We start from the raw sequence: 72,089 nt of genomic DNA, 5'->3' as shown, positions 1-72,089 counted from the left end.
ACAAATCTTCAGGTTATTCCAAGTTATGCTCCCAGATTCCTTCTTCCTGTGGTGGATCTTATGAGCAAATCATCTCTGTCTTTCAATTGTGCCCAAATAAGGGTATCTTGTAATACTGTCTTTGGTGTCCCCTAATGTGAAACCTGTTGATCAAACAGGTGGCTTTATTTTCAAAATCCTTAATTCTGCTGCATTTCCTCTGGGCTCTTAATAATTCCCTATGCATAATGCTCCACGTCAGTGCCTTCCTGTGACCATTGTTGGAGTTCAATATGTTGTAATTTGGTATTGGTTCTCTGTGTATCTTAGCACAGATCACGTCACCTTGCGTATATACTGTGACATAAATAAAGTTTGGTTCACTGGCACATATGTGGTGTGTTAGTTTCAAATTATAGTCGTTATTGGTCATCTTCTGCATGAATTTTTCCAGTACTTCTTCCGCATCATGCCAGATTATGAACAGGTTGTTTATAAATCTGGTCCATAATAAAATGTGTGACGTCATGTATTGATTTTCTTTTGACCAGGCTTTCTCCTTTTCAAACTATCAGGAGGAAGAGGTTTGCATATGTGAGGGCAAATGAAGTGCCCATAGCAGTTTCATGTTTTGTAGATGGAAGATGCCATTAAATATACATACACAATGCTTCATGCAGTGCTTCATTATTATGAGTCTATCACACAACAAGGGTCAAAAAGGATATCTGTAAATCTAAAGATTTACTGCTACCCTACACATATCCACTACTATCTAACTCACACTGTGTGTAGGACAACTATAAACACCATATAAAGATGGGCATATATTTTATATGGACGAAAACCCTCACTCACCCAGGGGTGACATGCTTACCCTCAATGAGTGTCCGTGAGGGGCCGAGTGCAATTTTTTTATATATAAAGAAAAAACGTGCAGGAATTTAAAATTCCCTCAGTAGGAATAACTAACTTTAATTACCATTTCCTATTGGGGAAATTAAAATAGCAATGTGAAACAGGGTTATTGATGTTAAAATAACAAATGTGCTTATCAAAAAACACTCCCACTCCTTCCCGGCTGGGAAGTTGTAGCCCACATTGGGTACCTTGCGGTCCCTTTGTGCTTGGAGGAACCCTATGATGAAGCATGTCACCCTTGGGTGAGTGAGGGTTTTCGTCCATGTAAAAGATATGCCCACCTTTATATGGTGTTTATAGTTGTCCTACACACAGTATGAGTTAGATCATTATTATGAGTGCCATGTTTTTATTTTCCAAGTAACTTATAGACGTTGCTCATGGAAAATACCTGCAGGCATGTATGGCGTGTTCATTCTGGATTGAAGTATATAATGACACAATAGTGAAAGTTGCCATGAGGAATGTTGCTCTCCACAATATATTGTTTACCTTCAACAGGAAATCAGACCTGTTTTAGAGGCACAATGGCACAATGGCACAATGGCAGGGTTGCCACATGCTCAAATAGCAACAGAGCCAAAATCCTTGCAGCATTTTCTTGGGAAGATCCTATTGAGCTGACTACGGTTCTCTGGGTTGATTGGTTGAGCATTTGTGGATGTTGGGTAAAAAGATATATGGTTGGTGTTACAGGATTTTTATTCTTCGATTATTTATATTCTTTTGGATCCAATATTCCATCTTGTCTCCATTTCATTTTAATTAAATTTGGTACATCAAAACTAGTAAGATGGAAGGCTGGTTATGTGGCTGTGTGAACTTCCTTGGTCAGATGGGGCGAAAAATATTTATGCTGGTTCAATAAAGGTCAGTCCTCATAGTTGCATGGTTTAAATTGGTTTGAGGGCAAAATGTCCATCCTTTGTTAATCATTTGTTGAGGACACGTTTTGCACATCTGTTAACAGCTGTAGTTGATAGATTGAATGCCAATTTATTTGGATCTTCCTGTAATTCTTCCTTCTTCAACTGCTCCTATGTTTAATTGTGACCTGCTGTGGTGCTTTTGTCTACTTTTGACTCTCCTGGTTATCCACAGTGTCTCTACCTTTTGTGTACCCCTTACCTTTTTGTCTTGTGCCCATGTGATATATTCTTATTCCTCCCCCCAAAAATAAAAGTTTGGAAGATGTACTTTAATTTTCTGATGAACCCGGATCAGAGCTTTCCTCGGTTTCTTGAGGTTCTGCTCTAGTCTGGAGGGTTTTATCCCTGTGTGTCCTATTTCTCAGGGGTTTGAAATTCCATGTAAATTTTAAGATACAATGCACACATTAAATTACGACGACCCCACTGCGCAAAACAGCCATTTGCAAATTATACTGGAAAACAAGTTGCCAAATAAGAGTTTAATGTGTTGTGCGTTGTACACCATAGCTGCCTTATTTCAGTGGTTTTTCGGGGTTGGACCAGAGCCATTAGCCACTTTTTAAATGTGTTATTTTCAGTTAATTTCTCTGATATATATATATATATATATATATATATATATATATATATATATATATATATATATATATATATATATATATATATCCAGTTGCCTGGCATTTTAAAACGACACATAACAATGATTTAAGTTGTTTGTAGTGGCAGCTATCCCTAAACTCCGAGGAGGAGGAGGGAATAGGGAAAAATTGTTGAGAAAATTAGAATTGAAAATGATTATTGAGCTTGACAGTAAGATTCCTAACGGTCTAAACAATACGGAGGATCTGTTTCATTTTTTGTGAATAGCCCTGTTTATGGTTCCTTGAGATAGTTTGATCACTGATAATGCATTACATATGAATTGATTTAATCTTGAATGAAAAGACTGCTGCTATTTTTTAATTATGATTTTAGTCCCTTTTAACATTGTTGAATTGGAATAATATCGTATTACTGTGTGATTTTAATTATGATATATATATATATATATATATATATATATATATACACATGTATTAAAGTACAATTTGCACTGACATTTTATATATATCTACTTAGGTCTTTATATCACTTTAGGATTATTTATGCACTTCTTGATTGCGATTTTGCACATCTCTATTACACGATATATAGAAGTTCAATATAGGCATTTATGCCGGGAGAAAAATCTTTTGCAAATTGACTGTGATATTTATAACATATTTATAACAGAAAGCAAACATATATCTATTGTTTACTTTACAATTTTGCATTTTTGCACAGCCATTTACCTTTTTTGTGTACTGCGGTTTTCATGTTTTTTTAAAACATTTATTATATTTTTCATTAATTCTATAGGTAGTACTTAGAACATTAAGAGGAGAGAAGGTTTAAGCTTTGTCTTATATGGCTATATATATATACATACATGTGCTGGAACTTTTTTATCTGAGTTTTTTTTATAACTATTAAGTATTTTATATGAATAACATATTATCGTTATAAATTACCATTGCATTTATGCAGGAATTTTTTTCTTGAGATGGGAAAAATGTTTGAAAAACAGACTCGCTGGTGCTTTGTAACAAAAAATACCAGTGTTTTGTCTAAGTCTATTGGTCACGTGGTTTGAGCACAACAACACAGGGTTTGCATTTAAATATGGCGAGTAATGTTTCTAATTTGACTTGTGACCAAGGGTACATGGAACCCGAAATGCGTCAAGTTCGAGTTTTGGGCAAAAAATAAAACAACTTGCCTCTCAACGTTTGGTCTGTGTCTCTGTTCGCCAGCCAGCTTGGAAGTGCAGAGATTTTGGTGAATATGTGAATATAAATAAATATATATATATATAAATATATAAATATATAAAAAAAAAATATATATATATATATATATATATACCACGTGACTCCTCTTCGAATCTCTCGGCGTCTCAGACCCAGTACGGCTGGATAGATCCATACTAATATAATAAAGAGAGAGCCCAAACCTTTGAGGCGGGTAATCTCAGGAACCACAGCACCAATCACAACACCCAATACAGCGTCGGAAAGGGCAGTTGCAGCAGAAGGACATAGGCTATGCAGACGCCCACCATATACATTTAAAAGGTAAAAGAACAGTGCCAGCAAAGTAGTCCCTTGTGGACGTGTCTGCGTTGTGCTGTGGGCGAGTGCTGGGGGCGTGACAAACGCTGGGGGCGTGTGGTACGTTCCACCCTTCATGCCATGTCTCATATCGTGTGCTGTGGGCGTGTGCTGGGGGCGTGGGCGTGTGCGGGGCGCGGGATTACGGGGAAAAAAAAGCGAGCATTGTGCCCAATATTTCATTGTTTTTTCTTCCCAGGTTCTGTACATTCCAGCTCCGGGTGTCCACCCTGCTCCCTTTAAATACCCCTGCACCCCATAATCATAACCCACCCTTACTCCTTAAAATACCCCAACACCGTTAAACACTAACCCATCTTAACCCTATAAATATACCCTGTACCCCAAAACCCAAACCTATCCCTACACCAGTGGTTCCCAAACTTTTTTGACCCGTGGCTCCCTTGACCGGGTTGGTGGTTGGCCGTGGCTCCCCACCATTTTTTTGCCGGTGGGCCAGGCAGTGCACTGTGCTAGGCACGGATTTTTGGCGTGAGTGTTTTAGGCCACGCCCTTTGTTGCATCGGCCACGCCCCTTTGAGATCCCCCCCCCCGCCCCGGTTTTTGATCTTCCCACATGGGGCCCTGCATTTGCATGGATGTAGGAGTGCTTCTCCCGTCGTGCCACTAGCTGCATGGGTTTGTGTTTTGAAAAGCGCCGCTGGAGTGGTGTGATTTTGCTGAAGTTGCTTTTTTGCAGGATTGGGGATGAGCTGCATGCTTCGTCATCTGCTGCATAGTCTGCAAATGTTGACGTAGGGGTTGTGTCTAGCTCAGACAGATCAAGGGGTACTGGGGATGTGGCGATGTGTGTTCTCACGTGTGGAGAGACACTTGGCAGAGGTCTTTCGGTGGCTTGTTTGTGTATTTGTCGGTTTGGCTGGTAGTGATGAGGTGGAATGTTTGTCCAGACAGAATTGGTTTGTGCAGAAATGACAGGATGATGGGGTATGCTGTTGATTTTTTGGGAGTGGTTCTGGTTGCATGGTGAGGCAGCGCCTCTTGGAGATTATTCCCAGTTGCACTTGTTTGGCAGCGCCCTTTCTAGAGATTGCACCCTCATCCTTTTTGGGCCTGCTTGGACCCGGGGTTCCTGTGTCTACGGGGGCGGCAAAGGTTCTGTCGACTAGATGTTTTTGGCAGGCATGGGCGTAGCACAGGAGTGCGTGTTCTCAGGGTCGGGCGCCCGGGAGAGACTGGCTGTGGCCTGCGGCAATTGATTTGCAGGCACCACGGAGGGCCCGATTGTGGCGAGGGGGTTCGTTTGGTTCGAGAGAAGAGTCTATTGTGTAGCATGGGAAAGCAGGACATGTTGCATGGGCTGGGATTTGCTGGGACAGCAGCCGGTGATGGAGGGTATGTGTTTGGGGCTGGAAAGGGGGGGTACAGCTGCCCAGTCCGGTCGGGCGCTCTTGAAGAGTGTGTGTGTGATGGGGGTGAGCTTGTCGCAGCCTGTGATTGCAGGAATGGGGGCGGGAGGTGGAGGGAGGGCGCTCTGCGCCAATGTCTTGAAGCACGTGCAAGGAGTGTTGAAGGTGGCAGTTCTTTCAAGCCCCCCTACATCCTGCACGGCGCCCCTGGCTTCTCATCACAGCACACCGAGGTGCCGTGGCCCACACTTTGGGAACCACTGCCCTAAACCCTAAAAATACCCCTGTACCCCAAAACCCAAACCTAGCCCTGAACCCTATAAATACCCCTGTACCTCAAAACCCAAACCTACCCCTGAACCCTAAAAATACCCCTGTACCCCAAAACCCAAACCTAGCCCTGAACACTAAAAATACCCCTGTACCCCGAAACCCAAACCTACCCATGAACCCTAAAATACCCCTGTACCCCAAAACCCAAACCTAGACCTGAACCCTTAAAATACCCCTGTACCCCAAAACCCAAACCTACCCCATAACCCTAAGAATATCCCTGTACCCCAAAACCCAAACCTAGCCCTAAACCATAAAAATAACCCTGTACCCCAAAACCCAAACCTACCCCTGAACCCTAAAATACCTCTGTACCCCAAAACTCAAACCTAGCCCTGAACCCTAAAAATACCCCTGTACCCCAAAACCCAAACCTAGCCCTGAACCCTTAAAATACCCCTGTACCCCATAACCCAAAACTATATCTGAACCCTTAAAATACCCAAACACCCCAAAACATATACCTCAGTACCCCAAAACATATTCCCCTATACCCATACTTACCTTATCCAAACATAAAAAAAACATGCTTTTACCATTCATGCATTTACAACGAATTTCCTTGTAAATGTACGTGTGGTAAAAGCATATAAAATGTAATGCCATGCGTTATAATGGCATTGCGGAGTCATGGTACTTTCGTAATGAAAGTATGGGGAGTGATGGTATGCGGAAAGAAAGTTGTGGAATAATGGGTGTTTACCCTCCCCCGATAAGTACATTGGTGGCACGGCGGCCCACATCTCCAGCAACATACTCATATTTTTTCACCACCGATTTGAAAAATGCACAGGTCTCTCTCATTGATGGCCAGCACCGACCTTTTCTCTCCCCTCTTCCCCCCCCGGCCCCCACCCCCCCTGCTGCGCACTTGGCAGATCTAGTAGTTGGATCCTCACTGTTGATATAACACAGTGCATGCCTGTTCCCCCCTCCTGCCCGAGAGCATCACACATACACACGCACTCGCTGTTGGACACCGCCCAGTCTCTCGTTTCCGCAATTTTCAGATTGTTCTTTACACTTGTTCGTTTTGTAATTAAACTTTGGATACATGTTGTATTGCTGATGTGCCCAACTTACCTTGATTTACTGCCATGGCATAACCTGTACTCTGAACTGAACAAATCTCTGATGTGATATTGGGAAGCAACACTTGATTTATCATCACCAATGTAGATCAATATTCTCTCTTTGATATGTCTGTAGCTAATGACGCTGACACGCTGTTTTAACTAGGTTGCTTTTAAATTGATCCTTACGGTCGAACTCCTTCATGCGTATGAACAACCGAAGCGGCCTGTGACACATTTTCTGTACTACGGCATAACTAATCATTATTTTCAGATGTGTAATGTTGTGAAATGACAAAAAATGCAATAAACATATTTAAACAAAAAATTGATGGCCAGCACCGACATACACTTTTATACACACCTCCCACCACAAGTTCTAGAATTGCGAACTTTAGAGCTGGGGAGCTGTGGTGACCTGACCACAATAGAAAAGCAGCAAAGCGGAGCGGCCATTTTGAAGCCAGGCAAACGAGGATTGGGCGCGAAAGATCGCGAGACTTGGCGGCCATCTTAAAGTCAGGCGACCGGACCAATAGGAAGAGCAGAAAAACGGGCGGCCATCTTAGAAACAGGCAAAAAGTCGAAAAAAGGCTCAAAGAAGAAGAAAAGCTCCAAAATAAGTGACAAAGTGGTCAAAGAAGAAGGAAAGCACAGGGGCAAATAAAAGTACAAAAGAAATTACAAGAGGGAGCAAAGGGCAGCCAGGTGAAAGGCGAGAAAAAAAAAAAAAAGTGCAAAGGCAACCAAAGGAACAAGAAAAGAGAAAATGCCAGAAACAAAACATAGTGCGCAGTATCGCACACCACTACCGTTCAGTGTATCAGAACCACAAGTGGGAATACGATGGGAGAAATGGATTGTGAAATTCGAGCGCTACGTGGAGGCGACCGATGTAGTGGACGGAAAGAAACTAGGACTATTCCTAAACCTAGCGGGGGATGAAGTGGAGGACCTCCTCATAACACTGCCCCGAGCGAAATAAAAACATACGACAAGTTGATAAAATGTCTAACGACCAAGTTCGACCCCCAAAGGAACGTCGACTTTGAAAGATATAATTTCAACATGGCATTTCATCAGCTGGATGAGTCAATGGATGACTTCGCAACAAGGCTGAGAAAGCTAGTGGCTCATTGTGAATTTGAAAACTATGACAATGAACAGGCCCTTCGCCTAAGATTGATAGAAGGCTGTCGCGACACAGAATTTCGCACAAGACTACTTAAAAAACCGACCAGTGTAGAAAAAATTCTAGATTTAGCAAGAGCGGAAGCTAGGGCAATGGTGCAAGCCAGGCAGATGGACCGGAAAGGAGAACGGATACACCGAATGACAGATACCCGCAAGACGAGCAACTGGAAGAAAGGATCAAAGGAACAAGGAACAAGGAAAGAAGGTTCTCAATGCTACAGATGCGGTCTGGATTTTCCACGCCGAGGAGCATGCCCGGCATTCGGTCAGACACGCAGAAAATGCAACAAAAGCGGACATTTTGCCACCATGTGCCAAGGGGCACATTTCAAAAATGAACGAGGAAAACAAAGAGCGACAACAAACAGGCATGTACGGCACATGGAAGCGACCGCAAGAAGCTCGTCGGCAGAGTCGGAAGAGGAGGAAGAAGAAGAAAGAGCAGCTGGAAAGGTAGAACGCCTTTACCTCATGTCCGCGGAGGAAGGGCATGAAGAGGAGCACATCAGATTAGTGGATAGGAAGTCAATAAAAAAGACGGATTGGGTGACCATCGACGTAGGGCCCCATCAAACAGAATTTGTGCTGGATAGCGGGGCCACATGTAACATCATGTGTGCCACGGAATATGATAAGATGAAGAAGAAACCACAACTTAGACCGTCAAATGTCAAAGTATTCACCTGGGGTGCACAGAATCCAGTAACGAACATGGGAAAATTCACGGACACCATGACGCACAAGGGCAAGACTGTCACAGAAGAAATACACGTGCTACGAGGAGACATTCCCGCACCATGTCTACTGAGCAACGTAACGGCAAAGATCATGGGCCTACTAAAGATGATGTACCACATGTCGGACAGAGAAAACATCTTACAAGAGTACCCAACACTAACAAATGGACTTGGAAAGCTAAAAGGAAGACAAATAACTCTACACATAAATGAAGCGGTCAGGCCTGTCGCCCAGCATCACCGAAGGGTGCCCATTCATCTACAATCTCAGGTAGAGGAAGAAATAAAGGCACTACTAGAACAGGACATCATCGAGCCAGCAGAGGGGCCAACGCCATGGGTGTCCCCAATAGTGGCGGTACCAAAAAAGGACGCCGCACAAATTAGAATATGTGTGGACATGAGAATACCCAATAAGGCCATCGAACGAGAACGACACCCAGGGCCGCATCTAGATGACATGATAAGCTGCCTGACCGGAATGAGGAAATTCTCCAAGCTCGACCTATGCAAAGGGTACCACCAACTGGAGCTGGACCAGCAGTCCAGATACATCACGACCTTCTCAACGCACCTCGGATTATTTCGCTATAAGAGGTTAAGTTTCGGAATATCGTCAGCAGCAGAAATTTTCCAGGAAACAATTAGGCAGATCATCAGACCGATCAAAAACAGTCTGAACTATAGCGACGATATCCTGGTGTTTGGCAAATGTGATGACGAACACGATAAGGCTTTGAGAGACGTGTGTTCACAGCTAGTAGAGGTGGGCCTAACAGTAAATGAGAAGAAATGCGAGCTGGGCAGAGAAGAACTAGTATTCTTCGGACACGTCTTTTCGAAGAAAGGAATGAGACCAGATCGTGGCAAAATAGACACCCTTGAAAAAACAAAAGAACCAAAAGATGTCGCTGACGTGCGCTCATTCCTCGGCCTTGCCAGCTACTGCGCGAGATACATAAAGGACTTCGCGACAGTGAGCACGCCACTGAGAGAATTGACGAAGCAGGGCCAAACATTCGACTGGACCACAGAGTGTCAAAGGGCGTTCGAAGAAATAAGGGCATCAGTAACGGCAGTGGACCACTTAGCCTATTTCGACCCGAGACTATGCACCGAACTGACAGTAGATGCCAGCCCGGTAGGGCTTGGCGCGATATTAGCACAACACAAGCCAGCAGGAAAAGACTCACCTCGACAGATAGTGGCTTACGGAAGCAAGAGCTTGTCGGACATTGAGAGGGCATACTCTCAACCAGAAAAGGAGAGTTTGGCGGTAGTATGGGCATGTGAGCACTATCACATGTTCATATACGGAAAACCGTTCACGATAATAACAGATCATCAAGCCCTAGTAACAATATACGGAAACCCAAAGGCAAAGATACCACCAAGAATTGAACGGTGGGGGATCAGGTTGATGGACTACAACTTCATGATTGTCCACAAACCAGGGAAAGATCAAAATCCAGCGGACTACATGTCACGGCATCCGCTTCCCTATCAAAAAGGTGGCACCACAATGGCAGAAGAATATCTGAACTTCATTGTGAGACAGAGCACCCCGGCATCAATAACAACTGAAGAACTAGAGCGAGAAACAAAAGGAGACCCCACAATGAAGGCCATCGGAGTGGTGGTACGGCAGCAGAGGTGGAGACACATCAACAGCAACACCATCACAGAAGAAGGAGTCAATAAAGAGGAACTACTGGCATTCAAAAAGATAAGCGAAGAGCTGTCTGAAACGGAAAAGGGAATCCTGATGAGGGGCTCAAGAATTGTAGTACCACGTCGGCTAAGAAAGAGAACAGTTGAACTAGCACACGAGTCGCATCGAGGCATTGTAGCGACAAAGAAGATGTTGAGAGAAAAAGTGTGGTTCCCGGGATTGGACAACATGGTGGAGGAAGAGATATCGCACTGTCACACCTGTCAAGTAACAGGACCTCCTGCCAAACCGACACCACTGAAAATGTCGGAACTGCCACCTGCCGTATGGACAGACCTTGCAACAGACTTCTATGGGCCACTGGAGAATGGAAAGTACCTGCTAGTGGTCATCGACGAATTTTCAAGGTTTCCAATAGTGAGAGAAGTATCGTCGACGTCGGCAAGTGCTACACTACCAGTGCTAGACGACATATTTGCCGCCTGGGGCTCCCCACAGACACTAAAAACAGACAATGGTCCTCCATTTTCGGGAGAGGAATTCCGTAGATTCCTGGAATATCTGGGGATCAAGCATCGGAAAATAACTCCTCTGTGGCCACAGGCCAATGGAATAGCAGAACGATTCATGGGGACTATCAAGAAAGCCATAATGCGGGCAAAATTGACGCAGATATCAATTGGACAAGCGCTTTGTCAAGTGCTCAGAGACTACAGGAATACCCCTCACAGCTCCACCGGCAGGTGCCCAGCAGAGCTGGTGCTGGGGAGATCGAGCAAAACAAGGTTACCTCAGATAGACGCAACGGAAAGTACGACCAGAAGTGACATTGCAGACCGAGATCACCAAGCGAAAAAGAGAATGAAAGAATATGCTGACAAAAGGAGAAATGCAACGGAACACCAGCTGACTGAAGGGGATCTGGTGGTAGTGCGACAGAAACAACAAAGAAAGTCGGACAGCCCATTCTCAAGAGACCCGCTGGTTGTGACTGACGTAAAAGGGTCAATGGTGACTGCAGCTTCTGACAACAGGCAAATAACAAGAAACAGTTCCCACTTCAAGGAATTCAAAGTGGAAGAGGAAGAACGTGCAACAACAACAGAAGACAGAGAGCAAGGGACAACAAGAGAGACAACACCACCAAAAGAGGAAAACGGAGGACAAGAACAGAGCAGAGAACAAAGACCAAAAAGGGAGTGCAAGAAGACAAGAAGACTACTAGAAGAAATGTAGAGACTCTCTCTCTCTCTCTCTCTCTCTCTCTCTCTCTCTCTCTCTCTCTCTCTCTCTCCCTCTCTTTCTCCATCACCATTGGTCTATTATCCCCTCGTCATGAGGTACTGTGCCAAGGACTTGTACATGTGGCAAAGACGTTCTGTTTGTAACAAAGGGGGAGATGTGGTGACCTGACCACCAACACAGGGCACTAGGACCCTGTGGGCCACAGGACAGCGTCCAGGGCACTGGACACGACTTCCTGTGGACGGACAGGAAGAGGACACTCCAGACCAGGACGACGACGAGGACAGACGTGAGATGCACACTGAGCATGTATGATAATAAAGACCTGTAAACTGGTACCTGGTCTCCTGCGTGTTCATTGCCGAGCTGAGGTATCAGTACACGACAGGAGCTACGTTCAAATCTCGCCATCAGCTCAACATCCTGTGATTCCAGGCAAATCGCTTTGTCTCCCCGTGCCTACTACAAATGAATGTGTTCTTCTGTAATGTAAATTGTGCTCATGCCATGTTGTCGAGTTCGCGCTATATAATATTGCAAGGAAAAATAAAGTAGGGAAACTCGAGTTCACACACTACTGAACGCGCACTCTTAAGTGCATCAGCAGTGCACTGTGAATCGGAGCGTTTCACAGGCCTATCACAGATAAGAAATGCTATCAAAACGAAATCCTACAAAACAATATACTACTGGCCGGGGCTGCTAGCATATATATATATATATATATATATATATATATATATATATATATATCACCTTTCTCCCCCCCTGCCTTTTTCACTGTATTTTCAGATTTTCAGCGCAGGTCACAGTGCTTGGATATGGGGAATAGATGGGGTAAACATCATCAACTTTAGATTTCCAGATCTTGATCGTTTCTTGTTGTACTTGTAAGCTTGTTATTGTGGGCTAGAGTGAGGTTTGTTATTGATTCAAATGATCTCGGGTTAATTTGCAGCTTAGACCCTTCTCTTCAAATATCTCAAGGTGTTGGATGTAGAGTTATGAGGGTTAATACTGGGATTGAAAATATGTGTAGGACAGGTTGCATTACATCTCTGGTGTAGGCCTTTAGCTGTTATCAGAGTTCACACCGCTTTGCATTCTGGTACCTCTGGATTCTTTTTACCATTAAAAAAGCACAATTGTCTAGGGATCCTTGTTTTGTGCTTCCTGATATGAGTTGCCCACCGAGTCTAGGTTTTTCCTTAGCATTCTCCTAATTTTAGTTCTGAACTTATAATGACATAAACAGAACTACAATTACCAGAATGCATAGGAAATTTTTTTGGATGGACGAGCTGCTCACACTTGTAATTGGGAAACCCCTGAATCCTGACAAGTATTTGCAAAGTGATAGTCGGTTTAGAGCCCGCGTTTTGGGCTTAGCTGCCAAGTGGCCCCCTGGCATGTGTGGCATTATCAGCCTGTTCTAGCTTTATAGCCAACTACACTTTCAATGCTGAGATCTAGGAGTCCTTCCTTACAATGTTAGAAGTAAAACTACAAAGTCCAAGAATGCAACGTTTTGTTGCCTAAAAAGCCAGGACTGTGTAAAGGTGCTGACTGTGACTTGTTAAGGAGCTGACAACTTGAGGACTTTGCTTGTATTCTTCGGGGCTCAATGACATCCTGTCATCCCCTATTGACATGACACAGATGTAACTGTGATAGTATAATTTCCATTTCAGTGCATTCTAGGAAAGGTAGTTTGTAATCCCCCCCTCCAAAAACACTGGATTAAGAATTAGAAAGCGTACGACAGGGACTCTATGCAATTCTGACCTTTTAAGTCACTATTACTTTGTATGATGATTCACTTTTCCTTAAAAAGTCCTAGCATGCAAAGTGTTTTTAGCTAAAAACCCAAACACTGGATTAAGATGCTGTTAGGCCATATGGGCAGTTGGCAACTCTTGAAACTAAACGCGGTCCGCTATCTTTCCAGCTCCGGAATGCAGTTCTGGCACTGCTAGAACCCTTAACAATGCAGTATGAGTCCAAATCCTATACTAACAACAACTCACTAACTGGGATTGTTTAGCTCGTTTTAGTGGTGGTGTGCTTAATTTGAACAGGTGGTTTTCGGTGCTGGCACCAGCACGTAATTCTCAACACTGGTGCTTGTAACAGTGTGCCACAAGGTGGCACTGTCTGGCGAATTTAGAGATGACCAACAGTTAATTTATTAATTCAACATACATTAATAATGACTATTACCTGTCACCCAAACCCTTCTTATAGCTTTGGGAGCCTGAAATAGTCCGAATTGTCACACTTGTAGGAGTGTGATGGTTAGTACTTGTGTTCTTATCATAATTAGCAGCATGGCAGGGGCCATGTGTGGTGCAAGCTGCAGAGGCCTCCTGACCACAGCCACTATGTTTTTTTTTTGTTTTTTTTTTACAAATTAAGTACTGGCTCCTACACACAGTACAAGGGAGGCAGGACCTGACCCCCTATGGAGCAGCAATAAACGGCCTTTACCCACAGATATAAACACTCTGGAACAATCCCCACAGCTCAACCCAAAAGCAGCAGCACGAAGGGGCTACTCCAGAGGTCTTCGAACATTTTGATGCCAAGACTCCCTTGTCAAACCTTTTTAGGCGTAAGGACCCCCTTCTGACAAAAAATTAGAGAACTTGGTACTCCTCATCCTTGACAACATAAACACCCCAACCTCCCACAACAAATATTTTTTATGGTGGGGAAATAATTTTAAATGGTATTTAGCAAACCAAAGGTCAGTGAGCATGGAGGTTTAGTCAAAGGTGTAGCTAAAAATAATGGGCCTTATTTATGAGGAATTGGTGTGGGCAGCACTGCAAGTCTTCTTGCTGCGCTGCCCTATGCCCATGTAAAAGGGCTGGAATGCGTTAATTATGAAATATGGTGCATTCCTGTTCTTTTCCCTTGTGTTGGAGCACAAATTGCTGCATAGCACCAACATAGGCAGGATTGTTTTAGTACAGGAAGGAGTATCTTTCTTCACAAAAACAATCCAGAATGCAGCACACATGGAAAGAGGTAAAAACAAGGAGAAATGAAAACATTTCTCCACATTACGCCTCCACTGGGGAGGCGTCTGGTTTTGGAGCTGCCCCAGGTTTACTTGATTTTGTAACTATGGGGCAGCATCAGAATCCGTGGGTGTCGCTTGGGCACCCCACGCAAAGCCCATGGATCACCTCTTTGTTGCAGAGCAAGGCAACGCAGTGACTCGCGCTGTTATGTCTTACTCCATATCTATGAGGCCATGCAAAGCCATGCAGGGTGACTTTGCACCGACTCATAGGTATAGTTGAGACGATTGCGCCTTCCGGAGCGTCAAAAAAAGTGATGCTCTGGCAATGCAGGCTTCTCATAAATAAGCCCCAAAATATTCTGTAAGTTTCTTAGGTCCTTCACCATTAGGTATCTATTTATAAAATAATGGGCAGCGTAATGAAAAATACATTTTAAAAGTTGTTACTCAGTGGGAAATGCACTGTAGTACATTATGAAACCTCTGTTAGTTAATGCAGTTCAGAGGTCTATGTCCAACCAGACAGCCACAGAATTAAATCTTGATTGGTGCAGCGGAGAATAGTGACGTGTATTTTTAGTGCTACGAGGTCACAGCCTATGACAGAAAGAACTGTGAATATGTAAGTCATTATTATATACTTGCATTACACACAGTGTAAGATAGAGTGCTTCAAAGGTGCAAATTGTTTTACAATAAAATAGTGTTTCCAAAATGTAGATTTTTGTTTTACATAACAGCCCCTTCAACACCTCTTTAGGGGTACTGAGGGCTGTGTAAATGCAGCTAAACTTAAAAGCAAGCACTTCATAGCCCAGTTGTTAACTCTTTGTACTACCACTTAAGAAAACAAATCTCTGACATCATAACGCTTGAAGTGATTTGAACAATTAAAGTCAGTACATGCTCCCAAGAACCCTTTACATGTGCAGATTAACTGATAGGCACATTTGCATTTCATTCCAGCCAACAGGCACCCTTGCAGGAAAGCTTTTCACAGCACCAGAGACTCAATTAATAAAACTGCAGCTGATAACGATATAAATTAGACGTCCCAGGACAGCTGTCTTTTTCCAAAATGAAAGCAAACATTTTGGATTGCAGGCACAAGTGAAGCTGGGGAATGCGTGACACCCTTCCCAGGACTCCATAGTCCACCTGGGTCACGCCCTGAAGATTGAAGACTTCTGGGCTACTCCGTCCAGACTGTGGAGCGGAATATGCCGGGGGCTCTGACGGAATGGACTTTTGAGTTGTGATCACAGAGGGTCCCTTTATCTTGAGTGCTTCCGTAGGTTTACAGCCCTGAGGGCCACTTTCCTCTCAGTGCACACACGATATCTGCAAAGGTCCCAGTTTGATTTACATCTATCAAAACAAGCATAATTTAATTTAGCCAGCTTTGAAAATGTCCTTCCCTTCTGTAAGTTTAGTCTGGCAGGCCTCTTGTCTGGGTCGGACTGGCCTGTAGGGCAATCATGCAGTACCCGATGGGCTGGTCTGACAGGTCAGTGTGTGGGCAGGTTTTTTGATGTCCGTGGGCCTGTTTCATGGGCAGGTGGGCCTACTTTTTACTTTGCTTTCCCTGATATTACCAAAAGCATTGCCTGCAGCAAGTATAAATGCATGTCTCCCACACCTTGCAAAATACCCACACAGCCTGTCTTTACAAGTTCAAAAACAGGCCTGATTTGCAAATATGGCCCACTGTTTTAGCTATCTGGATCACTAATGGTGGCCACTTTTATTATGGTGCTTGGCCTATTTGTTGTGCCAGTCCGACGATGCCTCTTGTAATGTACAGAATCTGCAACCATGAACAAATAGCCTCCAAAGAAGCCTCAGGATCCCTGCAGAGAAATACCCATGGGTACTTGCTGATTATCAATGATAATCAATATGTCTCCAGTCTTTTACTGTCTGGAGTCAGAGACAGGAAATCCTTGTGAACCACACCATAGGCCCAGTGTTTGGCTGGTGTATTTCTGAGGTTCTCCAAGGCTGACTCCTCCTGTCAATGCAGCCAGTGCAGGGTTTTCAGTGTCCTTCTTCATCACAGGCTTGGAGAAACCAGAAAATGTGTCAGATAAGGTCAAAGATCTTGTCAGATCCAAGCTGGCCATTTTTGTCATCAGGACATCAAAACCTCATGGAACCAATTAATCCCATATCCTGCAAAGGAAATACAGTCATCAGTTAATTAATGAAAGAGGTTATTTGTGATGTATAACATATATGTGAGTTTGTCACCTGCCACGAACACTGTCTTATAAGCTGGTGTTTCGAGTCTTATTACACTTTTCGCCTTTTTTGGCTCTTCTGCCAGTGGCTAAGCGATACAGAACAGCATTGAATATAAGAGTGAAAGTAGATGGCCTAAACGACTTCCTTTTCACAGGCAGGCGCTGCAAGATGATGACATTAAGGAGCAGGTCTGCTTTTGAGTCATCATTTAAAGACGTAAGGGCACACCAAACCTGGTATCAGCAGTTTGTTCTTAAATCATTTCAAATGAATTACGACATTGGGTGTTGTCAAATTCATTAAGATTCTAGCTTATGACTCCTGGCATCACTTTTGATTTCAGATATGTATGGTGTTGAACAGCTCAACGATACTGTTGTAAGAATATCTGAACTGAATGTAGTCTATCCGTTCTGGATTTGCTAAAGATGTGATTTGATTACATTACATATTGCATATATAGTGCCTAGATTTTGGTTAAAAAGTATATGTTCAAATTACAACACGTTGGAGGGTGGTGATCTGAATAAATAGCACGTCACTTCCTGTATTAGGCATCACCAGAAAACTCAATTGCTGATGGAATGGAATAATTAGGGGAAACATCACTTACAACGCAACTTTTACCACGCAGTGCCTTTACATCGCAACTGTTACAACGCATACCATTACAACGCATTGCGCTGGGGGGCGCTCTAGGATAGGGAATAGGTTAATTTACTATCCAATAACCTTCCCTACTATCCACGGGGACTGGAGTTGGAATAGTAAATTAAACTATTCACTATCCAACACCCAAAAGCGCTATGCGTTGTAATGGTATGCGATGTAAAAACCGCGTTGTAAAAGCATGCAATGTAAAAGCATGCGTTGTAATGTCGTACATCCAATAATTAGCAATCTTAGGGTTGAAAATCTTCAGGAGAGACCAACTCTTGCACATACATTTCATGATATTAATGTGAAAAACCTATGGGGCTAGGCACTTTTTCCACACACTTGTTACGTTAGGAAGGTGGATACCTGACTATGGTTACCCCCGATTTTTTGCCTAGTGTTTAGCTGGTTTTCGACTTAGTTGGCCTGGGATCCTGCTAATCAGGGCCCCAGGCTATCTGCTCTTTCTGTAAAATGGACTCCATGTACTTTAGGTACATCTCCAATTGGATACTGGGTCACCTTATGAGCCCCTGTACAGTGTACTATAGGTACCCAGGGCATAGGTGCACCCAAGGCCTACCAGGGGCTGCAGCATGTATTATGTCACCCCTGGCTGGCCATCCAAATTGACACAACTGGCTTATCACTCAGCTGGGGCAAGGTCGTGTAATCACCCCTTGCTTAGATATAGTATTCCTATATCTAACCTTATATCTAGGCACATATATACCTATAAGTCACTCCTATGGCAGGCCTTAACAATCCTGGAGGCAGAGTGCTTGGTTTTATGTGAGATGGTGCTCTAGCATGAGCTGAGCCTGTCTGCAGCTTTCGGAACCATGTCCTTATAGCTGTTCTAGGATATTGCCATACCATATACTCTTAAGTGGGGAAACATCACTTACAACGCAACTTTTACCACGCAGTGCCTTTACATCGCAACTGTTACAACGCATACCATTACAACGCATTGCGCTGGGGGGCGCTCTAGGATAGGGAATAGGTTAATTTACTATCCAATAACCTTCCCTACTATCCACGGGGACTGGAGTTGGAATAGTAAATTAAACTATTCACTATCCAACACCCAAAGCGCTATGTGTTGTAATGGTATGCGATGTAAAAACCGCGTTGTAAAAGCATGCAATGTAAAAGCATGCGTTGTAATGTCGTACATCCTCTTAAGTGCATTATGCACCTCGTGGTCAGATGCTAACTATGGTTTGGCTTTATCAAAACATGTCGAGTAAGGTGTCATACGATTTGGAATACTACCCCCTCGCCAGTTATGGCGACGGGGGTAGCATTCCACCCTCCTAGAGGGAGAAGACATGTTATTCCTACTATTCCCGGTTAAAGTTAACCAGAGCCTCAGCATCACAAAATGGATGCTGCTGCCACAGACACAAGTCTGACCTCCTGCTGCTGGGAGTCCTTCCAGTGAGGGAGCCTTGGACAATAGGTTTCCTGTCTTGGGAGGTGCTAGCACCACCCCAGACAGGGTTTTGTGTATTAGGGCAGGGAGGGCTGAAAGAAAGGAGACACTGCCTAGGGCACACAAGGTGTCCCATGCATAGTCCAGTTCAAACCGGTGCTGGGGCTCTCCAGCCCCAGCTCTGGCGCGAAACTGGACAAAGGAAAAGTGGTGTAACCACCCCCTTCCCTGGTCCCACCCATAGGAGGGACCAAGCAGTTAATCCAGCCCCTAGATTCGGTATATAGGTAGGAGCTGAGTCCCAAGACTTTAGATTAATCCTGACTGAAACTTTTGAAACAAAACTCTGGACCTTCGACGATCTACTTGAAGAAGACGACTGAAGAATCTCCCTTGTGGTCAAGGAGTGACCACCCTGCACAAGCAGGCACCATCCAGCGATCGACGACTTGCTTTGCCGCTGCCTCCCGCCGGAGCCTGAGCCCAGAGCCTGACAAGAACCAGCTTCCCAGACATCCAACAGCCCGATCCACAGTCCCTGCAAAGCTGAGACTCGTGGAGGCGACGAGTGACGTGGGACCGGCCATCTTGAAAAGTCTGCGACCTGCTAACTGTGCAGCCCCTGAGGCCTCCTCGAAGCTCTGCATTGGGGATTGAGAAGCCCCAGCCCCGAGCAGCATCTGCACCAAATATCAGCCCTGCACACTCCACGAGTTCTGCGTGGGGCCCTTTTGTATTTTCCTGCTTGACGCGTCTGCCCGGTCACTTGCCCGTTGGCTAGTGGCCATCTTGGCGACGATACTTTGAATTTCCACCACTGATCTGGTTGCTCCAGATGGGCCCTTGCTTCCCTCAAAAGAAGCAGCCCCTCAGACCTTGCTGGTCTGAATAAGAAGCCTACTTCGTATCCTGCGTGGGTTGCCTTTGACAAGGCTTGTTGACTTCAATCCTGAAGCCGACACCGCCGACAGCGAGAGCCTTTGTGGGACAGTCCGTGCCTGACTCCTGGTTGTCGCCGACGTCTCCTGGTCCACGTGGCTGCAGAGACAAGCTTCCCATCAGCACCTGATTGCTTCGCGACATCGCCTGGTTCCTTCCTGGTTCCTTCCTGGTCAATGGCTAGTGACCCAGACTCTGTCCCCTCTGCTTTCAGGTTCTCTACATCTTCGATACACCCGGACTCTTCTCTCCTGGTCGCCTGCAGCATCTTTTCTCCAAGGCTCAATAGAACTCCATGACGAAACCCGACACACTTTGACACCTATGCACCCACTTCCTGTGGAGAAGCGTGGCTCAGTGGTTAGAGGCGGCAGACCCGGAAGCTGAGATCGACTGTGGACCAGGGTTCGATTCCCCGCCTCGGCGGGTCTCGGGCTCAAAATTCCACGGACTCGACAATTCTCACTCTGGTACCTACTCAACTCACGGGGTCACACTCTGCGACTCTGGGCAATAGCTTGCTTAATCTCCACTACGGCCCCTCGCGGCGGGATGCCTGGCTTTCACCTTGTGGACACCCTGCTGGGGTTTCTCATAGGGGAATACCAGGACGGGTTCCCTAAGCAAGCGCCGGGACGCTTACGGGCAGCTGTGCGCTTTACAAGTCCAGCACATTTACATTTACATTTACAAGTACTGCGGTGCTCCTGTAAAGGTTTACACTCCTAGTGTCCTAGTTTCAAGTGCTTAGCTTCTAGTCCAGTCGGAAGACTCCCAAACCTTTAACTTTATAACTTTTACGCACCCATTGACTTCTATGGGAGCACACGTGTGCATTTAGACACTGCACCCGCATCCCGTGGGCCTCCTGCTCCCTAATAATTGTTAGTCCAGTGTAGCCCCAGCGATTCCCAAGGCCCTAGGCCTTACCATTGTTCGGGATGTGGTTCTTATACCACTTTCTTAGTATATGGTTTAGCGGGCCACCCGGGCCTATCCATATTTGTGCCACTTTTGTATATTCTATTAAGTTACTTGTTTTGCGCTTGTGCTTCTGTGCTCATAAAGTGTTCAGGGGATTGATTTAGAAATAAATACATATATATTTTGAATATATATCCTGTGTGGTGTCCTTTCATTTGGTATTAAAGGGATTGCATATGGTAAATCAGCTGGCTTCACATACCCTCTTGAGTTTAGCCTAAGACTGCTCTGTCCATGCTACCCCTAGGATAGCTGGTCTATAAGGTTGACTTTACAACCATCACCATAAGGGTTGTTTGGACTGGTGCAAGGTGCTCACTAGAATAGTGAACATCATATACCAGGCCAACTTCTCACAGTTACTAGTTGGGTTATTGCACATAGAGCGGTAACTCTGGGTGAATAACCTGTTTACAACTGTTCCCTGCCATGAGATGAGCCGGAGGGCAGGGGCGGTGGGCAGCAGCATCGCCCAGCTCCCACCCGCTACATGCAGCAGTTTGGGGGAAGCAGCTAATGCTACCCACAGAGAGGCACATGTGTGCTCTCCCCAGGGTGCCACCACCCCTCCCAGCAACCCCCAACTGATAATCTCTCAGACAATTTCTGCCCGCTCAGCACAGATGGAAAATGTTTGTTTTTTGTTCCTCCGAAATGGTGTAAAACTGCTTGGTAAAGTACCTGGCAATTCAGGGGCCTTAAAGTTATTCCCCATTTCGTGTAAAAAAAACAACCTGATTTTGGCCAGATTTTGCTTTGGAGATGCCAGCCAGTAATTTCAATTCCAGGGTTGTGGTATCACCACAGTAGAGTCCAGACAAGTCATAAAGAGGTCCAGAGATTCAGGGTCTGATTTAGATATTGGTGGATGGGGTTTTACTCAGTCAGGGCGACGGAGTATAGTACTCCGTCAGCCTGGCTGAGTAGACGGCTCCGTCAATATGACAGAGCCATATGAAGTTGAGTTTTATTGTACAGTTAATTAAAATCTTTACAATCATGCATATCATTTTTGACATTTTGTAACAAAATAAAATAGGTTGCCATTAAAACACAATAAAAATAAAATATGCCCCAAGGAAATATTTGAACAGCAGGAAGCAAAGTGCAATGGTATACAAAGAAAGGTGCAATATGCAAGGCCACCATTTGACCTATACAGGGATTGTGGTGTATATCATGCATGTTCCACGGCATTCGTTGTAAGCAAGCAATCAGTTCCCTGTCTATGTAATCTAAACATAACAGCAAAGAGTGGCCAGCCTCGTAAATCAGGATCTTAGCACCAGTTTAGGGGAGATGCCAGAAAGTAAGAATGCCTGTGTATGCAGAAAAAGTGCATAGTGCAAAGGCAGCAATTGTTACATCTGCAGGATTCTAATAATAAAAATCATAAGTATTCTGCTTATCTTACAGCAGAGAGAGGTACTAAGTCCAGAGCCATATGGCAAACTTACGGTGTGTTTTTTTATTTTCCAAGAAGAAAAACCCCAAGTGGGATTTTGTTTTGAAAGATAAAAAAAAAAGTAAGGCTCTACTCACCATGGGAGTTTTCTCCCATGGCGAGGGGGGTATTTTGCAGTTTTCTCTGCCTGTTACCTTGGTGGTGAAGGCCAGCAGAAACTAGCCATGTATTCACCCACTCTAAATCAAGTGAGTGGATACACGGCCAAACCTTCGATGGCCGGCCATTGTTGATATAATAAATGTCTGCCTAACTCTAAATGAGGTGGATAGACTTTCAGTTTGGCAGAGTGGGTACTACGTCTCGTTTGTAACGGAGTACCCTCTTCACCAACCTATAAATCATTCCCTTAATCTCTTCCGAATCATTATTAAACGCTGATAATAAAATTTACTCCAAGATCCTGGCTAATCGACTGTCTAAAGTTATTGCGTCCTTAGTGTCTCAACATCAACACAGCTTTATACCAAAAAGAGGCACGGTTGATCATGTAAATAAAGTGATAACTTTATTTGATATTGCAGATGTAGAGAAAAGGGAGTTAGCACTTATTTTACTCGACGCTGAGAAAGCGTTCGACCGTGTTCATTGGGGCTATATGTGGAGACTTATGGACAAAATGGGTTTTGGCCAGAAATGTATTGTTGCTCCACAGTCTCTTTATATATCCCCTAAGGCTAAGATGTCTGCTATGGGATTGCTTTCGGATTCCTTGAGTATTACTCGGGGAACACGGCAGGGCTGCCCCTGTTCCCCTCTTTTGTTTGCACTGTACATTAACCCTTTTATTGAACAACTGACCCGGAGCGCATTCATTCCACCGTATCGAGTATTTGATTATTTTTTCTCCGTGTTCGCATATGCGGATGATATCGTCGTTGTTACAGTGAATCCTGCAAGCGCCATTGAAGAAATCGAGAGATTGGCTAAAGAGTTTGGTAGCGTAACGGGTTATAAACTCAATGAATCAAAGAAGCAGATTTTGTGCTCGGATATCTTAGTATGGCATGACGATAGGGTCGTAAAAGAAGTCACGTATTTAGGGATTCAGATTAGAGCAAATATGATTGAATTGGTGGATGTTAACTGGAATGGGTTGATTGTTAAAATCAAGACTTCATTAGATAGATGGGAGCGATTAAATTTCTCTATTATTGGTCGGTCTAATATTGTTAAAATGAATGTGTTACCAAAGGTTCTTTACTTGTTCAGGTCAATACCTTTAGAAATATCTAAAAAAAGATTACAGTATTTACAATCAATGTGTGGTAAATTCATTTGGAGCCCAGGTAGTCCTAGACGGGCAATGACATTTATGACATTACCCCTGGATAGAGGGGGGCTGTCGGTGTATTTTCTCTTTTACTATGTCACTTGTTTTTTGTTAAAAATGAGGGTAATGATCACGGGGGAGATGGCTGCTAATATGGCTATTGCTCCTACTATTTTTGAAATGTTATTAGGTCCAATTGCGAAGCAATGTTTAATTATCGAGCTAGACGGTAGCTACTATAAACGTACGCGCTTTAAAGTACTGATTAGTGCATTTAAAGTTTGGAAATGGTTCTTTAAAATAACTGCAATGGGGTAACATTTCTTATTATACACCCTTCAAAGCCTATAGGCTTTTACCAGGAATATTTTCAGATGATATGTCACAAAAGTGGTAGAGGAAGGGGGTTAGATGTTTGGGTGATTTGTATATGGATAATGGGATTTGTAAATCATTTGATGAAGTAATGGCTCAGTTTGCTTTTCCTAGAACCTATTTCTTTAAATTTCTTCAAATACGTGATTTTTTAGCTCGCCTTAATTTGGTTATGCAAACAAACACGGTGGTTGAAGGGGTTAGAAGACAGGTTAAAATTGGAGTTTTATATCAAATTTTACTTTTGGGAAGATCAGACGACCTTGATAAAGTCAGGTTGATGTGGGTTACTGCTCTAGGGGACTCGGAAATTGAAGTAGAGGACATGCTTATGTTGGCAAGAGATTCATTAATGTCTGCAAATTTAAAAGCTCAATTTTTTAAGACTTTATTTGACCTATATTATACTCCGGTACGAATGGCAAAATGGGGGGGTGGGTACGAGGGCAAATGTTTTCGTTGTAGGGATGATGACGCGGATAGTATACATATTTTTTTGGCTGTGTTAAACTTTAAAGCTTTATTGCAGATATTGAAAAGTTTCTGTCATTGGTTATTAAAATGCCTTTAGTTATCACACCTGCCATGATGCTACTGGGGAAAACTCCCACAAATAGGTCATTGGATGTATTATATCAACATCGTCACTTTATTTCTTTCTCTATGACGGTAGCACGTTTGTGTATAGCTACTGAGTGGCTGCAGGAAAAACCACCTGCACTTCAACAATGGCGAGCTAAAATGTATAGTTTATATACATTTTAATAGGGCTTTTCTCAGTTAGGGGCTCCAGGAAGAGACAACTGGGCTTAAAAATTTGGGGCGCTTTCCGTAATTATTATGAGGACTGATAATTGTTGATATGATGAAATGGGCAGAAAACGATGGAAAGATTGTACTTTTTCTTTTTTTGTTTATGATGATCTGTGCTGACTTATTTCTTTTAAGGTTGTTAACTGTAATGGATTTCTCTTTTTTTGTTTATGTGTTCTCGCTGTGAATATATAAATAAAATTTTAAAAAAATGAATCTCTTCCTGAATCAACACCTTCTTTTATTTCAATAGTTAAGACCAGAAACTGTACAGCCCAGGGCAGTGATTCTTAAGCTTTTGACGTCTGTGCACCCCACTTACTCATTACTGGAACCTGGGGACCCCTTCTGATTTATTACTGGAATCCGGGGACCCCTACAGTCATCACCAGAAGCCGGGGACCCCACACCTACGCATTTTTACAGATTTGAACCCCACAACAAATCTATAAAATGCATAAAAATCATTCATCAAACAAATACACAAATGATGAAATACTTTATTGAATTCAAAAATATATAAAATAAATCAAAATGCACATTTAAGTGGGAGGGTTGGAGCTTTTCTAAATTCAATTGAGGCCACTCATTGTCCATACTACCTTCTGTTTACATTCTAAAGTCCACCTTCCCTTTCACTGCACTGCTCTCAAAAATCAATCTGGGTATATTAACTTTTATGTTTTTTAAACATAAACCAAATAAGGAATTATGATGATGACACTTAATTTTTAGTTTTCAATTTCTTCACATTTAAAGAAAGTTTTACATTTTTCACTTTTACATTTTACTTCTTTATTTAAATAACCTATAGTAATATATTAATATTATATATATATATGTTAATATTATTTCATTTTCTAAGCATTCGTGGACCCCCTGGGTAGACTTTGCTAACGCCCAAGGTCCCCGGACCACAGGTTAAGAACCACTGGCCTGGAGTCTTGTTGTTGTGTTATACTGAGATGCATTTTGATTAACCTTCAATTCTAGCGAATCCTTGGATGATTATGTGTAAAAATTGTCAAATTCTCCACTGATATTCTCATCACCTCATTTTAAATAAATCACAATAATGAAAGCCAGAAATCCCTAGTATCTAGTAGGACTGAGACATGACCCCAAATGCTGAAATATCTTGTAGAGCACGGCAAGCCTTCCATGGCGGCCTGCGGACCTTGAAGACATCGTACCTGTGTTTAAAAAAAATAATTAAATTGTGTCAGCAAACACTGCTGGTTGCAGCAGCCCGGTCTCTCAGAGACTCTGCTCTGTGGGGGCCGGGGGATTCCAGTGATTGTCAGGGTGCAGGGGCGCTAAGAGGTGAAATACAACAAAGTCTCATTAACATGTAAAAAAAATGGTCTTTTAAAGACCTGTGTGAAGTACTCAGGTGGGGCTGTGTGCGCGCGCCGGGGAAGCTGTCTCTGCCCGGGCTGGGGGCTGACACACACACGGGGTGAGATGACAGAGGGAGGGAGAGGGAGACAGAGGGAGGGAAAGAGAGGGAGGGAGGGAGGGAGACAGAGGTTGACAGAGGGAGGGAGACAGAGAGGGAGATAGAGAGAGGCAGTCAGGGGGAGACAGAGGGAGGGAGACAGAGGGAGGGAGATGGAGGGTGACAGAGGGAGGGAGGGAGGGAGGGAAATAGAGGGTGACAGAGGGAGCGAGGGGGTGACGGAGGAAGGCAGAGGAAGAGAGACAGAGAGAGGGAGGGAGAGAGGGAGGGAGACAGAAGAAGGGTGACGGAGGAAGACAGAGAGAGAGGGAGACAGAGAGAGGGAGACAGAGAGAAGGAGACAGAGGGAGGAGGGCGACAGAGGGAGACAGACAGAGGGAGGAGGGCGACAGAGGGAGGAGGGCGACAGAGGAGGGAGGGAGACAGTGGAGGGAGGGAGACAGTGGAGAGACACAGAGGGATGGAGACAGAGAGGGAGACAGAGAGAGAGAGGGAGACAGAGAGAGAGAGGGAGACAGGGAGGGAGACAGAGCGAGGAGGGCAACAGAGGGAGGGAGACAGAGGGAGGGAGACAGACAGAGGGAGACAGGAAGAGAGAGGGAGACAGAGAGAGAGATGTGTGTATGCTGGGTCTGGTGGCTCCATGGATGAAGGCGTCTGCTGCAGGGACCTGTGTTCAACCTCATGGTCTCAATTTTTTTTTAGCTCTAGCCCCGCCCCCTGCCCCTCTGACCCCGCCCCCACCGGTGCGGCACTCAGCCGCAAACCACATTGTAAATTCGGCCCCCGAGAGAAAGTTTGTGAGTACCCATGCTGTAGGGCAATGTTTGTTGGGCTTGGGAGACAGTATCTCTGGGAGGTTTTAATAAAAGGAAACTTCTATTAAGGCGTTTGGAAACTAAGGGGCATTTTAGGATGGCGGGCGGACTCAGGTCCGCCTGCAATGGGCCCCCAAAGCAAGTCCCCGACAGCCTTTCCATGGCGGAAGGCCTTGAAATCTCAACATCCTAATATGGATGGCAGTGCCACCATATTTGAGCCCCAGCTCCACCTGGCCGGCAATCGTAGCGATTGCCAACCGGCAGAAAAGCGGCGGACGGACTTTCCGTCTGCTGCGATATTCCCCGCCATCGTAATATGGCGGTGGGTAATTCACGTTACGCCATCGTAATCAGCCCCTAAAAGTTTTACTGAGAGGTTTGGAGCAAAAGGGTATCAAAAGAGATCATTGGAAACAGAAAATCTCTTTGTGGGCTATGGAATCTAGAATATCTGTTTGGAGATTAAGAACTAAAATATCTATAACAGTGATTAAAAAAATAAGTCTATACTTTGCTTTAAAATGAAATTTCCAGAGTATATGGGACTCAGGAATTGTGCACTACGTGAGAGGTCTGGATCTTCTCCATTGTCAGCTCCTCTGGCTTGGGAGTCCCGCCTCGTCCGGTGTATGGAAGGAATACTAGGTGTGGTCCCCGCTTGGTGAATCTATGCTCCTAAGGTGGCAGCTACTGATTCTGCCAACGAGCACATATCCGCTTTTGAGCCAGAAAATATGGTCCTGGACTGCCAGTCTGTGGTGGGTGAAGGGTTGGGTGGTCGTAGAGCCATCACCTGGTGCAGAGCTCCATTGGCTGGTGTGTTGGTTCCACTGCACCCCCTGTGGTGTAACTGGAGCTGTTGGCTGCCTGCAGAACCTGTGAGTAAGTGATGGGAAGGAGCTTATCAGAGAGACAGGCAAGACTTCGGATACCAGGGCTGTGCTCGTCTGATATCTAGGACGTGCAGGAAAACATGGTCTGGACTGAGATATTGGCACCAAATGCAGAAGTAGAATAGTGCTTGGGACTCCATCTGAGCACCGAAACGACGTCATATAGACTTTGTGGCCCTGACAAGTGAATCTTGTGAGTGGAGACCAACATGACACCATCGGAGATGAATGTGGCTCACCAAAAAAAGGGAGTAGAAGTATTGTTTCTGCGCAAACAGGGGGTTTGGGGAGGGGAGGGGGCTTAAAAACATTTGACAAATATTGGTGCCAGAACCATCAGAGGATGGAGAGATGTCACCAAGAGAGAACTATGCTCAGAGCCATTCGCAAACTGAGAGTGGACTTACATGAAGGATGTGACACAAAAGAGAAAGTGGTAATGAGTCTCCACCCATAAACTTGAAAGCCTAACCGGCAGAGTGTTGCAGGGCAAGACGGTACAGGAGGAACAGGAATTGGCTTGTGTGTCTTGGAGGGTCACCAGGCTTAAGCTACAAAAGAGGTGCAGGAGCTGGAGTCCATCCGAAGAGTTGTGATGGAAGACCTGGTGAAGATGGAGGACAGGAATGAAATGGGGGACAATATGCATGGAGAAGTTACGGATGAGCTTTGAGCTTGCGGCTAGAAGACACCTTTCATTGAGGGCATGAGAATACAAAGTTTATGATGGGTGCTTGGGTGCAAGGGGTGTCTACAGGGGGCTTCTGCTTGGGAAAGGAAAGTTCCTAAATAGACCGCTGGATGTTTTGAAATCAAATCAAATCTATTTTGGAGGCTTAGCAAGCTATTGTCCCTGAAGGGGCATTAAGATTAGTCAGATGTTGTTGAGGGCTAATGAAAAAGAAGAACCTGAGGCACTTATAGGAACACAAAATATCTACAGCATGACTTTGAAATAGCAGGTTTCTAAGTAAGTCTGTGGGAGACTGGACTCTTGGGCGAAAACATGTCCATGGTGACTGGGGATGAAGTGGAAGTGTATTTTGTAACATGGGGTTATGATGTCTCAGTGAGTAAGGTGATAATAACTACATGCTAGCAGGGTAGTTTTGAGAGGGATCCCACTTCTGTAAGAAGGCAGGTCAGTGGGAGTGTCTTACCCGAGTCAGAGCAGTCTGACGCTGGAGATAAAAGAATTGATGGATGGGGCACTGTTACCATACCTAGGAAGATCCCACTAGCCACTTTCTTAACATCTGAATAGGAATAAACACAGGACCCAATACAAAGATGCATTGCTGCACCTAGACAAAACAAACTTGTGAACATTTAATTACAGTCTCTAGAAAGGAATCATAGTGAGGCATTGAAGCAAACAACATCTCTTGGTGATCCAGGGTTGTCTCTAGGAATGTTCTGTTCCCAAACCAGGGTGTGCACTTCCGAGGTTCTTTTCCATTTACACCTGTGGGAGCTCCATGATGCCCTAGGGTGGATCAGGGACTGCCCTTTAGTGCCAGAAGAGGACTCATGGAACTTGCAGATAGGATGGATACAAGATGCCCTGCTTAGAAGGAGGATGATACTCAACCATAATAGTTATCATGTAAATATTTTAATGCCTTTTATTTAAGTTTCCTAAACGTTCAGATAGTCCCAAAGGCTGTGCAGTGCTGTACATTAGAATACAAGAGGAGAACCAAAGCTGACAAGAGGTCAAACTGACAAGGGGCACTAAGTATGTGAATTAAGGAAATGACAAGTGAATAAGCAAAAAAAAAAGGAACCAACGTTGAAAAACAATACCGAAAGTAAAATTCAATCTAGCTGATCCAAAAAGAGTAATGTTTTTAGAGATTTACTCTCAAGGACGTTAGCGAGGATCTTTACATCACTATGGTCATACCTGTAAGTGACTGCTTAATACTACTAGAACATTTAAATCTCTACATTTCTAGTCTCTTTATGCACACTCAAAGTTCTTACGGAAATTTCCACCCATTCAGGATCACCATAAGTGATTTGCAAAACTGCAGTTGTGTTGTCACATGTTGGAGCGATGATGAAACCCAGTCTCTGAAGAACTGTTCCCAATACTGACCTGGCTGCATCTCTCCTTCCACCTGCAACCTCACACTGGGCTTTGGTGACTATTGGTTACGCAGCCTTTCCCAAACAAAGTCTTTGTGCGTTTATTGAACAGTACCTAAGAGCTTGAGTATCTTCTTTGTCAGTAATCCAACCTAGATTTAATAGTCTCTGATGTTTCACCAAGGGGTTACATGTAAAGCAAAAATAGTTGAGCTGTGACCTGTCTGGTGCTGGTCAAGCGGGGTGCATAGTGGAGGCTTACAAGGGATGGTTAATAAAGCTTTGACTTTAGATACAGGGCACCTCAATAGGGGCACGGGTGAACAAATTATTTTCAATGAGTGCAGCAAATGCAATTGTAAGATGGAGAAATATACTTTAACTGAGTAAAGAACAGTAAATTACTATGAAAATGGTTACACAAATTTGCAGAGCTGTTTAGCAGTACGCATTTAAAATAAAAAGTATAGTGAGACTCTCTTCCTGGTAGTTCCTACTCACTTCGATCTCCGAAGTGCCTGTTAAAGCACCCATGACTCATCAACAGGCTGGTCTTAGACAGATGTTGGCAGCTGGTGTGATTTCTACACACCTGACAGTGAAGCATACCTCCTCGAATCAGGGTCTCCCAAAGGCTAGGCAGCGAGGCCCGACACTTGACCCGAGAGTTCAAGCTCAAAGGGGCCTCAGATTTAGACACTGGTTACTTTTAGGCATTTAATAAAGTAGAATTATTGGTGGGGGCCTCAAAACCTGCAATTGGCCCAGGGTCTCTTTGGATCCTGACAGGGCCTAGTCTGATAATGAGTTCAATAGAGGTAGATTTCTTCTGCAGAGAAAGTCAGGTTTGTCCCACAAGTTTACCCAGCAGAGTATTACAGGGACATGAGAATGCCAAAATATAAGGAGACGGAGATATACAACAAACATTCCCTACGTTGATCTGTCAGAAGCTGCAGAGCTGAAGGACCCCTCTAAAACACTTCCCCTCTCCTGTGCCACAATAAAATCCCCTAAACAGGAAAGCTTCTGGAACCCTCCCAATGATGGTTCTGGAAATAGTAGCAACTCTTTTTGTTTATCTGAATAACTTTTAAACCACACACGTCCTGTATAGCTAGACTTTCCTGTTTTCAGTTTCTATTTTTAGTAACTACTGGTGTTTTTTTTCCCTAGTGTTTTCAATACCTTAAAAAAACAGTGGTTATCAGTGGTTACACCTTTTCACGCCATTAAAAACAACAGAATCAGTGTTTATGGAATGTTTTGCTTTTATTATTTCTTGCTTTCTGCACTGATAGGGCACAGTATATACAGTGTACGTACAGTGTATATGAGGTCAAAATAAATTTTTACAAATCAAACTTATCATAGTACACCATAGAATACTTCTTGAGTCAATCTTTAGTCAGGCACACTCGCTCTTTCCTTCCCATGTAAACTTTTATCTGTGAAAAGGCCCTCTCAACAGTGGCACTTGAGGAGGAGCTACGCTGCGAAGCAAGATGGCCGAATAAGCTCCCGGCTCCGCCGCCCTCCGACGGCAGCTCGGATATCCTGCTTTCTATCCTTTCCTCACGCCGGACTCCCGTGCACATGAATTGCTCCTGACTCCTGCGGTGCAATCCCGGAATTTCCAACTTACCAGGTGACGAAGATATGTCGTGTTTTCTTCTCGGCCTACTTCAGGGCTGAAGCCGGTGCTTCGATTTCTAGCCCATCCGGGTTAGAGTTGATCAACATCGGCTGTGAGACCAGGGTTGCGTCCGGTCTTCTGAACTCGGATCATGCTTGCATTTACGATTGGCTACTCAGTAACCGGCTTACGCTAAGGACACGGTACAGTGACGCAAGTACACATCGGTAGCCGCGGTCGGGGGTCCGACGCCCGGAGACCCGGGTTGACGGGCTTGGGCCCCGCGAGCGGCGCAGGTGTCGATATTGCCAGTTTTGAGAGCGCCCACTGTTGGCATCGGCTCCGTGTGCCTGGTGCCTCGGAGTTGTTCCTCCCCGGGGTTCGAGTCCTGCTTCGTCGCTTCGCGGGAGGTGATGGAGGGAACGGACGGCACACCAACGTTGAGGTCCGTAATGGCCGCTATTGGGGCGCTCCACTCTCAAATCACCGTCATGTACCATCAGTTGTCTGTAACGCTGGGCAACGTCTGTCTGAGACCGGACGACGACACTCCGACATGCTATCAGGAAAGCTGTGGTTCCCGTGGAGTACTCTGCCTACCATTTTGAGGTCCCCGTGCGGAAGCCTGATTCAGCCTGCTTTGATGACTCTGGCTTCATAGATAGCGCACCTATGATTATTGTCAGCTTTCCCTGCTCGGACCCTGCTCGGCGGAACATCGTTGCTAAAGGTCTTGAGCGCCACAAACAGTTCTTCAGTGACTATCGGAGAGGTTTGCCATTCTTCTTCACTCTTCCTTGCCGGTTTTGTGGATGTCGCGAACTTATATCCTGTCTTCGATACGATTTCATTGACTTGAACTTTTATGAACGCTTCAATTTCTTCATGGTGACTGTGGCCTGGGCGACAAGGGCTCTCATAAAGAACCATACTGGCCAGGGTTGACTTTGACTTTTAGGGTTTGCTAATTTACGTGATATGTGCCGGGATTGTACCTTATAGTGTAACGGGAGTCGGGTGGTTTTGTTGATGTCCTCCCCAGGCGGGGGTTTAATACTTTGCTTCAAACAGTGGATAATACGTCTTGGGGAGGTCGCTGATGGCGGGGGGTATGGGAGCCCGGGAGTGTGTTTTTTGTTCTCCTCCTCCGCTTTTCTTTTCCTTTCTTTAGGGCGAGTTCCGGGGCGACAGGCACGCTGTTAGTGGGGTAGGCCGTAGCCATTACAGGGGTGCAGGGTGGGGGGATACGGGGGGGGTTTGTTATTTTAGTTTGTTTTGTTCTATGGTCCCTTTTTTTTCCTTTCTTTCTTATCAGGGTGGTTGGCTGTTTATCCTTCAGTCACTTCTTACTCTGTTGAGCGTCTATACTAGCTTTTCCTTTACTGTCTCCTAAGAGTGGGTTTTCTGGATGGTACTTGCACTAGATCGCTCGCTAATAGATTATCCTTTACTCCTTGTCTGCCTCTGCTAGGCGTTGCGTTACTACGGCTATATTATTCGTTACCTTCTATTGACTGCAGTGCGAGGTACATCCCCCCCATCTATAATTGCTCCTTCTTATATGGTGTGACGCCTCTTATAGTAATGCCACTACTGCTTCTTCAAAAAAGAAAAAAAGAAACCTCTGTATTATCCTGTTTATTGATATCGCATTCTACCATACGCTGTAACTTGCATCACAGCTAGTGCCAGGGCTGTTGACTGATAAGTAAACTTCCTATTTGATTTGCTGAGTTTACGGCCGGCCCCTGTGGTTGTAGGCCTGAACTTGTGATACTTTTGAATGCTTCAATAAAGGTTTAAAAAAAAAAACAGTGGCACTTGAGACAGGAAACACCAAAATAGCTAGTACACAATTTGCTAACTCTGGCCACTGGCATAGCTTTCCATGCCAATACTGGTGCACCTGAAGATTGTGATTCTCTGCGACATATGCATTGAAATGGGCGCAAATGTCCTCAGAGTTAGTGAAGCAGTCAAAAATGAGGCAGCACTTTTGAAACTCCAGAGAAAATTTCCCTTTATAGAAGGGATCTATAACTTGTGCAGAGTACCACAGCGAGGCTTCATTGACTTCAAATGCCATGGTTGGTGAAGGGCTATTTCTCATGCATTGTATATAAAAAAGTTCCTGAATTGCTCCTCAACATTTCTTTGCTTACCAAGTGGCAAGCACTCTGACATGGAACATGTTGCATTGCCAAAGTCCCTAAAAGTGTCGCCCAGCTTACTCTCAAGGAGATGTTTAACATCTACACGAAATATACTGAACACTTGGTAGACAAGGGTGTTTTCAGACTCTAGTTTTTTTATTATGTCCACTACAGCAGTCATGCTTTCTTGTAAAAATCTAAGAATGCAGTAGAGTGTACTTTTTTTCAAATCACTATCAATATATGACTAAAGATCCTCACATTTCTTGCCGTTTGCATCATCACTCAGCAAAAGTTCTGTAAAAGGTTGCCACGTGGATAATATAGTATTCATGGCCTCTAGGACAACAGCTAAGTGACACAGTTGGGGTGACTCTTTCTTTGATGACACACAAAGCATAAAATGAGAAATATTAGCTTTTTAGTTTCTGCGCCTAACAAAACAGTGCACCAGAATGGACTAAAAAGTCAATAGAATTCTTCATTAACTCTGAAGATTGTAAACATACTTTCAGCAAACCATCAAACACGTGGCAAGGATCTCTTACAGGGAAGCACTTCAGCTCTGGTATCGATTTTGACAGGTCATCACACTACTTTTTCATATACGTAGTTGAATCACGGCAAATACAAACAATATCACTCCAATCTTTGCTGAACTTGGTGAGAACTTTTTGCAGCAGCATTCCAAGTGACACTGCATTCCATGTTTTCCAAAAGTCTGGTGCCATATTTTCACCAATATCCCAGATGCTTTGTGACTGCACTCACATATACCTGTCACTATACCTTGCACTGAATGTTTAAAGCCTTGGGTGTTTGGCAATTCACCTCTTATCAATACTGACTCACTAGAAATGTGATGGTACATATTGGAAAAGATTCTTATGAAACCTACATTTTTCTTATCAATGAAAGACTCAACGTAGCCAAAAAATCAAATATGATTTTGATATTTCCTGATTTTCTACAGTTTATAAAATAAATAAACAACACCTAAAACATGCTTCTAACCCCTGTATCTTTAGACCAAAGACCACAAAACTGAAAAAAGGAAGATAAAACAATATTTTAGTGACATCCCTAAACAACAAAACTCAAGCAGAATGTTAGCCCAGTTTTTCTTACTGCTACCTTATATAACAAAGTTACATTGTATTTGGCCCATTTAGGAAGAAATAAAAATGACTCTTTCACTCTCCTTTTCCTTTCTTCGAATGGCATTTAGTTTATGGTTGTGCTGGGGTTGTTTATATGTTTACACTGGTGAGGGCTATTTCCCTTCCGGTGGGTTTTTTTTTGTTTGTAACTTTTTATTATTTGAAACAAGAAGAAACAACACATCAAACATACAATCAAGGCAATACAGTAATAATACAGCCATTAGGTCTGCGCTCAAGGAGGACGGGAGATACATGACAGCAGGAGAAAAGATTCTTTGAATACAGATGAGGGGAGGGTGGCGAAGGTAGAATTGCATATGAACAGCACAATATACCACAGCTAGAAGGAATGTAGGTCAGGGCGACTGGGAAGGACTAGGAATAGCAGTGAGTGGGGGCGCACAGATATCTCCACGGTATGAGTTCCAAGGGTTCCAAATCTTCCCCCATTTTTTGGGTCTGCCTCTTGCCATATACACTGTCTTCTCTCTGAACATGCACCAGTCCAGACTCTTTGTCCAAGCAGTCACTGTAGGCGGCCTCGGGGACCCCCACAACTGTGCAATATCCCTCTTCGCAACCATATTGGCCAGAGTCACCCACCGAAGCTGCGACACGTCATAGTCATTCGGACCCCATACATTCAATAAACATTGTCGGGCTTCCGGCATCATCACAACACCCGGTACTTCATCCATCACCTCATGTATACGTTTCCAAAATCGCACCACCTCAGGGCATTCCCATATGATATGGAGATAGGTGCCAAGGAGACCACACCCACGCGTACACATGCCATCCGTGGAGTAGCCCATATGGATCAGACGGGGACCGGTGACATAGATTCTGTGGAGGATCTTGAGTTGGACCAGACGGAGGTGGGCCGGAATCGCCACCTCCCTGGGAGAGGAGATCGCGGACTGCCAGTCCTAATCATCCAGTTCAATACCATCAGCAATCCAGGCTTCACGGAGGCGATCGAGCAGACTCGATCGGTCATTAATCATTTTCTTATAGAACAATGAGATAGTGCAGTCTGGCACATAACCGCCTAGTATACGATCTTCGAGGGGGGAGGAATCCGGAATATCACTACCCACTGGCAACACAGAGTTCAGAGCATGGCGTACCTGGACATAACAAAAATTTTCCCTGTCACTCAGCTTATACTCTTTTTGCAGATCCGAGAAGGTCTTCACCCCTCCTTTAACCCAGAGATCACGCACTTTACCAATACCGATCGTGTCCCATTTATCAAATCCCTTCGTCTTCCATAGGCCACCCAACTTCGCAGAGGCATAGAGCGGAGTCGCACCAGTTAATTTATCACTCCAGCCCATAGCCGCCGTTGCGCTATGCCATACCCGCACGGCTATAGCGGTAGGTCCCGAGAGTTGTGAACGGGAGGGTCCCGAATAAAGCGCCCTGTAGTAATCACCACCCGGGAGCAGCCACTTATCCATTTCAAATGCTGGATTCAACTCCGGGTCATACATACCGTGGTTGATGGCAGCAAGGTGGGAAGCCCAATAATTCCTACGAATATACGGGAGCGCTATACCGCCATCATACCAGGGAAGTGTCAATTTCGGAAGAGCGATGCGTGAACGTCCGTCCCATATTAGTTGCCTCTGCAACGATTCTACTTCCCGAAAATATTTTGACGGGATGACATCAAAACTATTCTGAAGTGCGTATAGGAACCGCGGTAAGGACATCACTTTAAAAAGGGGCCGCACGCCCTAGGGGAGATAACGGTAATTTACGCCAACGCGCTACATCGGAGCGCAACCTTTGGAGTGGGGGGAGTAAATTACGTTCATAGCGAATCGCCGGATCCATCGAGATAAACACACCCAAGTACTTAAAGCGAGATTGCGACAACTGGATGGGACAGCCCCGTGGCAAACGAGGGACATCACCCGCAAGTACATAAATGTAGGATTTCGACCAATTAATGATAAGGCCCGAGTTCTTCCAGAAGGAGGTAAGTACGTCAAACAATACGTTGAGCGATTTTTGGGGAGATGTAAGGTACAATAAAATATCATCCGCGTATAAGGAAATTCGATCTTCAAATTCCGGCGTCCAGCATATACCCTTCATCGAAGGTTCCCACCGTAGCCAAGCGGCGAGTGGCTCTAACACCAAAGCAAAGAGGAGCGGGGACAACGGACAACCCTGCCTCGTGCCCCTCCCGAGGGTAAAAGGCACGGAGACACGGCCATTAACCACCACCTGTGCCAGTGGCGTTTCATACAGGAGTTTGACCCAACCAATAAAACCTGCGCCGAATCCAAATTTGGCGAGTACCGCCCAGAGATAAGACCATTCGATTGTATCAAAGGTCATCGTGGCATCCAAGGACGCCAAGATGGCCGGTTCACGCAGCGTCGGGGCCCTCGCGAGGACACCATGCAAACGTCGCAAATTTAATACCGTGTTAAGGTGCGGGATAAAACCCGATTGATCCGGATGAATCAGGTCGCCAATAACCGTAATCAGACGATTAGCAAGCAGTTTGGCGAGGATCTTGGGCTCCGCATTTAAGAGCGAAATGGGTCTATAAGACGAGCAGCGATCTCGTGGTTGACCCTCCTTATGGATCACCACAATGGTCGCAAGACGCTGATCTCTTGGGAGGGAGCCACTGTTTCGCGCGGCCAAAAACATATCACGGAGATAGGGAGCTAGAGTATCAGGGCGTAACTTATACAGTTCAACAGGAAGGCCATTGGGACCCGGAGCCTTGCCGGAACGAATGGAGCGTAGCGCAAGGGCCACCTCATCCACCGAGGGCGTGGCATCCAAACAGTCCCGATCCGATTCCGACAAACATGGAAGTGCTATATCCCGAAGTAACAATTGCGAATCATCCTCGGGCCTGTCGGACACCGAGGTATAGACCTCTCGAAAATAATCAGCAAAGCATTCAACAATTTCAACAGGGTCCGTTACACGCACACCACCACATGTCTCAATCACCGGAACCACTCGACTTGCTCTCTCCCTTCTGTCCAGCCAGGCAATCAATGTTCCTGCTTTATCACCCACATCATATAGCCGTCCCTGCTGTTCCCTACTCATCGTCTTTGCCGCATCAGTAACCAAAGTTTTATATTCTAATTGTTTAAGGCGGAGGACATGTAATGCTTCTCGAGACACCTCTCGTTCCAATGCAGTCTCCAGGTCTGTGAGTTCAGTCTCGAGCTGAACAATTGCCTCATTCTTACATTTCTAGGCACACCCCACCAAAGACAATGCCTGTCCCCTGACCACAGTCTTAAAAGCTTCCCATAACGAAACAGGCGAGGATACAGAACCAGCATTCTCAGTAAAATACAGATCAAATGATTTAATCAATTCAGTGCGAGTCTTAGGGTTAAGAAGATACCAGGGGTTAATCGGAGCCACCCTCCCTTCGGCTCCGATGCTAAGATTAAAATGAAACCAAATAGGGGAATGGTCCGATATACCCCGGGCTAAGTGTCTAATCTCTCCAATCGAGGGGGACAGTGCCGCCGGTATCAGGATATAATCCAATCTAGAAAGACTACCATGAGCTCCCGAATGGAACTTAAACTGTGTTTGCTCTGGATGCATTAGTCTCCAACAGTCTATGAGTCCCAATGTTTCCAGGAAGTCACCCAACCAGGATTGCGCAGCAGGAAGATTTCGGGGGGGATAGCGGTCTATCCTGCCAGAAATGACGGAGTTAAAATCACCACCCAGTATCAAAACACCCTCCGGGAGACCCAGAACCATCCGCCCCAGGTCCGTAAATGTCGTGGATTGTAAGCCCGGGGGGACATACACCGACACCAACTAAATTGGTTTTCCCTCCCACCGCCCAACAAGTGCAACATATCGACCCCTGGCATCAAGGATCACATCATCAACCTCGAGGGGGAGGGAAACCCTAAGCAGAATACCCACTCCTCTAGAACTAGATGTAAATCCAGAATGGGCAGCAAGACGATAACCCCGTCTATTAAGAGCGTGACAAGTGTTTCCTATCAAGTGTGTCTCTTGTAGCAAAACGACATCAGGCGAAAGGCGCCGCAACAGCTGCATGACCACCCCTCTCTTTATGCGATCACCCAACCCATTCACATTCTAGCATAATACCCTCAACCCCCTACCCCCATCCAGATCCACAATGAACTCCCATCACAAAAAGAGCATCACACCAATGTCAAAGATAATGAAAGTACCTTGCCTTGAAAAAGAAAAAACAAACAATCCCAAAACATGTCCCTCCCTCCCCCCAAGGTTCCCAACACAACTCCCCCCCACCCTGCACCCCTGCACCGACCCAAAAGCCACCCCAATTTGCAGTGTGCCTGTCGCCCTAACAATTACAAACAAAGAACTAATCTACACAAAGAAAACCCCAGAGGAGGAAAGGGTCCCGCCATCCCCGCCACCTCCCAAGATACGAATGGAATGATCAAAGAAGTCAGTGAGCCTCAGCTGGTCACGTCGAGTAGTGTTCCGGACACAGGCACCATAATCATTCTTGATCCATCAGTCCCCCTTCAGCACCACCAGCATGTTCCTGGCCAGCACGGCGAGCCGGCAATGTGTCCAACCAATCACTCGCTTCCTCAGGCCTGACAAAGAAGAATGTTTGATTGTCATATTCAACACGCAGTCGGGCCGGGAATAACATAGCATATTTTAGATCCATGTCTCTAAGTCGCCGTTTCACCCCTTGAAATCCCATATGTTGTTTCTGGACCGATTGAGAAAAGTCCGGGTAAAAGTTCACAGCAGCGTTTTCGAACTGCGTAGGGCCGCTTGTCCGTGCCGCCTGCAAAATGGCGTCGCGATCTCTAAAGTTGAAGATCCGTGCAATAATCGGACGGGGGGGAAAACCGGGCTTCGCCTGTCCCCCTGGCACTCTGTGCGCACGTTCGATGCCAAAGAATTTGCTCAGGCCCTTGGGTGCCAGATGATTAAGAATGAGGTCCTCCACTCGAAGATCAGTGGTGAGTGAACTAGAATCTTCCGGGACCCCAATAATACGCACGTTATTGCGCCGTGCACTGCCTTCAAAATCCTCCAAGCGACGAGCAAAAAAGTCATTAGCAGATCTAAGGTTGCGCACTTCTGTTTGCAAGTCGGACACATCCGTGGTAAGGCTGGATGTCTTTAGGTCCAATGACTTCACCTTCTCATTCGTCTTGGCCAGATCAGTTCGAATGAGGTTAGCATCAATAGCCACCGTGTCCATTCAGAGCCAAGGCTTCATACTGTTGGCCAATAGAAGACTGAATACCAGCAATGGCGCCCATCACGTCCTGTAGCGTTAAGTCCGCCAATACAGCAGGATCGTCGACAGCCTCCTCCCGGGTCTTAGTTGCGCCACCAGTGGATCCTTTAGAAAGTGTGTAGCGATCCATGACATTCGTCTGGGTTGAACCTCCACGGATAGTGGTCTTGACTCTCCGTTTCTCACCCTCAGGCTTGCCCGTCATGGCGAGTCGGATGCCCCGGAGGGAGGCTTGGGATCTGGTCCAAATGGCTCCTTAAAATTCACACACAAGAATACAGGAGGCAAAGTTGAGCCAATTTGAGTCCACAGCCAAACAGTCACTAGCTCGAAGCTCGATGAGCTGGCATCGGAGCTCGTCCGATCAACAGACACACCGCAGATAGGAGACAGTGCGCCGGAGAAACGAAACCGATAGTGAAGTGAGGCTGTGGTCTGATCCCCTCAAGCTGTTGTTGTTAAATTACGACCTGGGCACTGCTACAACTCAAGGTCCAGGCTGTTCCATGGAGAAGGCCGCAAATTTCAGGACGGCAAAACTCGGGGACCCTGCGTCCGATTCCGACCCAAAAACCTGCTAGTACATCAGCCGGGTTGTGTCTTCAATGACCTTCCATCAAATCAGGATATTATCCAGGATAAATGTGGGAGGTAGCGAGGGTCCTCGGGAGCCCTGTGCTCACGCGGCCATCTCGGATGCGCACGAAGCTCCTCCTCCCCGGTGGGGTTTTATAAGTTATTATAGGTTTAAACCTATAAACGGACAGCCTATCTATAGCTAATCAGGGACACCCTTAAGCCTGTCTTATCTCTACTCCATCTAACCAACTAAACCTGCAAGAAGCCTCAGGGCCGCTCTCGAAGCCGGGAATGAGAAGGAGGTACTCATAGCTATGCTTGAGCTCTCCCTGCTTCTAGGGGCCTTTAGGGGCATCATTTATGCTTCCCTCAAACCACCTCTGAGGTGTGGAAGGGATCCAGGACCCTATTTACCCTACCACAAGCACAGGAGAAGGAGCAGGGGGCAGTAGTGACTAGCAGAGGGAGGAATGACGGACAGCATCTGTGAGGCCTCGGGCATCGCAGGTAGTTTCACCCTTTTTAGGTACGATGAAGAATGGACTTGCAGCCTTAATCAGGATGCGACCGGCATACAGAAGTAAAGTCTAGCTACAATTTAAGCAAACCCCACACTCCCACTTCTAGGGGTAACCACAACATATATAAACAGTCAATGGGATCTGAACTACAGGAACAGCAAAGTCTCTTCTGAGTTTGGCCAACAGAACACTTAATGTGAAGTCATGAAACATTAGTCTCTGTATAGGGTTTGGAAACAGGAAGTCTCCAAAGGGAAGTTTTGAACAGAGGTTGTTGTTTGGGGCTTGGGAAAAGATAGTCGTTGTTGGAGCACAGTACAGGGAGTATATCTGAGGGCTGGGGAATGAAAAATCTCTTTGTGGGCTTGGTTTGGGCGTAGGTTGTGGGTGGCACCGCCACAGGGCATGGGGAAGGGAAGTCATTGAAGAGTTTCCCCTATGCTTCTGCAAAATGGACTGCGTTCAATTCTAATTCCTGATTCTGTGTAACTTCTGTATGTTGTATTTGAACAAAGGTCTGTATTGATCGGCCTGACACAGAAAATGTTAGAAATAAACAAAATCGTGATTTATTTGTGTTGTACTTTTTAGGTTGAAGCCTACCAGACAGCATAATTGCTTGGTGTTGAAAAACTTAGTGCGAACATGTTGAAAGCTGTAAATGTTAATGTAAATGTATAGGCATTTATATAGCGCACTACTTACCCGTAGGGTCCCAAGGCGCTTCGACCGCTGCGAAACCCTTCCTGGCTTCCCTGAGAGATGGTCCCTTAATGGGTATCTCCAGGGTGAGACCAGGCATCCCCAGCGGTCTGGTGGGGCCGTTAGTGAAGATGAGGCAAGCTAATGCCCAGAGTTGCCGAGTGTGAACGCTGATCAGAGTGGGCACCGAGGCGAGAGAATTATCGAGTCCGCTGACCCTGGTCCAGCAACCTGCCGCGCCGGGAATCGAACCCTGGTCCCGGGCCGTCCTCTGCTCTCGGGTCTGCCGCCTCTAACCAGTGAGCCACACTACTTTAAAGCTGTCCAAGGAGTGCAGTCCTCCCATTGCTTACCATTGGCTTTGCCTTTTGTCTTTCACTTTGCTTTGCTTTATATTGGCGGATTTTATTTGTATTACCATGTCCAGCTTGTTTGCCCTTCTCATGGAGCATAGCCTCTGATTCACTATTTCTATTCTTTCAGGCGTACTATCTTTCTGGGAACTATTTTCCATGAAGCCCTTTGTGATAGTGCATGTTTCCAGCTGTCTCTCTTGTGTGCTTTTCTCCCCCACCCATGCTTATGTTGTTAGCTCTCACCAGTGCTCTTCTCTACCTTCACACTCTCTGTGTTGCTCAGTCTTGCCTATGTGCTTCTCCCTTTTCCTTTGTGTTGTTCAGCATTGCCAAAAACCCTTGGCAAAGTCAACAGCTCACAAAGGCAAGAGCTAATGGCTTAGCTAATACTTGTTTATAAGAAACGGTCAGCTTAGTTTGGCCACCAGGTATACTTTAATAGTAGATTAACATTGCAGTCATTCTCCCTGCCAAGTAACAGCTCTGTGTAGCAGAACTAGTGTGTGTCGTTCCAGTTAAGAATGTAATTTTCGGGGGAGGAGCCAAGCTCGTGACCGCAATGGCCGCTCTGTAGCTCGGCTCCGTCAGCCTTCCTGCCCAACACGCAAATCCTGACGAATATCCTGCCCCGAGACGACACACTCGGGAAGAAACGGAAACGTGAAGCAACGCTCGTACTCACCGTCTGGCCTGGGGGCTCCTGCGTGCTGTGGATCCGACGCTGTGCTCCTGCTTGGTCCGGGGCCTTCGCGGTGTGGAGACCGGAGCCTTGCCTGCGTGGATCGGCCGGGGTGGCGGTGTCGGCGGCGGCCCCCGGCGGGAGAGAGGGCCGACTGTGAGAGGCCGTTGTGCGATTGTTCCGGTGAATACTGACCGGGCCCGATCCAGCGGCCGGGAGGCCCCGTGGTAGGGCGCGGCGCACCGTGGATGGGGGAAGACCGTGCAGGTGGACGCCCCCGTTGCTGCCTCGTCCGGCCATCTTGGAGCCCTGCGCTTGGAGTCGGCTTGTGATGCCCGCGAGTGGTGGCGCAGGCGGACCCCCCGAATTTGGTGGCGCATCTTTCTGCACCAAGATTGCCATTCTTGGGGCCTGCGTGAACTCCAGGGGTGCCCTCGCTTAAGAGTCCGCTCCGGGAGTTGCGGAGGGTGGTGACGCGGCTGAACCCGCAAAATGGCGGCCGACGCCCTGGGACACGGATCTCCTCAGGGCGGCGGACTTGTGTGGTTGGAGTGTGCGGGGGCCTGGTCATGTGAGCGTGAGCCCACGATTGGTGATGTCCTTGACGCCCTGCAGTCTCTGCATGCGGCCTTGGCCCCCGATGCCCCTGTGAAAGGTCTACGGTCCGCCGCCATCTTTGATGGACCGTTCTTCATGGACGCGGCTCGACTTCGTGGTGGCGCTGCTTCGTCCCCCTCGATCACTGCGAGGAGTGCTACCGCTGTACATCGACAAGACTGCAAGCCTGCGGCCCCAAATCTCCTGGCAGTTGTGAGTGTGGAGTGCGAGGGCGTGGGCTCCATGTTGGGGCCCGATCCTGCTCGAGTGTTGGAGGAGCGTTGTGGACTGCTGCTCCGATCTACTTTGGTGAGGTCGTGCTGTTATACTGCGGGGGAGCCTCTGATTTCTTATACGGCGAGACTGAACTCCTGTTTTTTGCTGCTCTTGGTGTCATTGTTGAGAGTTCCGGACTGCAGAGAAAGATTCTTGTTTTGTTACTGGTTGCCGGGGCCCCCTGGTCTACACTCTTGCCTTGTTTTGTTCCGATCGAGTAGCCTCTCCATCTTGAAATGTTTGCTTCCCACTGCTGTATCATATGTGGTAGTGATGACTAGGGAAGGCCAGGGGTGAGCCAAACTGAACCCTGAGGACTACCGGTGAACGGATTGTGATGAGGCAGACCCCCAATCATGATAATATGGACGATCCCTTTGGAGTTTACGATACCTGAGATTGTGTCGATCTCGTTTAGACGCTGCATAATTGTGTGGGTGGGCGGGGGGCTGGGGCCGAAAGACTCGATTGATGGTCTCCTTCCCCCCCCTCTTGATTTCTTTCCCCCTTTTTTGCCTCTTTATTCCTCTCTCTCTCCTTGACTTCTCTATATTTCGGGTTCTGATTTAGGGCGACAGGCACGCTGCTGGGGGGGTAGGCCGTAGCCTTCTGCAGGGTGCAGGGTGGGGTGGGTGGGCCGGGGCTTCTTCTCTGTTTTCTTTTCCTTAGTTCTATGGCTCTTTTGTATCCCTTTATCGGAGCGCTGCGTCTGTGCTTGTCTCCCATGGTACGATTGAGGGTGGGAACTGGAGTTGTGTTGTTCTCCTTCTTACGGTTTTGCCACATTGCTATTACGACTCACATGCCCACCTTACTGGCGATATCCTTACTTCTTTGCGTGCTTATTGCTGTGGGGCGCTTGCATCGGCGCGGCGTTCTCTTATTCTTGCTTATATTACTTCTCCCTTTCCTCCCTCCCTTCTCCCCTCTTTTTCTTCTTTAGGTTAGTATAGCGGATGATTATATTCAATGTTGCTATTCCGGTTCATCCGTTCTGTCTAAAACATGTAACTGGGTGATAGGTAGACAAGAGACGGGCCACGGTGGGTACTGCTCTGATATATGGCGTTCATATCCTGATTGATGTAAACTGTTGCTGATGATTATCCATATTGATGCCCTTATGTTTTGCTGTTTGCTTCGTGGCCCGCTATGGGGACTCGGATATCCATACACTGCAATTGATCCTGCTGTACTCCTTATTATAAAATTAACCTTCTTTGATCCTGCTCGATGGCCGTACTTAATCTTTCCAGACTGAATTGATTGCTTTTATATTGTTGGCTGATTCCGGGGAACTTCCTTCCGGAATCATTGGCCTCTCGTACTGTGTCGTGGCCGGCCTGACTGGTTGTAGGCCCGTATTTGTATATTCCTTACTGCTTAATAAAGGTTTTCAAAAAAAAAAAGAAAGAAAAAAAAAAGAATGTAATTTTCGGACTTTGTATTTATGTGACGGATTCCGCAGAACCTGTGCAGCTGGTTCAGGTGCATGTAGCCATTTTGGAATAGGAACCATTATTCACTCCAAAGGGTTCATTCACTGGCAGCAGAAATCCAGAATTGGGCTGAAACTTCCATTACAGCTGAATCAGGAGCCGGTGATTGTGCTGCCCACGAGTGTCTGCCACCTCGATTCTCATCACAAATCCTGGTATAATATGAGCCGGCAAGCTGCACTAATGCTGAGTTAGCGCACCATGGGTCATAGGGAAACTCAGAGGACCTCAGCCCTAACCCTATTTAAAGGTCTAAAACTCAGATGTCGCAGTAATTGGACAACCAGAATATTCCACACTTGGTGGTCATTTAACATATGGGAAAATACCACCCAGGATTCAGCAGATATTAGAACAAGCCCTTAACATTCCTCCTCCCTTCCTGTGCTCCACTGCTGGAGATGCGCCATCTCGGGCATCCTGCTCAGTGGAGCTTGCACCATCTTCTTTGCTGCCAAGGTTAGAATAAGATAATGGATAGTCACTCTAGATAAAATTCTGATCATCTGGGACTTGGGTTAAGGCGCTCAGGCGGCCAAAGGTGGAGGTGAGCGGGTGGAGAAAACAATATCTACCTTTGGTTAAAAAAATATAATACTCAAAGTCCTGAAATCTTACACTGGGGCACCTGGGGTCTTTGCTAACAGTTATATTTTGATATTATACTTCTGTAGACAACGATTGGTGGTTAGATGTAGCATGTTTACAGGGGGCCTAAAAACTCTACTCTACTCTTCCACACACACTCACGAGCTTCCCCTTCCATATGTTAAAGGTCAGAGTATGACAGTCTGTGCCTTATCATATGGACATACATGCAGGCTTTACTTTATTTTGGACGCTGGCCAGCAGGTACTGCTGTATGTTTAACTTGAAATCCTGGTATTTCAATTTCACCCAACCACTAAATGGTAGTATACTTGTAAAGCGCACAGCTGCCCCAGCAACGGGGCGTCCCGGCGCTGTATAACGCTGTGGAACCCTTCCTGGCTCTCCCTGTGAGATGCTCCTCCTGGACACCCCCAAGGTGAAGCCAGGCATCCCAGTGTTGTTGGGGCCGTTGTGGAGATTAAGCAAGCTATTGCCCAGAGTTGCAGCGTGGGACCCATGATTAGAGTAGGCGTTGAGGCGAGAATTATCGAGTCCGCGTACATTGAGCACAAGACCCTGCCGCGTCGGGAATTGAACCCTGGTCTCGGCCCTGATCTCTGCTTCAGAGTCTGCCGCTTCTAACCAGTGAGCCACACTTCTCCACTAAGGAAGAGAAGGAATCCAGAAAAGATTCACGCTGCAAAATAGTTTGTTACCTGTCGGTGTTGTTTTGCAGCTTGAAGAATTTTCTGGGTTCACTAGCGAACCCACCCTCCTCCGCTAAGGAAGAGAACTATAAGGAGGAGGAGAAAAAAAAAGAATCCAAAGATGGCTACCGAAGGTGGGAGCTTCTGGAGGAAGCCCATCGACGTCACAGAAGGGCACAAAATGGTACTACATCGCTACATCGACGCCCAGCAACAGAAACAAACAAGCATTAGGAATGCATTAGGGCTCGGGTTTGTTTGAGTTAGAGATAATGGCATTGTAAATGGCAATGTGTTTTAGGCATGTGTTTTGGAGTGGAAGCATGTGGTGTGTGTTGGAGATATGTGTGTTGGATTGGAATGTTATCAATGGTGGCATGCTGCACTTTAACGCATTATCTTTAAAAGGTAAAGTGCAGCACAGTGCGATAAGTACAATATTAATTGGTGGATGCGTTATCAATTGGTGTGTGCATTGATGGGTGGTGGATGTGTGTGCCTGTAGGAATTGTGCAGTGATGGCTGTTGGTGTGTGTGTTTGGTGGAAGCGTGTAGTGGTGGCTTGAGGTGTGTATGACTGGTGGTAGCGTGCAGTAAGAGCTGTTACTGAGTGTGGCTGTCAAGCGTACAGAACTGGATGGTAATGCGTGTGGTTGGTGAAAGGGGGCACTGACAGCTGTTGATGATTGTGCCAATTGAAAGAGTGGCTGGTGCACTGTCAGCTGTTGGTGTGTGTGTGTGTTTGGTGAAAGTTGCACTGACATTGTTTGTTGTGTGCGTGGGTGTTTAGCGGCACTGATGCATGGTCGTGTTTGTTTTTGGTGAAAGCGTACATTGATGGTTGTTGGTGTTTGTGCCTGGTGAAAGCATTCATTGACGGCTGGGGGTGTGTTGTTGTGTGTGTTGTTTTGTGTGTAGTGGTGAGTGTGTGGTGGTGAGTCTGTGGGGGTGAGCCTGGGGGGGTGAGTGTGTGGTGGTGAGTGTGTTGTGGTGAGTGGTGACGAGTGTGTGGTGTTGAGAGAGGGAGGTGTGTGTGGTTTGTGTGTGTGTTATGTGTGTGTGGTGTATGTGTGTGTGGTGTGTGTATGGTGTGTGTGTGTGTGGTGTTTTCTGCACACTCACACACTGCCCCTACACATTCACACACTGCTCACCCGCACACTCCCAATGTCACCCTGCATAGTCACACACTGTTTATCCTGCACACTCATTCTGCACACTCACACAATGTGTACCCTGCACCCTTGCACACTGTCTCTGCAGTCACTCTGCACTCACTGTCACTTTACACTCACTCTGCACTCACTGTCACTCTACACTCACTCTGCACTCACTGTCACTCTCGCACTCACTCTGCACTCACTGTCACTCTGCACTCACTCTGCACTCACTGTCAATGTGCACTCACTCTGCACTCACTGTCACCCTGCACTCACTTCGCACTCACTGTCACTCTACACTCACTTTGCACTCACTGTTACTCTCGCACTCACTCTGCACTCACTGTCACTCTGCACTCACTGTCTCTGCACTCACTCTACGCTCACTGTCACTCTGCACTCACTGTCACTCTGCACTCAGTCTGCACTCACTGTCACTCTGCACTCACTCTGCACTCACTGTCACTCTGCACTCACTCTGCATTCACTGTCATCCTGCACTCACTCTGCACTCACTGTCACTTGCACTCACTCTGCACTCACTGTCACTCTGCACTCACTGTCATTCTGCACTCACTGTCATTCTGCACTCACTTTGCACTCACTGTCCCTCTCGCACTCACTCTGCACTCACTGTTGCTCTCTTACTCACTCTGCACACACTCACTCTGCACACACTCACTCTGCACTCACGGTAACTCTGCACTCACTGTAACTCTGCACTCATTCTGCACTCACTGTCACTCTGCACTCACTCTGCACTCACTGTCACCCTGCACTCACTCTGCACTCACTGTCACTCTGCACTCACTCTGCACTCACTGTCACTCTACAGTCAAGTCAAGTCAAGTCATAAAATTTGTATAGCGCACTACATACCCAGAGGGTTTCAAGGCGCTTAGGAAGAGGAGGAGGATTATTTGTCAAATATCCACGTTTTAAGCTGCTTTCTGAACGCTAGGTGGTTCTGGGTGAGGCGGAGGTAAGCGGGGAGTGAGTTCCATGTTTTAGCAGCCAGGTATGAAAAGGATCTGCCTCCCATGGTGGTCTTGTTGATGCGAGGTACAGTGGCGAGGGCTTGGTCGGAAGAGCGTAGTTGGCGGGAGGGGGTGTAGAAGGACAGTCGAGAGTTGAGGCAGTCTGGTCCGATGTCGTAAAGTGATTTGTGTGCGTGGGTGAGCAGTCGGAAAGTGATCCTCTTATTGACGGGTAGCCAGTGGAGGTCTTTAAGGTGACCAGAGATGTGTTCGTTGCGTGGGATGTCTAGTATGAGCCTGGCTGAGGCGTTTTGGATTCGTTGGAGTTTCTTCTGGAGTTTAGCGGTGGTACCTGCGTAGAGGGTGTTTCCGTAGTCCAGTCGGCTCGTGACCAGGGCGTGGGTGACTGTTTTCCTAGTTTCGGGGGGGATCCAGCGAAATGTTTTTCTGAGCATGCGAAGAATGTTGAAGCAGGAAGAGGATACTGCGCTGACTTGTTTGTTCATTGAGAGTGAAGAGTCCAGAATGACGCCAAGGTTCCGTGCGTGGTCTGTCGGGATGGGTGCTTTTCCGAGGGCTTCCGGCCACCAGGAGTCGTCCCAAGCAGAGGGGGATGTGCCTAGGATGAGGACTTCTGTTTTGTCTGAGTTCAGTTTCAGACGGCTTTGTTTCATCCATTCGGCGACTTCTTTCATTCCTTCGTGCAGGTTAGCTTTGGCGGCGCCGGGGTCATTGGTGAGAGAAAGGATCAGTTGAGTGTCGTCCGCGTAAGAGATGATGTTGAGGTTGTGTTGGCGTGCGATGGCCGCGAGGGGGCTCATGTATACGTTGAAAAGGGTGGGACTGAGTGAGGATCCTTGAGGTACGCCGCAGATGACTTCAGAGGCCTCGGACTTGAATGGAGGAAGGCGGACTCTCTGGGTTCTACCGGTGAGGAACGAGGTGATCCATTCCAGTGCTTTTCCTTGGATTCCGATGTTATTGAGGCGTTGTAGAAGGGTGCTGTGGCAGACTGTATCGAATGCTGCAGAGAGGTCGAGGAGGATGAGGGCGACTGTGTCTCCATTGTCCAGTAGAGTTCGAATGTCATCTGTTGCTGCGATGAGGGCGGTCTCGGTACTATGTTTTGCTCGGAAGCCAGATTGTGAGGGGTCGAGGGATTTGTTGGCTTCGAGGAAGGCGGCGAGTTGGCAGTTGACGGCTTTCTCGATGACTTTGGCCGGGAATGGAAGAAGCGAGATGGGGCGGTAATTTTTGAGTTCGGTGGGGTCTGCTGTTGGTTTTTTCAGAAGGGCGGAGAGTTCAGCGTGTTTCCAGTCTTCAGGGAAGGTAGCGGAGTTGAAGGAGCAGTTGATGACGTCTCGGAGGTGCGGCGCTATTACGGAGTCTGCTTTGTTGAAGATGTGGTGAGGACATGGGTCTGTGGGGGATCCTGAGTGGATGGAGTTCATCAGGCGGATGGTGTCCTCAGTGGAGATTGGCTTCCAGTCGTTAAGGGTGTTCACGGGGGGAGGATGGACAGCAGACGGCATGGTGGGTTGGTTTCCGGGTTGGTTGTCAAAGCTGTTGTGGATGTCTGCAATCTTGTTGTGGAAAAAAGAGGCTAGGGAGTCGCAGAGGGTTTGAGAGGGGGTGATGTCGTTGGAGTTGGCCGAGGGATTGGAAAATTCCTTGACGATGTTGAAAAGTTCCTTGCTGTTGTGAGCGTTGTTGTCGAGTCGATCCTTGAATGCTGCTTTCTTGGCTTTTCGGATTAGTTGGTGGTGAGTGCGGGTGGCGTTTTTGAAGGCGTCCTTGGTGCTGGTGGTTGGGTCTTTTTTCCAGGCCTTTTCAAGGGAGCGGCAGAGTTTCTTGGACTTCTTGAGATCATCGTTGAACCATGAGGCCTTCTTGCTGCCAGGTTTGTTTTGACGTTTTTTCAGAGGTGCTAAGGTGTCAGCGGTGTTGGATAACCATAGGGTGAGATGCACTCTGCACTCTCTGTCACTCTCGCACTCACTGTCACTCTGCACTCACTTTGCACTCACTGTCTCTGCACTCATTCTGCACTCACTGTCACTCTGCACTCACTCTACAGTCACTGTCACTCTGCACTCACTCTGCACTCACTGTCACTCTGCACTCACTGTCACTCTGCACACACTCTGCACTCACTGTCACTCTGCACTCACTCTGCACTCACTTTCACTCGCACTCACTCTGCACTCACTGTCACTCACACTCACTCTGCACTCACTGTCACTCTGCACTCACTGTCATTCTGCACTCACTGTTGTTCTGCACTTACTCTGCACTCACTGTCACTCTCGCACTCACTCTGCACTCACTGTTGCTCTCACACTCACTCTGCACACACTCACTCTGCACTCACACGCACTCTTCACTCACTGTCAATCACACTCACTCTGCACTCACTGTCACTCTGCACTCACACTGCACTCACTGTCACTCTGCAGTCACTCTGCACTCACTGTTACTCACCACTCATTTTACATGCACTTTGCAGTAACTCACACTCTGTACTCACTCACTCTAATTTTGCAGTCATTGTACTTTACATTTGCACTTATTCTGCACTCACTTTTGTAATTCTGCAATAAGTCACACTAGGCACTCACTCTCACTCTTCACTCAAGCTCAAACTGGACTTACTCTCACTCTATATTCACTCTCAGTCTGCATTTACTGTTACTTCGCATTCACTCTCATTTATCACTAATTTTGCACTCACAGTACATTCACTCTTATTCTGCACTATGTTCACTGACTCTCACTCTGCACTTACTCTGGGCTTACCTTGCTCTCATGTTCCTGTCACTCTGCGTACACTGTACATACTCCCATTTCCCCGCAAACTTATACAGTGATTGCCATTGACACCTAGATTTCATAGAATGTTGTCTCTAGACACCCACATAGAGCTTATCCTGAACACTCACACACTAGACATAAAGACACTCTCGCACTCAAAAGCACACAGCAGTCTGCACTCAACAGCACTCTGCACTCAACAGCACTCTGCACTCAACAGCACTCTGCACTCAACAGCACTCTGCACTCTGTACTCAACAGCACACAGCACTCGGCACTCAACAGCACACTGCACACTGCACTCAACAGCACACAACACTTTACAGCACTCTGCACTCAACAGCACTCTGCACTCAACAGCACTCTGCACTCAACAGCACTCTGCACTCTGCACTCAACAGCACACACCACACTGCACTCAACAGCACACAACACTTCACAGCACTCTGCACTCAACAGCACTCTGCACTCAACAGCACTCTGCACTCAACAGCACTCTGCACACAACAGCACACAGCAGTCAACAGCACACAGCACTCAACAGCACACAGCACTCAACAGCACACAGCACTCTGCACTCTACAGCACACAGCACTCTGCACTCAAAGGCACACAGCACTCTGCACTCAAAGGCACACAGCACACTGCACTCTACAGCACACAGCACTCTACAGCACACTGCACTCAACTGCACTCAACTGCACTCACCTGCACTCACCTGCACTCACCTGCACTCAAAAGCACACAGCACTCAAAAGCACACAGCACTCTGCACTCAACAGCACTCTGCACTCAACAGCATCCTGCACTCAACAGCACTCTGCACTCAACTGCACTCAACAGCACACAGCACTCTGCACTCAACAGCACTCTGCACTGTACAGCACACAGCACTCTACACTCAACTGCACTCTGCACTCAACTGCACTCTGCACTCTACAGTACACAGCACTCTACAGCACACAGCACACAGCACTCTACAGCACACAGCACTCTACAGTGTGTGTGTGTGGTGTGTGTGTGGTGTATGTGTGTGTGGTGTGTGTATGGTGTGTGTGGTCTTATGTGTGTGGTGTTATGTATGTGTGTGGTGGACTTAGTTTGAGTGTTCGTTTCCTGCACACTCACACACTGCCCCTACACATTCACACACTGCTCACCCTGCACACTCACACTGTTCACCCTGCCTAGTCACACACTGTTCATCCTGCACTCACACACTGTCGCCCTGCACACTTACACACTGTTCACCCTGCACACTCACACTGTTTACCCTGCACACTCACACTGTTTACCCTGCACACTCACACACTGCAGTCACTGTCACTCTGCAGTCAATGTTACTCTGCAGTCACACTCACTCTGCAGTCAGTCTGCACTCACTGTCACTCTGCACTCTCACTGTCACTCTTGCACTCACTCTGCACTCACTGTCACTCTCGCACTCACTCTGCGCTCACTGTCACTCTCGCACTCACTCTGCACTCACACTCACTCTCGCACTCACTCTGCACTCACTATACACTATTCACCCTGCACACTCACACTGTTTACCCTGCACACTCACACACTGCAGTCACTGTCACTCTGCAGTCACTGTTACTCTGCAGTCACACTCACTCTGCAGTCAGTCTGCACTCACTGTCACTCTGCACTCACTCTGCACTCACTGTCACTCTACACTCACTGTCACTCTGCACTCACTGTCACTCTCACACTCACTCTGCACTCACTGTCACTCTCGCACTCACTGTCACTCTCGCACTCACTCTGCACTCACTCTCGCACTCACTCTGCACTCACAGTAACTCTCGCACTCACTCTGCACTCACTACACACTGTTCACCCTGCACACTCACACTGTTTACCCTGCACACTCACACACTGCAGTCACTGTGACCAGTGCCTATGTGTGTGCGCAGTGCCGGTGTGTGTGAGCAGCCCGTGTGTGTATGTAGTGCCTGTGTGTGTGAACAGTGCCTGTGTGTGTGAACAGTGTCTGTGTGTGTGAGCACTGTCTGTGTGCGAGCAGTGTCTGTGTGTGAACAGTGCCTGTGTGTGAGAAGTGCCTGTGTGTGTGAGAAGTGCCTGTGTGTGTGAGAAGTGCCTGTGTGTGTGAAAAGTGCCTGTGTGTGTGAGCAGTGTATGTGTTTGTGAGCAGTGTCTGTGTGCGTAAAGAGTGCCTGTGTGTGAACAGTGCCTGTGTGTGAACAGTGCCTGTGTGTGGTCAGTGCCTGTGTGTGATCAGTGTGCCTGTGTGTGTGCGCAGTGCCGGTGTGTGTATGAAGTGCCTGTGTGTGTCAACAGTGCCCATGTGTGCGCGCAGTGCCGGTGTGTGTGAGCAGCCTGTGTGTGTATGTACTGCCTGTGTGTGTGAACAGTGCCTACGCGTGCGCACAGTGCCGGTGTCTGTGTGTGTGAGCAGTATCTGTGTGCGAGCAGTGTTTGTGTGTGAACAGTGCCTGTGTGTGAGAAGTGCCTGTGTGTGTGAGAAGTGCCTGTGTGTGTGAGAAGTGCCTGTGTGTGTGAGAAGTGCCTGTGTGTGTGAGCAGTGCCTGTGTGTGTGAGCAGTGTCCGTGTGTGTCAACAGTGTTTGTGTGTGTGAGCAGTGCCTGTGTATCCCTGCACCTAAAATCAACCTACTTGTCTGTTCTGTTCAAAGTACTTTATTTGGTTAAAATTAATAACTATTAAAAGCATACAACGTACAAATTTCATTTGCAATAAAATATAGTTAAAATAAAAAACCTAAATCAATTTCCCCTGTGAAGACACAGTCAGGAGTCAACCCAACAAGATAGATTTTTCAAATTAAAAAAGAAGCAATTACTATCGAGTAAGTGAAATGAATGTGAAACTATGTCTAAGCTATGTAAGAGAAAGCACATAGGTGACATCAATTAAGATTCATTACATTTGACAACACAAAAAAGTAACTGTGCTTATTGGATGCTTTCAGATCACCAAATCTAAGCCATGAAGAAAGTCATAACGATTGTAAGTGGGTATCTTGTAACTACTCGTTACGGGGCCCCTCCTACCCATCCTGTGGTTTTCCTCTACGCTCCATCTTGTGGGTGGCAAATACGCGGTTCTGGGATAGAAATCGGACAATTCTCTAGTTGCTATGGGCCCGTCTCCTATTTGTGAATCCCAGCTACGTAGATATGGGATGACCTGGTTATCCCTGAAGTTAACAATTACCAGGTCTCCAGCCATGTCCTTAGGACGGGAACCTATCCATCCCACCCTTCTGACATTTAAAATTCTTCCATCAATATTAGATGGAAGGGGTCTATTCTTAGTTAACCAAAATTGTACTTTATTTTTGAGGTCCTGATGCCCTTCAGTTTTCCCGTTTATGAGCACCGGCACTCCCGAGAGGACGCATACATAAGGTGCAGCCTCAGGTGGTAGGTTTATACAATTGATTTTTTTGCACATATTACTTTGCTTAGCAGCTGACCCCTCAGAGCTCGTAGCTACTTTGGTCGGCCCTGCTCTAGCGGCAGATCTTGGTTCCTTTGTCGATTTTTTGGGTACTTCCTTGCTTTTTGAGGCTAGTAATGTGGAATCTAGTGACCAATTTGGGGCAATTTTACTATGTGCAGTGGTTTCGAGCATATTGGAAGCAACTAAACTCTGCGGTTGATTGCTTAGCTTGATAGTTTCTTCTATCGTCGTGAGCTTTTCCCCAATTCTCTCTATCCTTTCTATGAGCGGGGATAATAAGGTTTTGACCAGTTCTTCAAGCTGGGCCAAAAGATTGGATGGTAAAGTGGATACAGAAGTTTCCAGTATTGGACGTGCTTTGGGTGGTTCAGGTGTGATGGTGGCATTAACCGAGGGGGGACTTGAAATCAATTTGGGATGTTTCGCTAAACTCCCCCTGTGTTCCGCACCTTTACGCTTTCTATTCTGGGGAGGGACCTGGGAATGCGTGATCGGTTGAGTGTTAGCTTTGTCTATTAATGGGAAAAGGGTTTCCAGGGGACTTTTATTTGGTTGGGGTGATTTACTAAACTGGGGGCTTCTATTTCCCATAAGGCATGTTGGGGGGCTAGATTACTCGGTCCCTGTTCTGCTGGGAAATACCTAGTGTTACAAATTTCATTTAAATCCCTCAGTAATAAAGAGTTCGGTGAGTCAGTTGAAGTCAAAGGGGATTGTTTGCAAGATATAGTTTCTGTAGACAAACTATGTTCTACTCTCTCAATTGCCGATGTTACCCTAGTTAGTTCGTAGTCCAGTGTCCCCTTGAATGAACTCCCCAGAGAGAGTGTTTGTTTGGAAGCTCCTATAAAAGCCATGGTACAACTAAATTTTAAACAAAAATAACATACACAAACCTATATCGGTCCAGTGGGTATCTTAATAACCAATAAGTAGACCATTTAGAGGGAGTAGAAGTGTTCGAGGATAGTCTCTAGAAGCGCATACCTTAGTTCATGTCCTTTATCCCCCAAAACCAAGGGGGGTGGCCCGTCCCGTCCTCCTCGGGCCTCCTCGGGCCACAGAGGGCCCGCCCTTTGCCCGGGATTCGCCCGGCGCCATCCGCGCGCGTCCGCGACGCGGAGGAGGCTGCCGCAGTATAAGCGCCTCCGGGCGCGCAAAACCAGGAAGTGGGCGGTGCTGGGCAGTGTCGCAAAGCTTGCTGGGAGCTGTAGTCCCCCCCCACAGCGGCCGTGCGGGATGACAAGCAACGGCGGCGGGAGGAACAAGCAGCGTCAGGGCCCCAGAAGCGAGTGAAGGGAGGTAGGTCTGCCTCGGCCCCAGTTGTGTCAGCGAAGGTCCCCGCTCCTCTGCGGGAGCTGCCGCAGTATAAGCGCCTCCGGGCGCGCAAAACCAGGAAGTGGGGGGTGCTGGGCAGTGTCGCAAAGCTTGCTGGGAGCTGTAGTTCCCCCCCACAGCGGCCGTGCGAGATGACAAGCAACGGCGGCGGGAGTAACAAGCAGCGTCAGGGCCCCAGAAGCGAGTGAAGGGAGGTAGGTCTGCCTCGACCCTGCCTCGGTCCCAGTTGTGTCAGCAAAGGTCCCCGCTCCTCTGTGGGAGATGCCGCAGTATAAGCGCCTCCGGGCGCGCAAAACCAGGAAGTGGGCGGTGCTGGGCAGTGTCGCAAAGCTTGCTGGGAGCAGTAGTTCCCCCCACAGCGGCTGTGCGGGATGACAAGCAACGGCAGCGGGAGGAACAAGCAGCGTCAGGGCCCCAGAAGCGAGTGAAGGGAGGTAGGTCTGCCTCGACCCTGCCTCGGCCCCAGTTGTGTCAGCGAAGGTCCCCACTCCTCTGTGGGAGCTGCCGCAGTATAAGCGCCTCTGGGCGCGCAAAACCAGGACGTGGGCGGTGCTGGGCAGTGTCGCAAAGCTTGCTGGGAGCTGTAGTTCCCCCCCACAGCGGCCGTGCATGATGACAAGCAACTGCGGCGGGAGGAACAAGCACAGTCAGGGCCCCAGAAGTGAGTGAAGGGAGGTAGGTCTGCCTCGACCCTGCCTCGGCCCCAGTTGTGTCAGCGAAGGACCTACTTGTCATGAGGCCCATGGTTAGACACACAAGCACAACTGTTGCAACACGGCTGCTCGGACCCTCCATGCAGAAACACATTCCTGCTCTCGGAGGTTTTTGTTTTTTTGCTGAACAAGACATGAGCCCCTTTGATGAGATGAGGAGAATGCGGCAAAATGTGGGACTGTTCGTAAGCCAGTGAAAAGAATTCCGTTTCGTACCTGGACGTTACTGTCTCCAATACAAACGCACTTACATACTTTGTGGGGTAATGAAGACTGTGTGTCTCATTGTCGGCGCACGACCAAGCCAGCCAGCTCTTCAAAGGCCAACACTTAACACATGAAAGGATGCAGATGAACGCGCGCCCACCAAACTCACTGCAGACTGGTGAACGTGCCCCGAACATCTGGGTTCAATTACCACGGCACCCTGACAGCTCGTAATTGACAATTTATTGCACTCCCCTGCGCGGGATGTACGACATTACAACGCATGCTTTTACATCGCATGCTTTTACAACGCGAGTTTTACAACGCATACCATTACAACGCATAATGCTTTTAGGCGCTGGATAGTGAATTGTTTAATTTACTATTCCAACTCCAGTCCCCATGGATAGTAGGGAAGGTGTTGGATAATACATTAAACACATTCCCTATCCTAGAGCGCCCCCCAGCGCAATTCGTTGTAATGGTTTGCGTTGTAAAAGTTGCGTCGTAAAGGCACTGCGTGGTAAAAGTTGCGTTGTAAGTGATGCTTCCCCCCTGCGCGTAACCGCACAGAATATGCAGGAAGTGCACAAACTAAAATCCATATGGCCTATTGCGTGAAGGCTACTAGAAACACAGCACTGCGAGGACCAATTAGCATGCAGATGCCAAAATAAACTACGGAACAATCTCGCGCAGTGAGGAATTTTTACTTCACTATTCTGAGCCCCGTAACAAGACGGCTCGGAGCTCCGCCCCACTTCTGACGAAGTGGTGACGTAGGCCGAGCCCTAAAAAGGGAAGAAATACTACAATTCCGGACCCAACCACTAGATGGCAAAATAATGCACAGCATAGTGAATCCAGAAATTCTTCAAGCTGCAAAACTAAACCGACAGGTAAGAAACTATTTGTTTCGAGCAGGTCTTCGAGTGCTACTGTTCAATCAGGCAATATCCAAGGCAGAGCTTTCCAAACTCTGTGTCGCGACACGGTACTGTGTCGCCTGCTAATAGTGGGTGTGTCGCGGGATGACGGCGGTACTGCGATGTTCCTACACCAGACGTAGGTGGAGAAAGGAGGAGACCGTTAGAAGATCGTGTGCGCGCGGCACATGTGCAGTTTTGGGAAGAGGATGTAAAGTTATGAAGCACCATGCAGACGAGCTAGTTACTTTAATTAGATCTTTATTCCCGGAGCGCCGGGAGCTACCAACTGGTTGCAGCGGTCGGCGCCAATACAACAAAATGGCCGCCTTCCGCTTCCTGTCCCCCACTTCCTGTTCCGGGGACGGAACACTAGACCGCTACTACATATCTCCCCCCTTTATGCATAAATCAAACATTATATAACAAAGTCCTTACTTCCAGTTCATGTCATAGTCCTTGAACTTCTCTGGTACCTTTACTCTCCTTCCCACTCTGGTTTTCACACTCTCACTGCTTCTTTCCACTTCCTGTTCCTTACCATCCAACTTTTTTCCTGAGTCGCCCCTATCTCTGTCCATCACTTCTCCTTCACTTTCTGCCTTGCACTCGCTCCTCTCTCTTCCTCTTGCACCCACTTCTCCTTCTCCATCTGCTACTTGCTGCACTCCTTCTTCTACGTTCTCTCCGTACCTTCCACTACATTCGCTTTCACCTTCTTCGCCTACATACTCTGCTCCTTCCATAGTCTCTTCTTCCCACTTCAAGATTTTGCTACATTTAGCCATTCTGTCCAGTGACCACACTTTACCGTCACTTAGCAGGGCCGATCGGGCGTAGGGCTCCACTACTTTCAAGGGTGGTGAAAACTTGCTTTCTCCCTTTCTCTTCAAGATGGCCAGTTTTACCCGAACCCAATCGCCCTTCTCCAATCCTACTTCCTGGGTGTTCCGTCTCTTGTTGTAGTGAGCCGTGTATACCTCTTGTGCTTTCTCCAGATTTCTTCTGACCACCGCTGGTGACCCACTTACTCTGCACCACTAATTTCCTCCATGCCATGTTGTCTTTCGTGAAGGCCTCCCTTCCTCTCAACACTTTAAATGGGCTGTATCCCGTGCTCCCCGGGGTGATGCGATAAGCCCAGATCATTTTCTCCAATTCCTTTTCCCAGTCCAGGCCATCATCTATAGCCGCTTGAATGGTGCCCATGATCACTCGATTGAAACGCTCCACCTGGCCATTTCCCGCGGGGTGATAGATGGGCGTATGCTTCACTTCAATGCCATTTCTGTCTGTAAAGGCAATCCATTTCGCAGAAGTGAATTGGGGCCCATTGTCGCACGTAATTATTTTTGGGATTCCCTCTCTGACAAACGTGGCTCGTAAGAAACGTACCACAGCCTCCGTGTCTACGTGCTCCATAATCTCCAACTCAGGCCACTTGGAATACTTGTCGATGAGGACTACTGCATACTTCTGGGTTCCTTCTTTGTTGAGGACGGGACCCATAATGTCCACTGATATCATTTCCCATGGCCCATCGGGTACTGGGAATTTCCCCAAGGGTGGTCTCAACATGCTCTGTGACTTGTCCGCTTTGGCGCATGACTCGCATTGTCGCACATGACGTTCAATCTGCACATCGATGGCCGGCCACCAGTACGCTTGTCTGGCAAGGGCTTTAGTTTTCGTGATGCCCTGGTGCCCCTCATGGAGTAAAGACATCAGATGGTCCAGAATGCCTTGTGGTGGGACCACTTTGTCACCTCTGAGTAGGAATACCGGGTTATCCGCCAGCGATAGTTCATCCCGTACTTCCCAGCATCTCCTCAGTTCTTCCTTTAGGTGTCTCTTTTCCGGCCACCCATGGACCACGTACCCTTTTACGGCTTCCAAATCAACGTCCTCCCTGTATGCTTCTTCCCATTCTTGGGCACTTATCACCTCCTCCGTGTCTTGAATGGTGGCCACCACATAACCTTCCCAGTCCTGTTTTTCACTGCTCCCTGCTTCATCCATGGCCGCTGCTCTGCTCAGGAAGTCCGCCACTTTGTTCTGCGGTCCCGGAATGTGTTCCACATCGTAAACGAAGTCCAGCAGTCTGAGAGTCATCTTGGCAATTCTTGGTGTCGCATGATCATGGCCACTGGAGGTCAGTACTCGGACCAAGGGTTTGTGGTCTGTTCTCACTAGGAATTTGGCTCCCCACAAGTACTGCCTAAATTTCTCCATCGCCCAGACCACCGCCAGCATTTCCTTCTCGATAACGCTGAACTTCTCCTCATTGGAAGCTAGCGATCTTGAGGCGAAGCTGACGGTCGATGTTTCTCCATTTTCTGATTTCTGCATTAGGACTGCCCCCAGGCCGCGGTCACTGGCGTCCGTAGTGAGGATGGACTCTGCACTCGGGTCGAATCCTTTGAGGGGGATGGCGACACTCATCTCCTGTTTGAGGGCATCAAATTCCGCTTGCTCCTCTTGTCCCCACTTGAACTTGTTCTTTTCTCTGAGTAATTGGCGAATGAAATGAGTTTTCGTGGCGAAGTGGGGAATGAATTTACTGTAATACTCGGCCATTCCGAGGAATGACCGAACGTCCTCTTTCTTGCCTGGAGTGGGGGTCTCCAGGATGGCTTTCATGTTGGTTCTTTTTGGTTTTATCCCCTGTCCGCTCACTTCGTGACCCAGGTACGTGACAGATTTCACTCCCAACTTGCACTTAGACCACTCAGCCGTCAGGCCATTGTCCTGTAGCGTTCGCAACACTTTGTGGAGTTTCTCGTTATGGTCTTGTTTCGATCTGCCCATTACCAAGATGTCGTCTTGAAAGAATAGCACGTCTTTTATGTCTTTCAGTAATCTGTGCATAAGCTTCTGGAAGACTGCCGCTGCCGATACTAGGCCGAACGGCATCCTCACAAATTCGTAGCATCCAAAAGGCGTGATAAAGGACGTGAGATGGCTGCACGATGGGTGTAGACTCACTTGATGGTATGCCGACGACAAGTCCACTGTGGAGAACCATTTGACGTCTTTTGTTCTCGCCATCATCTCATTAATGCGGGGCAGGGGAAACTTGTCAATGACAATGTTTTTGTTCAATTCCCTGAGATCAACACATAGCCGTACTTTGCCATTCGGCTTCTGGGCCACCACTAGGGGTGAAAGCCATTCTGCACTCTCTATGGCTCTGATCACTCCTTCTCTTTCTAGCCTATCCAGTTCTGTCTGCACTGCGTCCCTACTGCGGAACGGGATGTTCCTCACTTTGTGCACAACAAAAGTTTGGCTCCCTCTTTCAGCTTTATGAGATGCTTGTATTTTCCTAGCTCTCCAATTTGACCATTGAATACCTTGGGGTATGCCTTCTGCCACAATCCTACATCTTCCACTTCATCCATGTCCATCAGCAGGATTTTTTCGATGCCTCCCGGGTTGAGTTGGATCCCTAATGCTCCTTGGTCCTTCCAGCTCAGCACTGAGGGGCCCTTCTCTGCTACGTATAGCTTGCAACTTGCGTGGCGGCCTCTGAACTCGAACAGGAGAGGACAGTACCCCAACATGGGAATCTTTTGTCCGGTATACGTGACTGGCCTCAAATCCATCGGTAGCAGTTTCTCTTTGATCTTGGGCGTGAATTTGTCCTCCCATACTTGCCTTTGTATGATGGAAATGGGTGCACCGCTGTCTGCAATCATCTCCATTGGTATTCCGCCGATGTGCATGTTCAGTCTGGGTTTATCTGTACCTGATCCATCCATTTCCAACACCTGGACATCTATGTATAGGAACTCCTCCTCGTCCTCAGCGCCTTCCCGGTCGCTTGCGTCTTCTCCTCGTTCCTGGCCCATATAACGCACCATAGCGCTTTTGGGTTTCCGGCGGCACACCTTTTCGTAGTGCCCGAAAATGCTGCAATATGAGCATTTCGCCCTGAACGCGGGGCACGCTTTGTCATTCCCTAGATGTGCAGTACTGCCACACCTGTAGCAGCTTGGCCTACCACCTTTATTAGTCCTGTTGTCCTTCTGGTATTTGTTGTTGCTGTTGGATCTTCCACCTTCCTGATTCCTTTGCATGTCTTTTTGCCTCGGTCGTTCATTTCTCGTCGGTGTCATTATCCTGCAGACTGTTTGCGACTCTCCAGCTTCCTTCTTTGCCGCTTGAGCGCAACGTCATGACAATTCCGCTTTCTTGACCATCGCCCAAATTTCTTTGAGTGGGGCGTCACCATTCACCCACAACTTCTCCTGTATGTGGGAGCTGGACGTGTGCATGATAATTTGGTCCCTGATCAGTTCGTCGTGTAGCGTGCCAAATTTGCACGTGAGAGCCAATTTTCGCAAAGCCACGACGTACTCGTCCACTGTCTCACCACTCTTCTGCTTCCTCTGAAAAAAGTTGTATCTGTCGATTGCGACGCATACCACCGGCCTGTAGTGTGCGTCTAGGTCAGCGATGGCGTGACTGAAGACGTCCGTATCCGTGGCGACCCTCTCACCTTTGACTATGGTATCATACACTCTGATCCCTTCCGGACCCAAATTATGTAACAGAATTTTCTTTCTCCTCTTGCTCGAGAACGGGGTATCACCTTCTTCTTCCAGTGCATCTAGATAATTGAGGAAATACCTTTTCCAGTCTTCCCATTTCATCTCCGGTTCACCGCCTTTCGTCAGAAACGGTACCAGTTGAGTGAGGGATGTTGACTGGGCCACCATTTTGGGCGCGCTTCTCCTGTTTGTCGCTGTGTGGATCGCCCTACCGGGTGGGCTCCCCGGCGTGTGCTGCCTTGCTGTGTCCTCTTCACTGCGATCCCCGTCGCTCTCTTCCCCCTGCACTGTCCCTGCCGGACTGGGTTACTCTGGGTGGCTGTCCTCTTTTAACTGGTGCGAAGAGCCAGGTACTTCTGCCAACCCCCGCTGTTCCGCCAGGATGCCGGGCACAATGCACAGCGGTAGGGATGGGTTGTTTCTTGCTGTGACCCCGTGTACTCTGCGTGTGCTCTGCGTTGATGTGCGCTGCCCCCAGGTTGTGACTACGCAGGTCAATCAATCAATCAATGACATTTATAGAGCGCACTACATACCCGTAGGGTCTCAAGGCGCTGGGGGAGGGGGGGTGCCGCTACTGCTCGAACAGCCAGGTCTTCAGCTTCTTCCTGAAGGAGAGATGGTCTTGGGTCAGGCGCAGGTCGGCCGGGAGGGAGTTCCAGGTCTTGGCGGCCAGGTAGGAGAAGGACCTTCCTCCTGTAGTTGCTCTTCGGATGCGGGGGACGGCGGCGAGGGCGTGGTTGGCTGATCGGAGGTGGCGTTTGGGAGCGTAGAAGTTGACTCGGCTGTTGAGGTAGCTCGGGCCTTGGTCGTGTAGGGCTTTGTGTGCGTGGGTGAGGAGGCGGAAGGTGATTCTTTTGTTGACGGGGAGCCAGTGAAGGTCTTTCAGATGTCCGGAGATGTGACTGGTTCGTGGGATGTCGAGGATGAGTCTGGCTGAGGCGTTCTGGATCCGCTGGAGTCTCTTCTGGAGCTTGGCGGTGGTACCGGCGTAGAGGGCGTTGCCGTAGTCCAGTCGGCTGGTGACGAGGGCCTGGGTGACGGTCTTCCATGTCTCGGTGGGGATCCACCAGAAGATCTTCCGTAGCATGCGTAGGATGTTGAAGCACGCCGAGGAGACGTTGTTGACTTGCCTGGTCATGGAGAGGGAGGAGTCCAGGATGACGCCCAGGTTTCGTGCATGGTCAGTCGGTTTGGGTGCGGTGCCCAGGGCGGGGGGCCACCAGGAGTCGTCCCAGGCGGAGGGTGAGGAGCCCAGGATGAGGACCTCTGTCTTGTCCGAGTTCAGTTTCAGGCGGCTGGTCGTCATCCACTCGGCTACCTCTTTCATCCCTTCGTGCAGGTTGGCTCTGGCGGCGGCGGGGTCGTTGGTCAGGGAGAGGATCAGCTGGGTGTCGTCGGCGTAGGAGATTATGCTGAGGTTGTGTTTGCGTACGATGGCCGCAAGGGGGCTCATGTAGACGTTGAAGAGGGTGGGGCTCAGAGATGATCCTTGGGGGACGCCGCAGATGACTTCGGAGGCCTCTGACTTGTACGGTGGTAGGCGGACTCTCTGTGTTCTTCCGTCGAGGAAGGAGATGATCCATTCCAGCGCCTTGTCCTGGATGCCGATGTTGCTGAGGCGCCGTACTAGGGTGCGGTGGCAGACCGTGTCGAATGCCGCGGAGAGGTCTAGGAGGATGAGGGCCGCTGTTTCTCCATTGTCCATCAGGGCTCGGATGTCGTCGGTGGCGGCGATGAGGGCGGTCTCGGTGCTGTGGTTGGCTCTGAAGCCGGACTGTGAGGGGTCGAGGGATCCATTCGTCTCGAGGAAGGCGGCCATCTGCTTGTTGACGGTCTTCTCGATGACTTTGGCTGGAAACGGGAGGAGCGAGATGGGGCGGTAATTCTTGAGTTCGGTGGGGTCCGCTGTGGGTTTCTTGAGAAGAGCGCTGAGTTCGGCGTGCTTCCAGCTCTCGGGGAAGGTGGCGGTGTCGAAGGATGTGTTGATGATGTCTCGCAGGTGGGGTGCGATGACAGCGTCGGCCTTGTTGAAGACGTGGTGAGGGCAGGGGTCGGTCGGTGATCCGGAGTGGATGGAGTTCATCGTGCGGATGGTGTCTTCGGTGCTGATCGGGGTCCAGGCGTGGAGGGTGGTGGTGGGGGGTGGTTGTTCGGTCATAGTGTGCGTTGGTTGGTTGTTGAAGCTGTTGTGTATGTCGGCGATCTTGTTGTGGAAGTATGAAGCGAGGGAGTTGCAGAGGTCTTGCGATGGGGTGATGTCGTTGTTTCCTGCGCTGGGGTTGGAAAGCTCTTTCACGATGTTGAAGAGTTCCTTGCAGTTGTGTGCGTTGTTGTCCAACCGGTCCTTGAAAGCTGTTTTCTTGGCGGCGCGGATCAGCTCGTGGTGTTTCCGGGTGGCAAGTTTGAAGGAGGTCCTGTTGTCCGGTGTCGGTTCCCTTCTCCAGACTTTCTCGAGGGCTCGGCAGTTCTTCTTGGAGCTCTTGAGTTCGTCGGTGAACCATGGGGCCTTCTTGCTGCCGGGTCTGCTGGGCGGGGTCCTCAGTGGGGCGAGTTCATCCGCGCAGTTGTTGATCCACTTCGTGAGGTTGTCTGCGGCCTGGCTGGGGTTCGCTGAGCTGGCAGGTGGGTGCTGGCTCAGGGAGGTGGTGAGCTGGTCTGCTGTGATCTTGTTCCAGCATCTGCGGGCGGCCTGTTTCTGGTGGTGGTGGGACGTCGTTCTCTTGAAGGTGAAGTGGACGCAGCTGTGGTCCGTCCATTGAAGCTCTGTGGCGTGGCTGAAGTTGATGTCTGTGCTGGAGGAGAAGACTGCGTCGAGTGTGTGTCCGGCGAGGTGGGTGGGGGTGGACACCAGTTGCTTGAGTCCCAGGTTGGCGAGGTTGTCGAGCAGGGTGATGGTGTTGCGGTCGTTGTTGTTCTCCAGATGGAAGTTGAGGTCTCCCAGGAGGATGTAGTCGGCGGAGGGGAGGGCATGCGGGCTGACGAAGTCGGCGATGTCCTCGCTGAATTGCGTGCGTGGTCCAGGGGGTCGGTAGATCAGGGTGCCTCTGAGGGTGGTGTTCGGGTTGGTGTGGATCTGGAAGTGCAGGTGTTCGGCGCTGGTCAGGGTGTTGTCGGTGCTGGTCGTGAGACGGATGGTGCTCCTGTGGATGATGGCGATGCCTCCTCCCGTCTGGTTGGCGTTTCGGTCCCTCCGGACGATCTTGTAGCCCTCTGGGATAGCGATGGCGATGTCGGGACCTGAAGAGGCGTTCATCCAGGTCTCCGTGAGGAAGGCGACGTCAGGGGCTGTGGCGTCTAGGAGGTTCCAGAGTTCGATGGCGTGTCTGTGGACGGAGCGGGTGTTGAGCAGGATGCACTTGAGGTGGGTGCTGCTGGTGTTCGTCTTGGCGGGTGCTGGTGCGAGGCTGGTCCGGATGCAGGAGAACTTGCAGGCGTGGCAGCTGAAAGGTCCGTGGGTACCTCGTGGAGCGGCAAGGTGGCAATCTGGGAGTCGGCCGGTGTTGAGTGCGGTGAGGGTGGCGGCGGAGTACGTCAGGCGGGTCGGTCGGGCTCTTCGGGGGCCAGGGGTCCTGGCGCTGGTCGCGATCCGGTCGCGGACGGGCGCAGACGGGCTTACCTTTGGCGCGCCTTCGGCGCACAATCGGCGCGCCCGCTGCGCGTGACCGCTGCGCGTTCGCACGGTCGCCATTTAAGGCGAAGTGCGCGGGTGGGCGGAGCAGCTGGGAGGCGGGAGCGGGGAGGGTACAGAAGAAAAAGGGGCAGGGCTAATGGCGGTGGCGGGAAGCGGGAGCGGGGAGGGAGAGCGGAGGGCGGCGAGGTAGGCGGGCAAGCAGGAAGGAGGCAGGCACAATGGGGGTCAAAAACACGAAGAGTAATTGGAACAGAAACAGGCTAAATACAGGTCAAAACACGGAGAGAAAACGGCACAGAGAAAACAAGCAACAATTCAGGTCAAAACGGGGGAAAAAAACAGTAGGAAAACGATGTTGGCCACAGAAAGAAAACAAGCACAAATTTTAGACAAAAACGGGCTGAAACCAAAGGGCAGCGCTCAAGGCGGCAGCGAGGTCGGCGCTGAGGCAGAGGCAGGCACTGGGAGCACACGCAGCAGCTGGTGGCCGTGCGGCGCGGGGGTGTCCCACAGGTGGTGCCTCTGGGTTTACCTCCGCCTTGGTTTCTGGTTTGGGTGCATCCGTTTCCCTTCTGGAGCGCCGACGTGTGTTCGCGCTCTTTTCATCAGCCGCCTGACGGCTCCTCTGCCACGCTCCGGTGTATCTCGGCGTTTACTCACGCCCGATGCGTAGTGTAGCGTCGTCGGGTGTGTGCTTGTGGATCTACATCCCATCCTCCGTCGCCATTGTAAAGTTATGAAGCACCACGCAGACGAGCTAGTTACTTTAATTAGATCTTTATTCCCGGAGCGCCGGGAGCTGCCAACTGGTTTCAGCGGTCGGCGCCAATACAACAAAATGGCCGCCTTCCGCTTCCTGTCCCCCACTTCCTGTTCCGGGGACGGAACACTAGACCGCTACTACAGAGGAGGAAACAGCGGGTGTTCAATTTTCTGAGGTATGGCATAGTGCGCGCTTTTCTGCCTGTGTTATCTGTTTCAGATAACACAGCTGGCTGCAGCCTCAGCTGATCTGACCAAGGTGGATAAATGCCGCTGGGGTCACTGGCGGCCAGCTGCTTGATTTAGCAGAGCTGCCCGGGCCGACTCGTGAAAAGTCACCGACGCGCCACACCACGCTGTTGCAGCTGGCTAGCACTGACGATGAACTGCGCCTGCCCGAGGCCACCCGGTGGCCATCAGGAGGGCGGGCCCTTAGTCGCGGAGGGCCGCCCCGCCCCTAGACAGGGTCAGACACCCCCCCTCCGGGCAGAGTCGCCTGGTGGAGGGGGCGGCCCAGTGACGCACGTCCGGGGGGCGGCATGCAGGAAGAAGGTATATCTTCCCCCTAGGCCACTGCGGTGGTCTCTTTGCCGCCCCGGACGTCGCGTGGACTGGACACTCTTTCGGACAATCTCGTCGTGTTAGGTGAGCGAGGCCTTGGGCCTACCCTCTCCCCCCCCTTATCGTAGCCGCCTGCTCCCTCCTTGTGAGGTGTGAGCCTGGCGAGGCGGCCCGCTAGAGTGGGCTGCTGTGGGGGGGGACGTCCGGTTTCCGTTCCGGTCTTTGTCCTCTGGTCAGTGCGGGCCCGGCCTATCTTGTCGGGCCCCGCTGTTATTGCTATACCGAGTCCCGTTTCTTGACCGAGTGGTGACTTAGTGTGAATTCTCCGGCGTTTGGGGGGAGGGTACAGTTGTCGCAAGATGGGGCCTGTATTCTCTGTGTGCACGATACATCCTTTTTCCCCCCCTTCCCCCCGTCTTGGGATTTCCAGGTGGCCATTTTGTGTTGGATTGTGGTTGTTCTAGGGGTAACTTTGTTCAAGGGCTAACTTTCTTCCAGGTTGCACGGGTGTGCGTAACGTTGTGATTCTCTCGAGGGCTGCAAGGTAGAGGGTATCAGATGCCGAAGCCGGGTGCCCCACGGAGTTCGGTCCACGCGGGCGAGGGACTGCACGGGCGCTCGTTGCTACTTTACCGCGCAGCCATTTCCTCCACGGATCCCCATTTGTCTGGCAGTCGGTCAATGCAGGCAAACACATGTTTGTATAGTTGTTCGCCCAGTTTTGTGTACCATGATGAGATATTTATTTAAAGGTCATCTCCATGCTTTATTGAAAATTATCTTGAAGTTTCATGGCTCGTCTCACATTAACAGAATGCACAGCCGAACGCTTGTCAGGGTGGCGCGGTGTGCCAGGTTGCCTGTACGGGCGTTTCTACGCATTCCTGAAATATTTTAAAGCTCGATGCTGTATGGGGGGGGGGGGCGCATAGCTTGCTGGTATCCGGTCCACGGGGGCGCGGGATCCGGCGAGCGTTTGTGCGTGCACCCCTCTACCCGCCATTTGCATAGCTCATGTTTGGCGATTTGAAATGTTCCCATTTGCGCCTGAGTTCCAGTGGGGGGATGGCTTTGCTCATTTGCGCTACTGTTGCTATGTTATTGCGCGAGTTGTATTTATTGTGCAAGTGTAGGTTTTACATATGGGCCTTCGTGTCGTCTCTGCCTCATTTAATCTGTTTTGAAGGTAGGGTGTGGAGCGCGTTGCTGGGGTACCCGGTCCACGCGGGCGCGGGACCCGGTGAGCGCCCGGCGAGTCTCTCAAAGTGTTTGCTGGGGGGGGGATGAGGTGCCTGCTCGGGCAGGGGCCCGGGCCTGCGAGGGTGCGGATGCCTGGCGCATGCCCCCTCCCTCGAATCGGAAGGGCACTAATGTTGTGTGTTTTTCTCCCTTAGGAGGCGCCTTCCAGGCTGATGCCTGGCGCATGCCCCCTCCCTCGAATCGGAAGGGTACTAATTTTGTGTGTTTTTCTCCCTTAGGAGGCGCCTTCCATGCTAAATTATTGGCTTTCTTTCATTATGGGTGCGCAGTACCGGCTATTGCGGCCTCGGCGGCGTCTTGTTTAACATGCCTCCTCCTTTTTCTTGCAGAATTCGGCCCTTTCGTGCAATCGCTACCGCACCTAGGCCTTCTGGGGTGTCCGGGTTTGCATCGGTGCATCCTCCCCCCCCCCTCCCCCTAACGCGCCCTCGATTCCTCAGTGCCAGCGCAAGGTATGTTTTCGTGTGCGTGAGCGATTAGGTGGTTAAGCAAGGGTTTTCTCGCTTTCTGCTTTGATGGTGCCGTATGCCACGGGCCCCCTTCTTCAAGTTGTACATGCACTTTGGTGCTCATTGCGTCCCGATAAGGGCATTTCACGTTCGCGACAAAGTTTATGTTTTTTGTATTGTGCGGACATTGTTGCACTGTTACACGAGCTTTCCATTGAGAAGTGCTTATTCATGCACAATTTTGCCAATGATAACGTTTCATGTCAATGCGTAATGTTTTCAGGCTTGAGCTATCCCGTGGGGGAGTTTCACGGGTCGCTTTTCTCGACCGTGTGCGCACTACATCTGCGGTCTGGCGGATGCTCATTCTAGACCAATTATGTTTACCTGTAACTGCGCTGTTACGGTCGAATTGTAAATGTTTCTAGTGGCACCACACTACTTCCTCAGGTGTCGGTAGATGCTCTTTTTTCAAACATGCTTTGCTCTTACCAACGTTTCAGGCCCTATTCCTTGACGCGTCCTCCAGGTCGTCTCATCAAGCAGCATCGCCAAGTGACGAAGGTATGTAGTCACGCGGTCCCGACGGTAACGCGATAGATGTAGTCGGGCCCTTGCTTTTGGATGTGCCTGTTAGAATGGTGCAGGGGCAGGCCGGCAACAGTTTCATCCACAGTCACGGGTAGCCCTCGAGGCAAACAGTGGTTTATTTACAATTGTTGGGTTTAGTGTCATTGTTCTTCCTTCCTGCAGAAGACGCCTGGTAGCCCTTCGAGGCAAATTGTTGTTTTAATTGCATGTGGGCTTATTGTCTTTTGTTCTTCCTTCACGCAGAAGACGCTTTGAGCTCACTCGGTGACCCCCCCCGTTCACGGCGCACCCGAATTTCAATTCTTGCGTGGTAAGTGCGTCAGGGGACACCAGTTGCAAGCCAACGTTGGCGTGTTATGTTGCTCAACCTTATTTGTGTGGTGCATGTTGTTGAGACATGGACTCTTGTTTTCACTACCTTTTCGCCTGGAATTATTGTCGTTATTCGATTGGGCCCTCACAGTTATTTTTATTTCAGGTAAAGAGTCATACATAGGCATGGAGAGCCAAGGGTCCCCCCCCCTGTTTTCACAGATGTCCCAGGTCGACGACTCAGGGTTAGGTCCCTCGCAGGACGCTCAGATGAAGGCGTTGATGGAGATGATCAAGGTTAATGGAGTGGCGTGGGCTAGCGAACTTTTGTCAGCCAACCCTCCCAGGGCCACAGCCCCATCCGCTCCCGAGCAGGACATTGTAGAAGAGACTCTTACCAGGTCCAAGCGGCTCAAGAAGCCAACTTGTAAAGACTTTCCAGCGGAGCCTCCACAGAAATCTAGGGCAGTTGAGCTTGTCAGGAATGTGATTGTACATGTCCCCGCCTCCCCCCCGGCGGCGATCGTGGAGCCCTCACCCATATTACCTCGCCCAGGGGGTTCCGCTGCAGACTTTGCCACCAAAGAGGACCTTGGTAAGCTCACTGATTCCCTCTCGGTTTTCATGTCTGAAGTCAGAGCTAGTTTGCTGTCCGCTTCTTCTCAGATTAGTCCTCCGGCAGGTCCCTCTAGTGTGGTGCCACAAGTCTTACCCTCTGCCCCCACGGACACCTTGTTAGCCCAAGTGTGGGGTGGGCCTCCTGTCCCAGGGGTGGTAGGCATCGCAGCACTAGGGAGCGTCCTGCCTAATCCTGTGGTTGCGGTGGCTCCGGTGCCAGTCACAGCTCCGCTGGTGCCCTCAGTCTTAGCCGCGCCCCCCGCGCCTCCGGCACCCCAGGTCTTATCCGCACCCCCCGCTGCGCCTGAAGTCCCCGTTGGGGTGTCAGTCCTCACCACCCCAGCAGTTAAGATGACCATGGCACCCTTGTTATCGGGCAAGTGTTCCCTGGCTTGGCAGGTCCCTCAGGCGGCAAAAGAATGCATTTGGCGTAGGGAATTTGTGGATATATTTTCTTTCCTTATGTTGGGCGTTCACGGGTTTGATATCAGGAAAGTGAGTGCCAAGGACGAGGAAAAGAAAGTCCGCTTTCAGACTTGGCCTGAGAAGAACATTAAGAATTGGAGGCAAGCGTTCTCAATGCTAGCAGCGGTTATAACAGAGCGCTTCCCTGAGCAGGCGCAGGCTCTTTTTCAGTATGCTAGTGTGATCGCGGATGAAGCGGATTCTACAACCGGTCTGGCATGGTACAGATATGATTGTGAGTTTCGCATGAAGATGGCGGTCTGTCCAGAGTTAGAATGGGATCAGATTGAGTTGAGATTGTGGGTTCAATACATGGGTAAGGGCAAACTATTGGAGGGTGTGGCGAAATCCGTGACTCAGGATAAGAAACCTGATACTAATAAGGTACAGCAGTCCGGGAACAAAAGCCACTTTAAACAGTCCTTTCGTGGAGGGCGCGG

The sequence above is a fragment of the Lissotriton helveticus genome, chromosome 7 (assembly GCF_964261635.1).
Source record: "Lissotriton helveticus chromosome 7, aLisHel1.1, whole genome shotgun sequence".
Lineage (NCBI taxonomy): Eukaryota > Metazoa > Chordata > Amphibia > Caudata > Salamandridae > Lissotriton > Lissotriton helveticus.
The sequence above is the reverse complement of the archived record's forward strand: the minus strand, read 5'-3'. Positions refer to the sequence as shown.